Genomic DNA, 72,089 nt, shown 5'->3' on the forward strand with positions numbered 1-72,089 from the left:
GTACAGTCGCTTCAATCGATCTTTCAAGGGAAAATATCGCAATATCTTCTGCGGTATCTTCTTACCAGTTGGCTTCCATCTACTCTCGTTACATATCGGGCACACGTCGACGTTCGCGAGATGTTTTCGGAATAGGACACAGTCATTAATGCACGCGTCGATCATCTCGTATCCCATGCCAAATCGCTTCAGCTTTGCTTTTGCCTCGTAGTGCTTCTCCGGTATTCGATTACCGGCTGGATGAGACTTCCTCAAAAGCTGCAGCAGTTCTGTGAACGACTTGTTCGTCCAATGGTTCGTGACTTTAAGGTGCATCAACTGAAGCAAGAATGACGACGACGAAAACTCCTTGCATCCAGGGTACAATTCCGCTTCCAACTCAGCGAACAAGTCTTCCACTTGCTCCTCCGCACGCACATCGCTCGGAGCCGGCTCCGTAACACCATCGAAATCCTCGTGATCTCTTATATCCTCCACAGCAGCATGTATTCCTCCTACTCCTCTCTGGGCTGTTTCTCCGATGGGGACTTCTTCAAGATGACCGACGGAACGCACGACCTCGCAATGATGATACCATTCTGTGTAGCCCGGGGTAAACCCTTTGTTTAGCAGATGATGCCTTACAACTCCAATGTCGTGCCATCTCACGTTGTTGCAAGGCTTGCATGGACATCGATATTCGTAATTATCGTTCGAAAATCTTCTTGCAGCGTAGATAAATTCATTAACTCCGATTTTATACTGCAAGGACAACCGATTGTTCTCGGTGATCCAATCTCTACTTGGATTGGACATTGATTTCGCTAAACGAAAGAGAAAAAGAACAATTATTAAGAGTTGTTGCTAAATGACGAAGACGAATGAAGTCGATTACTTATGTTGGCAATGATGCCGAATAGTGCGGCTTAAAAGTTATTGCTAAGGGACGAAGAACTATAAAGGTGAAATTATGAATTTTATGTTATTTGAAGTCGAATTGAAAAAATTAGGGTTTTGAGAATAATTGGTTGGAAACTCTACCGAAATTTCAATTACATGATTAACAATGTTAATAATTATATCAAATTAATTTCAATTACATTAACAATTTTACCAATTTTACTAATTATATCAAATTAATTTCAATTACATAATTAACAATTTTTATAATTCTATCAAATTAATTTCAATTACATAATTAACAATGTTATCAAACTAACTACATTATTAATACATATATACATATAAAAAACTATTTAATTACCTAACTAATTAACAATTAGACTAATTATACTAATTATACTAATTACAATTAATCTAAAGTAATTAAAAAACACAATTAAAAGGACTACGAGAGGCTAACCTGTAGGCGGGACTTGAGCACGGCGAGGCTGCGAGAGGCACGACGGTGCTGCGACGGGATTTGAAGCGCGCGGGTCTCGAGCAGCTTGGCGGGACAGCGGCGGTGCTGCAACGGTGCTGCGACGGGAGTTGAAGCGCTCACTCAGGTGCTGGGACAGCAGCTTGACGGGAATTAAAAAAAAATAAAAATACACACACTCAGAGTACTTAAACACACATACACACACTCAGACTTATTTGTATAGATGAAGCAAGAGAGGCTGCAACTAGAGAGACTCACGGACACACACTCAAGTGCAGCAGAGGCTTCGAGGGGTCGCGCGAGGAAGAGGCCGGTCCAGAGGGTCTCCGGGGCTGGTCGTCGGAGGAGTGGTCCGAGGCTGAGAGAGAGAGGACCGGTAGTGGTGGCGGTCGGAGGCTGAGAGAGAGAGCGTAGTGGTGGCGGTCGGAGGCTGAGAAAGTGGTAGTGGTGGCGGCGACGGGGGTCGGAGTGGTGGCGGCGACAGGGGTCGGAGAAATTGCAGAAGAGTTTCGGAGAGAGAGAGAATAAGGGTTTTGGTGTTTGGCTCGGGCAAAAATGAAAACCAAGCAGCTTTTTATAGAGAAATTTGAATTTGGGTGCGACTAAGTCGCACCCAATGACTTGTGTCAATGATTTCGGGTGCGACAAGGTCGCACCCAATGACATTTGTAAAAAAAAAAAAGGGCGAAGTTTGGCCGCAGAAAAATTTAGGTCATTTAGGTGCGACTTCGTCGCACCTAAAAGTATTAACACACTTTTGGGTGCGATAAGTCGCACCCAAATTCAAAAAAATTCGCGAAATTTTTACAGCGCTTAATTGATTTTTGGGTCCGACTATTCGCACCTAAAAGTCTTTTTGGTGCGACTTTTAGGAACGATAAGTTGCACCCAAAAGTCATCCGCACCGAAAAACTGTATTTGTAGTAGTGAAACATTCTTTTGAGATACATGAAATTTGGATGCCCTAGTCTAAGGTGATGGAGCATGATCTCTTTGTACTGGGGTGAATGTTGGGCGAGCTGACACATGGCGGGCTGATCTGGCTTGATGATATAGAGTCCGGTACTCAGCTCGGCATTACCAATCTGTCTCCCCGTGACCTGTTCCTGAAACACACATGAACTTCCATCAAAAATAGTTCGGCACTTAGAGTCTTGGTTGATCTTATGCACAGATAAGAGATTGCATTGTAGTTGAGGCACAAAGAACACCGAGTCTAGCCTCATGGACTTCGTCAAGACAACGGTGCCAATACCGGTGACTTGAGTTTTGGCTCCGTTGGCGATGGTGACTGATATGCTTTTATTGCAAGCGGAGTAAGTTGTGAACAGATTTCGATTACCAGTCATGTGATCAGTGGCACCGGAGTCGACAATCCATGCTGTGGGATTCTCTAAGCTTACATTGAGGGCTCTAGGAGAGTTACCTAGAGGGCCAATGCCCGAGTGTTCTCCACTGAGTTGGACTTGTTGAAGAAGTTTCTGGAGAATAGCGAGCTGGTCGTTGCTGAAGGGGGAGGAGTCTGAGGTCGAGGTCGAGGCAGCGGACGAGGTGGATACTAAGTTTCCAACTGAGTTAGGATCCTTAGTATCTTGGGTTGACTTCGAGCTCGGTGGTTTCCCATGCAGCTTCCAGCAGGTTTCTCGGAGGTGTCCAGGTCGTCTGCAATGATCGCAGTAGGGGCGAGGTCTGCGAGGTTTCTCTGTTGAGACGCGGGCTGCAAGAACTTCGTCTCCATGTGTGGTGAGGGCGGACGAGTCTGAGGATGAGCCTGGAAGTGAGCTCGGTTTGATAACTCCCAGCATGAGTTTCCTCCTGCTTTCCTCGTGTCTGACCGCGGAGAAGGCTTCACGGAGATATGGTAGTGGTTTTGTACTAAGTATCCGACCTCTGACCTCATCAAGGTCTTGGTTGAGGCCGGATAGTAGTTTAAACACACGTTTGGTCTCCACTATCCTGCGGTAGATTTTTGAGTCTTCGGGGCTGGTCCACTGGTGCTGATCGTAGAGGTCGATCTTCTGCCATAGATGTGTGAGCGAGCTGAAGAACTGAGTAACAAACATCTCTCCTTGACGTAGGTCGTGGAGAGTATTCTCAGTTTCAAACAGCTCGGACATATCTTCTGAGTTGGAGAAGATTTCTCCAGCTGCTTGCCAGATTTCTGCTGCCGTTCGGTAAAGGAGGAAGGTTTCTCCGATTTCGGGGAGCATAGAGTTTATGAGCCAGGACATCACCATGTTGTTTTCGGCCTTCCAACTCTTGAACGTCGGATCTTCGATCACACGAGATGAGGCCACGCCTGTGAGGTAGTCATCTTTACCTCGTCCCGATATGAACATGAGCACAGATTGGGACCACTGTAGGAAGTTGTGGCCATTGAGTTTGTGGCTGGTGATATGTTGGGAGAAGGATTCAGATGGCGACTGAGTGGGCGTGGTCTGAGTGGAGTTCATGATGGTTGATTTTCCCTGCTCTGATACCATGTTGAAGTTTAGAGAGAGAAGATAAAGAAAGAGAGAATCGGAGAAGAGAGAGAGTGTTCCGAGACTTTGAATATTTCTTGTATTTAATATTAATTTGTATCACCTATTTATACATAAGGTGGGTACAAGAGAGAGTGTAATAAATACATGTGTAAAAACTATTTCTAGGAAAAAGAGAATAATAAATATACACAGAGAGCAAGACATCGGAAATAACGTGAGAAATAAATGCGACGATTTCCCATGAGGAATGAGTTTCAAGGAGAGGACTTCCGAGGCAAGTTCGACGCGGAAGGGCGAGCTGACGAGTTCGACGCGGAAGGGCGAGCTGACGAGCTCGATTTCAACATTATCACATATAAGCAATCACCAAACAAAATAAAGAAAATAAAAATTAAATAAAAAAACAACCAAATCTAACAGAAATCCCCCACAAAGTAGTTCATCCCCCCAAACTGAATCTCTACATTGTCCTCAATGTATTAAAAAAACGCGGGAGACAAAGAACTTACCTCGCGGGGGTGGTAGAACTCCCATACTCGTCTCCGCCGCGCTCAGGCAGCGGTGGATCTTCTTTTACGCGCTCTTTCTTCCTCCATACCTCTTTGAAAGGTTCCGGCCAATGTCCTCACCATGGCTTGGATGGAGACTTCGGCTTTGCACCCTTGCTCTCACTTTTTGTTGATTTTTCTGGAGGAGCACGTGGCAGAGGTGTGGGTGGTGGAGTAGTGACTTCGTCAGTCTCGAGGACGTAGACCTCTTCTTTTTCCTTCTTGCACTTTCGGGTTTTATAGATCCCGAACGTCTCTTCCTCGTTATTCACGCGAGTCATCAGCTCGCCTTTTTGAACGTCTATACGAACACCGCAAGTGGCTAAGAAAGCTCTTCCAAAGAGAATGGGGATATCGCGATCCTCGTCCATGTCGATGACGTAGAAATCGATCGGAAAAGTGAATTTTACGACTTTTACGAGGAGGTCTTCCACAAAGCCGCGCGGGTGCCTTACGGTCCGATCTGCCAGTTGGAGAGTGGTGCGCGTGGGCTTTAGTTCACCCACCCCGAGTTTGTTGAAGACGGCCGACGGCATGAGGTTCATGCCCGAACCTAGATCACACAAAGCGTTCTCGATATAGATGTCTCCAATAGTGCACAGCAATGTGAACTTGCCCGGGTCTTCTAACTTTGGCGGTAGATCGTGTTTTAGAAGTGCGCTACACTCGGCAGAAAGCGCCACCGTGAGCCTTTGCGGGAACGGAAGTGGCATCTCATAGATATGGACCGACGAGGGCGGCTTAGGAGCTTTGGTGACCAGGGCAACCTCTTCTTCTTCTTTCTTCGGGCTCTCGATGACTGCAACGTGCTGATGTGAAATGGCATTGCAATGCTCCCTTGGATTTACTTCGGAGGTTCTTGGAAGTGTGCCTTGGGGTCGTATGTGGATAGCAGTGGCGAGTTGCCCCACTTGCGTCTCGAGATTTCGGATCTGAGCCAATTGGTTCGAGAGTGCCGTCTTCGTTTCGTTCATGAAATCGGTGGTTGAATTCACGAAGGCAGTCGTCGACATGGCCAGATTAGCTACGAGCTCCTCCAGATTGATCTCGTTCTTGTAAGCTAGCAATGGTGGGGCTTGATATGGCAGTGGACGGGGCTGATTCTGAGGCGGTCGAGGCTGAGCTTGCGGTGCGGGTTGCATCGGCATGTTATTCTAGGGACCGCGCCATCCCCCATTATGATAGTTATTCCTCGGGCCTTGATTGTAGTTGTTATAATTCTGGTTGGGCGGCCGATTGTTGACGAAATTTGCTTGTGGGCCATTGTCCCCTGGCGCGCACTCATCGCTAGAATGAGGGCCGGCACACCAGAAGCACGGCTCGGGAGTAGGGGCTTGGACAGCTTGAACTGTAGCTTTCTGCTCATGGAGCGTTTTGGTGAGGTCCGCCACCTGTGCCGCGAGAACTTTTATCAATTCCATCTCGGGCGTGACTGGCTCGCGCTTCTAAATCCTTCGCACGGAAGGACATTGGTCGTTGTGTTGTCAATGGTGCCCACAAGAAGAGTTGTAATCTTTATTTTGTACATTTGATGTAATAAAGTCTCATGAAGACTCTTGCTTGTAATTGCCTATTCATTCATTAATAAAGTTGAAACGTTCGTTCATTCTTTCTTTGTTTGAAGCTTTATGATAAGACCTTAGTCTTTTAGTCCATAAACAAACTTAACAACTTACGAAGAGACAAATGTAGATTTGCATGAACAAACTCTTCGTAGTTTGCTTAAAACGATATATTCGCAATCTTAGGGTCAAAGGACTATTGACCTCAGTACGATTGTTAGAAGAATCTATGATGTCTGGTTATGAGGCATTGAGAGTTGGAGACTCTATAGTTCTTCTAGGTATCTTCCGAAGGTACTGAATTGACCAGTGCACTTCTAGAGACAAAATAAGAACAAACCATTTAACCTCTTATGTCTCGAAGTCACTATGTATGAATTGCATCATGCTTACCTTAATCCTGAAATGAGACATGCCATTTCACACCTTAGTATTCTCATTTGAGAAAGTCAGAGTTCGGACTCACTATGTGATTCCTAACAGGGCCTATTGGTGAAGTACTAAGTTGTGAGTATGTCATGAGTAGCTTTGTGAAGTTCTCATAGATATGGAATTCATGTAAAAGATTGCTGAAATGCAATGTATGTCACCTCATGCTTTGTTCCTTGGAGTGTGAATAAATGAACTGGCCAGTGTCCAAATTGAGTCCTGACTCTTTTGGATGAAACAATGTGACTTGTTAGCTCCTCGTCAATACATTGTTTCTAACTTATTCACAAGCGACAAAGGAGTTGAGGAAATAACAGCTAGAAGGGTAAAATAAAAATTTAGTAAATCCCGACTAGCTGATGACATTCATGAAGGGTAAACATAGATAATATTCAGTGGATCCGCTCATCATAATTAGGTCGAATTCTTGAGTAGAAAATAAATTCATTTGAACCGAGAGATTTTCAGTGTCAGCTCTTTAGTGGAGTCAGTTGGCATTAAGCTAAACTTGGAAAAGGTTTGTGAACTTTTGAGTCCAAGTGTTTAGCTCAAGCTTTGTTCATTTGGGTCCATGAGGTCACTGTCACGAATCACATCGATAGGAATAGTTAAACTGGAAGCTAAGTCAAAACGAGAACGAAAATAGTCAAAAGGGTATTTTTGTCTTTTGAGACAAAGGATGAAATGAATGTCAATAAATTTTTTGACAAGTTCATTTGATGACTTAATGTCACTCGGCCATGACTTGATCATTGGGCCTTGTGAATTAATTTCATTTCATAAGAATTTTATTGAAAATTCTTAATGGGCCTTTTCTTATGTTGTCATGAACAAGTGAAGAAAATTCTAGAAGCCTTTTCTAGTGAATATAGGCGCCCAAATACCCTAGAGATAGAGAGAATATTTTGTGCCTAAATGTATGAAGATACTTGCCAAAAGAAAAATAGGAAACAAATTTCCTCTAAGGGAAATAAGTGGTAGGCGCCGGAGTAGAGAAAGAAGCAAGGCAATGAACAAAAAAGGAAACAAATCCAAGCCTTCTAGAAGGCTGCCTTGGCCGAGTGTCTCATAGAGGAAAAGAGGAAATTGGCTCATGAATATGTGATATTCTATAGAAGAGGAAACTACCTTATTGAAGGTGAGACCTCTCTTATAAATAGGAGCCTCATTCTTCTCATTTTTCTCATTCCACATAAGTTAGAGATTCAGAGCTTCTCTGTCTAGACCTTGTGGTGGCCGAACTCCTCTCTCTCTCTCTCTCTAGTTTATTTTCGATTATTCTTGTTTTGGCACCTAGGTCCTCACTCGACCTAGTGTTTAGCTCTGCGACTTCAAGACTTGTTCTTAAGTCGTAGTGTTTAAAAGTGCCCACTCACTGATTCCTTTTATTTCGAGTGATTTAGTGATAGAAACTATCGTGGTTGCTCGAGGTGCCGAGGAAAGAAAGAGACACGTGCTGCGAGGGGAGACGAACGTTGCAAACTTTCCAAAAGCTTCTTCAAAGTTCAAGCTTCAAGAAAGGTTAGTAAACTCTTAGCTTATAATAGTTTTTAATTACATGTACTTGCACTTGTCTAGGTTAGTAAAAACCGTTTTTACTTGTAAAAGAAATTTTTTAAAATTCCGCCGCTTCCCGAAGCGTTTAATCTTTTTCTTAAACCCTAGATCAATTCCAACACGTTGTTGTACGCGAGTTCCTCGAGGATGGCATGAGCTTCTTCCTCGGTCTTTTGGTAGAAGGATCCTCCTGTGGCGGTGTTGACAAGGGTGCGCGATGAAGGAGAAAGGCCGCCATAGAAAATTTGCACCATCATCCACCCTTGGATGCCATGGTTAGGACACTTCCGCTGCAGCTCCTTGAAGCGTCCCCAAGCTTCAAATAAAGACTCACCCTCAAACTGGGAGAACGAATGGATTTCGTTACGCCTCTTATGCATCTTCTCGAATGGGAAGAACTTCGAGATGAACTTCACGCGCAAGTCCACCCACGAAGTGATGGAGCCAGGAGGGAGCGAGTTGAGCCAAGTTTTGGCTCGATCCCACAGTGAGAACGGGAAAAGGCGGAGGCGGATCACTTCGTCAGAGATGTTGTGGAGCTTGAACGTGTTACTGATCTCGACGAAGTTGGTAAGATGGTCTTGCGGGTCTTCGGCCGGTGATCCCGAAAATTGGGATTGTTGCACCATATGGATCACGCCGGTCTTGATTTCAAAATTCTGATTATCCGCAAGAACTGGAAAAACAATGGTCGATTGTGTGGCATCGGTCGGAGGTAACCCATATTGGAATATGGTCTTGGGCTCCTCGGCGTTGTTCTTGTTGTCTTCCATTACTCGTTCCTTTGATTCTTTTCGATTTTTCCTACAAAATTTTTCGATCTCGGAGTTTATTGGAACGAGAGCTGATGACCCGTCTTTTCGCATACACCTTCAAAAGCAAGAAAGTAACACAAAAAGTTAGAAAACAAAAATTAAGAAATTAAATAGCAAGAGCAAGTAAATTCAATCGCTATTGTAAACTAGTCCCCGGCAACGCCGCCAAAAACTTGTTGCGAAATTAACTCGCGCACGCAAGCGTACGTGTGTCACTCATGTAATATAGAATGTAAATTCGAGTATCGTACCCACAGAGACTAGTGAAACAGCGATTTCCTAAAACTTGATGCTAATTAACTCTAAGTAAAATTAAGAAGATGGAAGTAACAAAAGCAATAATAAAACTAAAGCAGAGAGTTAAATACGAGTTTTGCAAGAAGAGAAGGTAGGGGTCGCGATTTCACCGGAACTAACTAGGTTGGGGGTTTCGGGTTTGAACAACAAAATCTACTCCTATGGATGCTAATCTCACTCTATTAAAATTATTCACTAGCCTCTCTTGAGTGTTCTAGCAAACCTATGTAATTGACGGATTATTATCCTCTCGGCATCAAATCCTATTAAAATAATCACACGCAATGAAACACGAGTTCAAATGATTACATAAATTTCATAGATTTCTACTAACCTAGGATCAACTATGAAGACATGAACAAAAGCACGATTATTTACTCTCTCTCGAGTAGCTAAACAATCCTAGATAACAACTCTAATGGTGATCAAGCATTAGAAAACATAAGGAACAATTCATATCAAGCAGCCCATAATAATGAAGCAAACAACAATTATCTAACCCTAACGAGCCCCCCAACCATTATCAATCCCGGCTACATCGCAACCCCATAAGAAACTTAGCCTCTAATGGTGTTCATAATGAACGCTAAATATATCAGAATAATTAAAAGCAAGAAAATAAAGATTGAAACCAAAATAGAATTCACATTAAATAAAATTGATGTTCAACAATAATTTAGAGCAATAAAATAAATAAAAGAAGAGAAGAAAGAAGAACAAATGAATTCGGAGAAGGAGATCTCGTCGGGTTGTCAATTCCGTTGAAGAACGCCTTTTTCCTCTTTCAAAAGCTCTCAAGAACAACAAAACAATAAAAGAGAAACTTAAACAAAAGGGAAGATGTGTTTTTGAGAGCTTAAATTCGAATATAAATGTCAATGGGTGATTGTCGGAGCATATTGGGCCTTTAGAATGGTTCAAATAGACAAAAAACATCAAAAATGGAAAGAAATTCCGTCAAAACCTGAAGGAACGCGCGGCGCGCGTGTCAAATGCTCTCGGCGCACACTGGTAGTCTGGAGATCCTCGCGGCGCGCACGTTTTTCCTCGCGGCGCTAGGATTCTTCCGGACGCGCACACTGTTTTTGTTTTGGCCGTATCTTCTTGCTCCGATATCTGATTTTCGCAAATAAATATGCGTTGGAAAGCTAAGAGATATCTCTATCCAATGATGGAAAGAATTTATCCAGAATTATCATTTAAAAATCTCAAATCATGCAGTAGAAGACGCCATGTTTCTTGATTAGCTCTAACTCGTCCGAAAAATCTTCAAATCATCCCAAAGTTGCTTCATTGCCCTCAAAACACTTTTTGATCATGAAAACCTATAATAACAAATAAAAAACACAAAATATATCAAAAAACTTAAGGATTCGCTTCGATTCATGTCCGGGAACGAGCGATTTGTACGTATAAAACTCACTCATCAATGCTTCGGTAATTAGTACAATACTATGTTCCTTTGCTTTGAGGTAGGTTGGACAGTTCTTCTTATCGGCCTTGTGAAGTCTCTTGTTAGATCTAGAGGCGGAGGCTTTGTGCTCAGTAGCATGTGCCTCTCCTTGATTCCTCTTTCTCTTAGTGAGACCTTCAGCAGTGTGAAGCTCCTTTATAAGCTCGGTAATAGTGTACACTAGCTTGTCCATGGAGTAGTTCAGCTTGAAGGTATCAACAGACTCAGGGAGAGTTTCTAAGATCATATCTATGATATTCTTCCCTTTAATCTCAGATCCTAGGATTTCCAATTCATTCAGATAACTAATGATCAGTATCATAAGGTCTCTGACAGGAGTCCCAGCCTTCATGTGACAGTTCATAAACTGTCGGACTGCTTGTTGCCTTGCTTGACGCCTTTGCCCTCCAAAAACTCTCATGGAGATTGTAGAGCATGTCGGCGGCAGTCTCGATGTCACGATGTTATTGTTGCAACACATTGTTCATTGATGCTAAGATATAGCACCTCACAATCTCATCGGAGCAGAGCCAGGCCGCCAAGGCATCTTTGTCCTCTTGAGTCGAATCATCATTTGTCAGAGGAGGACACGGGGTGGTGAGTACCCATTTGTGCTTGTTAAAGATAGGTATTATGTCGAGGTTACGTTTCGTAGTTTTTGTTTTCGTGTTTGTTCGAGGAAAGGATGATTGAGAGATGGTTGAGAGACATGTTGCTTAACTAAGTTGAAACAAGTTTATGATTAGTCTTTGGTTTAGGATTTAAGTTTTATTTAAGACTTGATAAAATCCAAAGGTGTTATAAACCAAACGATAATTTACTCCCTCAAGAGAAGGCCGCAAAAAATCTCCATTTATAAGTAAATGACACATCATTAATGCTTAGCTAAGATGTCAATACACCAATTTTGACTAGCCACCTTTTAAATTGGTTTGATCACTCACATCCTTTCGCAGAGCCTCAAGGGAGGATTACTAGGGATTGAGCCTAAGTGTGCAACCAACCACTTAGTCCAAAAGGTCAACTTCGAAAAACAATCCCCCAAGGGGAGGCCTTGTCATCATCGTTTCACTCTCGGACGTAGCTCATTGAGCAATGATCGAAGCAAAAACGCCTTAGAGTACTCCCATTTAAGAGAGGGCCACAAGAGCGGCTCCTAGTCCCACGTTAATTGCTTCTTTCATTAGTGTTGGGGATCGTGGGTTACAAACAACAAGTATAACCCTCCCGCTTAGTTTTTCGAGTTGGTACATCGACTCTTATAAGTTCGGAAACGTTTTCCTAGTTATAGAGCGATAGAGCGGACAACTAGAAAAGAATCCTAGAAGTTCATGTCCAGAGCAGTGTTAGTGCATAAAGGCACAAGGGACATACTCGGATCTTTTCCTATTTTCTATTCGGGGAAAGTGCATGAGGGAAGTGTGAACTTCAACTCACTCGAACACTTGGAAGTTTAAGATTACACATCTTTTTTATTTTTCGGCTTGTCTATGAAGAGACCTCCCACTCAAATTTTCAAGAGCATATAGATTTTGAACATATGTGATATAGATTTAGTTTTGAAAACATTTTGAAAACTTATTTGATTTGGATGACAAAATATTTTCAAGTTTGAAAATGAAAACGGTTTTTCAAAATTTAAACTAGTTTTGTAAAAATTCAATTTAAATTAAACTTTAAAAAATCAAAACATTTTAATCTTTCACATTATGTTTATAATTTTATGAAAAACATTTTTGGTCAAGAAAATTTTCTCATTAGAGTTCTATAACTCATGGTAGTGGGGCTGAAAATCCGGATTTCTAAAAAAACTGGACTTTCGGCACAGCCGCGCACCTCGGAGTAAAATCGCCATAACTGGCGGCTCCGATTTCCTTTTGACCCAAAACCGGTGGCATTGGAAAGAGGACAGACAGATCTTTAATTTGATTCAAGAATCATTAAATTTAAATTTCGGAGCAGAATAAGGCTCACCTAGGAGAGGTCTCACCTTCAATAAGGTAGTTTCCTCTTCTATAGAATATCACATATTCATGTGCAAATATTGCCTTATTCCCTCATGAGTCACACGGCCAAGGCAGCCTTCTAGAAGGCTTGGATTTGTTTCCTTTTTTGTTCCTTGCCTTGACTTTGACTCTCTTGATACATTTATGCACAAAATATTCTCTCTTTTCCCTTGGGTAGTAGGCGCCCAACATCTTCTAGAAAAGGCTTCTAGAAGCTTTTCCATTTGTTCATGACAACATGAAAAATGCCCATTAAAAATTTTCAATAAAATTCTTATGAAATGAAATTAATTCACAAGGCCCAATAAAACTAATTTTGGCCGAGTGATTCATGTCATTAAATGACCATGTCAAAAAATTTATTGACATTCATTTCATCCTATGTCTCAACAGACAAAAATACCATTTTGACAATTTTCATAAAACTTGTCTCATTTTTGTTTTGACTTAGCTTCTAGTTTAACTATTCCTACTCGATGTGATTTGTGACAGTGACCTCATGGATCCAAATGAACAAAGCTTGAGCTAAACACTTGGACTCAAAAGTTCACAAACCTTTTCCAAGTTTAGCTTAATGTCAACTGACTCCACTAAAGAATTGACACTGAAAATCTCTCGGTTCAAATGAATTTGTTTTCTACTCAAGAATTCAACCAAATTATGATGAGCGGATCCACTGAATATTATCTATGTTTACCCTTCATGAATATCATCAGCTAGTCGGGATTTACAAGATTACCATTTTACCCTTCTAGCTGTTATTTCCTCAACTCCATTGTCGCTTGTGAATAAGTTAGAAACAATGTATTGACGAGGAGCTAACAAGTCACATTGTTTCATCCAAAAGAGTCAGGACTCAATTTGGACACTGGCCAGTTCATTTATTCACATTCCAAGGAACAAAGCATGAGGTGATATACATTGCATTTCAGCAATCTTGTACATGAATTCCCTATCTATGAGAACTTCACAAAGTTACTCATGACATTCTCACAACTTAGTACTTCACCAATAGGCCCTGTTCAGAATCACATAGTGAGTCCGAACTCTGACTTTCTCAAATGAGAATGCGTAAGCTGTGAAATGGCATGTCTCATTTCAGGATTAAGGTAAGCATGATGCAATTCATACGTAGTGACTTCGAGACATAAGAGGTTAAATGGTTTGTTCTTATTTTGTCTCTAGAAGTGCACTGGTCAATTCAGTACATTCGAAAGATATCTTGAAGAACAATAGAGTCTCCAACTCGCAATGCCCCATAACCAGACATCATAGATTCTCCTAACAATCGTACTAAGGTCAATAGTCATTTGACCCTTAGATTGCGAATATATCGTTTTAAGCGAACTACGAAGAGTTTGTTCATGCAAATCTACATTTGTCTCTTCGTAAGTTGTTAAGTTTGTTTATGGACTAAAGACTAATGTTTTATCATAAAGCTTCAAACAGACAAGAAAGATTGAATGAACATTACAAGCAAGAGTCTTCATGAGACTTTATTACATCAAATGTATAAAATAAAGACTACAACTCTTCTTGTGGGCACCATTGACAACAGGATCTACCAGCGGAGTGGTTCCCACAGATGCCCTCGTGAATTTCGCGGAGGACCTTAGTCGACTCGACGCTATCGAGGCATTGGAGCAGTGGGGTTGAGTACTTGCGCTTGTATAAGGCTTCGCCTCTTAACACATACTAAGATGCGAGGGCTTTTAGCCTTTCGGCTTCGTTGCGGTCATCGGGGAGTATCCCTCCTCGCAAGAAGTTCGTAAGAGGAGCCATCCAAGTCGGATGAGCGGTACTCTCGATTGTTCCAACCTCGCCGTGTGAGACGGACGGTTGCGAGAGAGACTCGACCGGGATAGTTCTTAACCCGTCTTCGGTGATACCGGAGCCGAGGCGAGCGAGAGCATCAGCCTCGGCGTTCTCTTCTCTCGGGATTTGGATGATCTCAAACCAAGATCGGTCCGTGCACGGGCTGTCCGTCGGGTGGTCCGGCCGGCGTGAAATGTTTTTGTTTCTCCGGTTTCCCGAAAACGACCGGTAACAATAGTAACGGTATTTTGATCCTTGGTTTAAATTATTGATAAAGGAATTAATGACATAGAGTAAAAATAATGATGCGAAGTAAATTTAGATAAAGTTCCCATTTGAAATGTAATTATTGTTAGTTTAAGACTTCGTCCAATATTTGACTGAATAAAATACTAATTTAGATCACCAAGAAACTCCAATCGGGCCAGACCTATCCCGCCCGACCAGTAAAAAAATTGACCGTAGAGAATGAATCAAAGAAACTTAATTAGTCTAGGCCCATCTTGGCTCAAGAGAATCTCGCGAGGGTCAAACTTGAACGACAAGCTTGAAGTAATGGCTCAAATTAATAAAGTCATTATGATGTAAACAACTCATATTGAATGACGTGTAATATTTTAGACGACGTTCAATTATTGAGTGTTGTCTAATTTTTCTTCTACAAAATCATGCGTGTCCAACAATACACAACACCTATGAAAACATCACCAAGCAAAAGAATAAAATTGAAGTGCCGTTGATTAACTTGAGAGATTTTTGGATGCAGTTAATTTGTGGTAGCTAGTGTAGTTAGCAATATGTCACAACATGTTGCAGAATGTGTGACATTTATTTATTTATTTTTTAAATGACCCAACATCATCCTAACAACACTAATTAGTACTTTTAACAATGTAGAAGACAAAAAGAATAATAAATGTAAAATATTATCTACTAAGATAAAATATGTGTTTCTCCACAAAAAAAAAAAAGAAAAAAAAAAAAAAGAAAGAGGATAGAATATGATGTGTACAAGGTTTTTATCTCCGACACGATAGGAATATGATTGTACTTCTTTCACTTTATTTTTATTTTAATTGTATTTCACTAAACTCGATCTTGATATCTTGTACTTCTACGATGATAAATTATGTCTTTATCACTTTTTTTTTACACAAGTGGAAAGACCGGTGATTAAAGAAGTACTTGCATTGTAACTTTTTCTCCAGTTTCTTTTACTTTTAATGGTTTTTTTATTCGAAAGATGATTATTCGCAACGCCGCTTAGATCTCATTATTAATACATGTGTTTTCTCCATTGTGGAAACTTCTCAACTACTAAACTACATTGACTGTACCTTTTTTATTATTATTATTTTAATTTACTTAAATCAATTTAGAAGTTAGCAACTACGAGACTATAATGTTTTCACGTAAACTTATAGCTCTTAATCCTTACATGGTGTACGCCTATAATGAATATTAAATCTAAAGACAAGATATATAATATATAGCCATATTTACAATTAGCTATTTAATCATTTTTAGTAAATATTTGATAAATAGCTAATATTTATCAAATATTCACTATAAGTTATTTACGAAATTAGAAGAGCAAACATGGGAATTGTAGATCGTCCACATTTTTCTACGTCATCATATATGGTTATTTACTAAAAATTTATTATATAGCTATTTAAAAGTGTAAATATTACTAATTTGCTAATTATATAATTAATAAAACTATTGGTTTCGGTACATCACGTGTTCTTTATCCCTTGCGTGCAAACATGTCACTTGGCATCTATAAAAGGGTGAAATATAAATGATTCCAGAATGCATTTTACTAGCCCACATTAGAGAGAGAGATAGAGAGAGAGAGAGAGAGAGAGAGAGAGAGAGAGAGAGAGAGAGATGGTGGCTGAACTCCCACCGAGCGTGAAAGAGCTATGGAAAGAGTGGAACATAAGGAGCATAATTCTGTTCAGCCTGGGGCTGCAGACATTTCTGATATTTGTGGCCCCGGCTCGTAAGCGAGCCTCGGCTAAGCCGATCTTATACCTTCTGTGGACGGCGTACTTGCTGGCGGACTGGGCCGCCAACTTCGCGGTGGGCCACATCTCGAGCTGGCAGAACGATTCGGGCTCAGACAATCACCATTTCTTCGAGAAGCACAAGAGCGACATCATCAAGGCCTTCTGGGTCCCGTTCCTCCTCGTTCACCTCGGCGGGCCCGACACCATAACTGCCTACGCCCTTGAGGATAATGCACTATGGATCAGGCACTTGTTTGGCCTCATCACTCAGGTTTTCATTCTTCACGCACTTACTATATATACCGTACCATAACATGCTTAACTAATTTAGCATTGGATGCATAGATGGCTAACTTCTATCTAGCTAAGTGGCAGAAGCGTATTATACCTACATAATGAAATCCTAGACCCTCTGCTAACTTTAATTATAAAAGTTGATTAAGTCTATCAATATTTTGAAATTAAATAGCCGTTGAATTTTTGTGATAAAAAATTTAATAAATTCTATTAAAAATGATACTCAAATGAAAAAAAAAAAAAAAATCGCTCATTAAATAAACGTTACAAGACTAATAGTATGATGACACTTTTTTCTTATTAGAAAATTAGTTTAAAAACCATGGTTTTAGAATTCTAGCCCTAAATTATTTCAAAGTTGGTTTAAAACGCTACCAATAATTTTTGTTTTGAAATGCAGCATCTAAGTTTGTTCTTTTTGGCACTGCGCCATGGTTTTAGTTCTACTTTATGAATACAAAATTTGTTAGGTTCTAGCGACGGTGTACGTGTTCATCCAAACGATCCCAGACAACGAGCTGTGGATCCCGACAGCTCTAATGTTCATGGCCGGGATCATAAAGTACACTGAGCGGACACGGTCCCTGTACCTAGCCAGCCTGAACCGCTTTCGTGAATCAAGCCAAAACTACACCAAGCTCATTGAGGAGTACAACTCTAATAGGGCCGCAGGGCTACCAACCCGCATTGAAATGATTCCCGAGCCCATCAAGGACCTCGAGCCCATCAAGGACCTCGAGCCCTTTTCCACCGAGATACCGAACCTCACTGAGATCGACCTTGTCAACTACGCACACTATTACTACGTTGTCTTCCGTAGACTCATGAACGTCGACTCGCGCTTCAGTTTCCATGAGCGCAACGAAAGCCGTTTGTTCTTTCTGCGCCGGTAAGGTGACTTTTGGGCTTCATATTGATTACTCTTTTGACCTCAAGTTAGCAGGATTACAATATTGAACCTTTCTGTTTTGTTTCGTTCTCCATGGCCTTCTCAAAAAATGGTTCGATTAATATTGCATTTTAGTATTAATAATTGAAAATTAGATTCTTATAGTTAACTAGATTGTCACCTCATCAAATTTGACTAATTTATAATCTTATTATGACTTGTCACATCATTAAAACTGGCTAATTTTTAATTATTAACCAAATGTTGTTTAAAATGCAATTCACAAATTTATGTTATTCAAATAGTTATAATTTGTATTTTATTCCGAAAAGTAAAGTAAAAAAATGCAAAATACAAAATTTTTAAAGTACCTTTATGCTCAGGAAACCCGTCGAAGTCTTTAGGGTGATGGAGGTGGAGCTCAACTTCATGTACGAAGTGTTGTTCACCAAAGTTGTTGTAGTCCATACCACAGCCGGCTACGTTTTCCGGTCCATTGCCTTTGTCGCAGTGGTTGCCACGCTGGCGATCTTCTTCAAGCTCGACAAGGATGGGTACGAGCATTTCGACGTGTGGGCGACCTACTTGTTGCTCTACGGGGCGATAGCCCTCGATGTGATAGCCATGTTCATGGTAATCTTTTCGGACTGGACGGTCGTGAGTCTCCAGAAGTACCTCAAGAAACGGGACACGTTTTTGGAGAAACTATTCACGGGCTTCTTGAGGCTGCATAGACCCAGCTGGATCCCCAAAGAGAATGGCGAAAAGAGATCTTGTTTTGGTGGTGTATTGAGGAAGTTAATGTATCGCCGCTGGTCGGAGACTGTCTTGCGGTACAATCTCATTACGTACTGCCTGAAGGAAAACCCGGATTTTTATTCCCCAGAAGGGAGTACTTCGGACACCAACTTCTCCTGGTACAAGACTCTAACGAAGAGTGTGAAATGGATGAGTGACCAGGCTATCGACTACTTGGGACTGAGAAATGTTGTAAACGAGTGGAAATACGCCAAGGCCACCAACTTCTCAAAAAGCCTGTGGAGCTTCGTGTACCAGGAGATCAAGGGGAAGGCCAGCGATGCGAAGGACCCCAAGAGCATAAGGCGGATATTAGAGGCGAAAGGTACATACGTCCTCGAGGAATACAACTGGACCGTCCGCGACACCAAGAATCTCGCCCCCTATATTGATGACGTGGCGTATGACGAGGGCGTCCTTCTGTGGCACATCGCCACCGAGCTTTGCGTCCAAGAAGATCTTGATTCCAAAACGGCCCTGGTATTGACAACAACTCAAAGTCTGGATTTTTATATTATTCTTTTTAAATAGGCTTTTTTTTGGCTTCGTTATGTCCCTTGACATTTGCAGACGTGCACTTTTGCTTTTATACATTTTCAGTCGTTGGAAAAAATTCCTTCAGATTTAGAAAAAAATGCACATTTTAGACAAGTTACTAAGCTTAAATTAGCAATTAATATAACTAATTATTCCTTAAGCATTTTAATAGAGACAAAAAAACTGTAACTTATCTAGTTATAGTTTTTGTAAGTTTACTTTGATTTTTAAATACCAAATTTACCTTTTTTTTTATCCTTTTGTTTTCTAATATTTAGTTTAAAATCCCGTACGTCAAATTGATACAAATATACTTTCTTTCGTGCATTTTTAGCATACGTTAAAATTATAATTAAATTATTTTAAAAAAATAAATAGCAAGATACATGCGTCATGGGGACGTAAATAAGAGTTAAGCTATTTTTTTAATATTCGCAAAATTAGGTTATAATTTTAATAGAAAATAGTCATTTGATTAGTTACAACAGTTTATTCTAATTAAAAATTAAAACAATTAGGGTGAAAAGAGCACCCTGTTAACTAGTGATGATATGTTACAAAATGTCATTATAATGGTTTCATAGAGTACGAAGCCGGAGCAGGAGGAGGAGCAGAAGCGGAAAGAGCAGGAGCAGCGGGATCTGAGCAAGACGCTGTCGGAGTACATGGTGTACCTGCTGGTCCTGCAGCCCAATATGATGTCCGCAGTGGCCGGGATCGGGCAGATCCGTTTACACGACACAGCCGACGAGGCCAAGAAGTTCTTTGCTAGCAAAAGTTTCGGTGCAGACACAGCCGTCAAGGGGCTCGGGGCGGACAAGCAACGCAAGGCGTGCAAAGCCCTGTTGGAGGAGTTCACGGATGTGGAGCCATGGATCGTGAAGGGGAAACGCAGCCAGTCGGTGCTGTTGAAGGCGTGCCGGCTCGCGAAGGAGCTGAGGAAGTTCGAAGGCGAGAAGTGGACCGTCATGAGCAAGGTTTGGGTGGAGATGATGGCGTACGCCGCGACCCACTGCAGCCCCGAGACCCACGCGCAGCTGGTCAGTAAGGGCGGGGAGCTTATCACCTTCGTTTGGCTGCTTATGGCTCATTTTGGGTTTGGTCACCAATTCCAGATCGAGGGACACCACAGGACCAAGCTCATCATTAAAAAGTAGATTTAGTTTTTATTCATAAATGAAATTATAAATAATATTATTATGTGCTTAGTATGCATTTTGTATTAGTTTATATGTTAGTTTAGAGTCTAAGCTAACTCTGTTTTATATGTTTTTTTTTACCCTCTATCTATCTAATCCAACCTAAAAGACTTTATTGTATTGGCTCGTAAAGCGTGTAGCTTTACTCAGCTCTACATATAGCTGATTCGTCAGCATTAATATTAATAAAAAATGACTATGTTGTCCCATATGGCAGGTGTGTCACCTCAACTTTCAGATATATTTTAATGATATTCAAACCTTTTTTTTTCTAACACATTGTCCTATGTGGCAGGTGCACATATTCGTAACGTGAATCTTAAATCAATGTGAATCATACATAGGAAACTTCATTGGGCTTAGTAATTGAATTAATATCAAGATTAGACTTTAATTAATTTTGAAAAATATTCAAAAATGAACTTTTGTACCATAATCGGACAAAAATACCACTGTGAACAATATTTGAACTCATTCTCTCTCTCTCTCTCTCTCTCTCTCTCTCTCTATTTCACTCGAAAACTCAAAAAAAAACACTCCTATTATCTTGTACGATGGCATACGATCTTGTACGAGCCGGTACGATATAATACGATAGAGGACGATGGTATACGATGGAGATGCTTCAAACTCCAACGGCGGTGGAACTCATAAATCTCGAGCTCAAAAATCATCTAAAAATGTAAGTTTTCAACTAATTTCTTGTTAAATGTCATTGTAAATAGTAGAATAGGGTTTAGGACTTAGTATTAATCTTATTTGAGTTTATTTGGATCGGATTTAGAAAGTTAGAGTTTAAATTTGGGGCTGGAATATGATGAGACGATCGATGCTATACGATGTCGTACGATGCGGTACGATAAGTCTAGGTTTTTCAAAGATTTTTGTCGAACGATGTCATACAATATCGTACGATGCTGTACGATGTGATACGATAGTGTACGATGCTGTACGATGGTTTTGAAAATGTTCAAATTTTTTTTGTCATACGATGCCATACGATGTTGTACGATGTCATATGATGCTTTATGATTCTGACATAATTTTGTCGTTTTTTAGGAGAATTTGAACTATATCTACAATGTGTCATTCCCGGGTCGTATCACGTACGGTGGTACCGGTATCTTAAAGCTTATTAGGAGGAGATTTGAAGAGCTGAAGATAAATGATCGAGTAATCGGCACTCCGTTCGAGCAATTTTTTAGTTTCTCTCCGGTGCTCGTACATACTATTCTTCAGCGACACACGGGGAGATACAGTTTGGAATAGGCCGAAAAAGAGTAAGATTCGGACGCCTCGAGTACTCCCTCATCTGTGGGTTGAGCTACGAAGATGGTTCGTCTAAGGCCGGACAAGACGAGCGCAAAAGCGACCGATTGATCACTTGTACCTAAATAGCGTCGTCGGATGCAAGTTGAGCGCGTTGATCAACGCGTCAACATATGTTAGAGCTAGGGCGATGTCTTCAAGCTCGGCCTCGTGCTATTGATGTATGGGTATCTTCTGGGGCAGCCGGCCAACAAAGTCATCGAGGAAATGTGGCAGAAATTTTTGTACATAGTTGAAGACCTCGCCTTCTTGTTCAAGATGCCTTGGAGAAATATAAGTTTGTCGGAGACGTATTCCAGCCTCTCGGTCAACCTGAAGCACTATCACGAGACGTTGGTGAAGAAGTTGAAGGAGAAGCCGGACGTCGCTCAGAAAGAGGCGAAGTACACGTTGACGGGTAATCTTCATACCCTTCATTACTGGGCGTACGAAGATATCCCAGAGATCGGGATGAGATTCTGGTCAAACCAAAGAATTCGAATGTCCATGATGCATTCGTGGTCCAGCAACGTCGTGATAATGGGCAAAGACATCGAGGCCGTCTTGAATAAAAAAACGGTAACTTGTAATTATTTAACTTTTATTAAATTTATTTTACACTATTTTGGAATATTAATAATTGTTTTTGGTTTTGTAGGTGGGCCTTCTGCATATGCTGAGACCAAGGGCAACAGAGAAATAATTTTTCACTCTCCTCGGGACGCGGACGAGCAAATGTCTGTATCCGATAGACGTCAAGGGAGAAGACGCGACAGATCCGCGCAATATCGATGAAGAAATAGATCGAGTTGCGACTGCCGCGGAGGAGGCTGATGTCATCGTCGAAGACTCTGTTGCGATTTTTCCGTACGCAAGTGCACGTAGTCGCTCAAGTAGTAGAGTTCGTAAGTACGAGTCGATCCCATGAGGAAAATATTTAATTAAATTGACAAGATTACTAGCACGAATTGAACCCAATGATTTGATGATTATGATGGTTATCAAAACAAACGAAAATTAAAAACAATTAAAATACGAAAGATTACGATAGTGAGAAAGCAAGAACTATGGCTTCACAAGTTATTCCTATGGTTTGGATTCAGGAATTACGCATAAAACACACACTCTTATGTTTGCTAATCACGTTCACGATAATGGTAATCTAAGATTTCTCTCGAACATCTAAGAATCTAAACCTTTGCCGGGATATCCTCTCTCGATCTCAACCCCTAAAAACAATGGCTAGCATTAAAAACAAGAACGTTCACACGACTCCGAAACAGCCTAGCTATTCCTAGCCTAGGAATGTATCCCGGTAAATTAATCCTTGTGCACGACTAACCTAATCTCTTCCGAGCATTAAGCAATCCTAATACCATGAACACGGTAGCTAATCGAATTCAAGCATTACACACGGAATTAAAATAAACAAACATTATAGAGCATATGAACATTAATTTGACATGAATGAATCCATAACCATATTCCTAACTTGTTACACCATAGCCCTTAAAGAATTTAGTGCATGATTGAACGGAAAATAAACGGCGATGAATATAAAAGCAAACATGACTAAAAACTGAATTATATTAATAAAAAACGGGAGTTCCAAAGATTCAGATAATAGAGATAAAAACTGTGAATGATGAAAACGAGAATTGTGGCGACGATGATCCTCTCTGAATGCTTCTTCTCTCCCGGGATTTTTGCGGCCGAATGAAAACAAAACTAAAAGCAAAAGTAAAGATATGTTTCTAAATAAACTAAAGTGTTTTTGTAGGTTTCCTAGGTTTTTCGGAGCTCATATGGGCCGTCGGATCGTATCCAACGGCTTGGATTACAATTAAAACGCGCGACAAATAAGTTGGACTCGGGGCCTGTGCGCCGCACAGGTCTTTTCTGGGCAGCCTGTGCGCCGCACACAAAACGCACAGGAGAACGCACAGGCTCTTCAAATGGCTGTGCGCCGCACAGGGACCGCACAGGGCAAACGCACAAGACTCTGTAAGTTTGTGCGTTGCCTCGCGGGTCCGATTCACCTTGAACCACCTATCTTGAGCTCCGAGTGTCGGAATAGAGATCCGAAAGATGTTCTGAACTCCTTGTGATTGCCCCGTTGTCGTCGAATGCTTTATTTGTCATCTTTGAAACTCCAAACTCTGAAAATTAAGAAAAACACTCCAAAACATATGAAAATGTTCTCGAACTAACTTCTTTTCACTTCCGAGAGTACAAACAAACACGTTTATAACGCGCTTATCAAATACCCCCAAACTTGAATTTGTTGGAATTGATCTAGGGTTTAAGAAAAAGATTAAACGCTTCGGGAAGCGGCGGAATTTTAAAAAAATTCTTTACAAGTAAAAACAGTTTTTACTAACCTAGACAAAGAGCAAGTACATGTAATTAAAAACTAATATGAGCTAGAAGTTTACTAACCTTTCTTGAAGCTTGAACTTTGAAGAAGCTTTTGGAAAGTTTGCAACGCTCGTCTCCCCTTGCAGCACGTCTTTCTTTCTTTCCTCGGCACCTCGAGCAACCACGAAAGTTTCTATCACTAAATCACTCGAAATAAAGGAATTAGTGAGTGGGCACTTTTAAACACTACGACTTAAGAACAAGTCTTGAAGTCGCAGAGCTAAACACTAGGTCGAGTGAGGACCTAGGTGCCAAAACAAGAATAATCGAAAATAAACTAGAGAGAGAGAGAGAGAGGAGTTTCGGCGACAAGTTCCAGAGAGAGAGTCTCTCAAATCTATTAAACTTGGATGAATGAAATGTGAGGAAATGAGGCTCCTATTTATAGGAGAGGTCTCACCTTCTATAAGGTAGTTTCCTCTTCTATAGAATATCACATATTCATGAGCTAATTTCCCTATTTCCTTTATTGAGTCACACGGCCAAACTAGGCTTCAATAAGCCTTGGATTTGTTTCCTATTTTGTTCCATGCCTTTGACTCTCTCTTGGCCGAAATTCCTAATGCATGCATATGCAAATTTGTTTCCTCTTTTTCTTTTGGCAAGTATCTTGATACATTTATGCACAAAATAATCTCTCCTATTTCTCTATAGGGTAGGCGCCCAAGTCTCTCTAGAAGGAGCTTCTAGAAGCTTCTTCATTTGTTCATGACAACATGAGAAATGCCCATTAAGAATTTTCAATAAAACTCTTATGAAATGAAATTAACTCACAAGGCCCAATGATCAAGTCATGGCCGAGTGACATTAAGTCATCAAATGAACTTGTCAAAAAAAATTATTGACATTCATTTCATCCTATGTCTCAAAAGATAAAAATACCCTTTTGACAATTTTCGTTCTTGTTTTGACTTAGCTTCCAGTTTAACTATTCCTATCGATGTGATTCGTGACAGTGACCTCATGGACCCAAATGAACAAAGCTTGAGCTAAACACTTGGACTCAAAAGTTCACAAACCTTTTCCAAGTTTAGCTTAATGCCAACTGACTCCACTAAAGAGCTGACACTGAAAATCTCTCGGTTCAAATGAATTTGTTTTCTACTCAAGAATTCGACCTAATTATAATGAGCGGATCCACTGAATATTATCTATGTTTACCCTTCATGAATGTCATCAGCTAGTCGGGATTTACTAAATTAGCATTTTACCCTTCTAGCTGTTATTTCCTCAACTCGTTTGTCGCTTGTGAATAAGTTAGAAACAATGTATTCACGAGGAGCTAACAAGTCACATTTAACCTCTTATGTCTCGAAGTCACTATGTATGAATTGCATCATGCTTACCTTATAGTCCTTTGTCGCTTGTGAATAAGTTAGAAACAATATATTCACGAGGAGCTAACAAGTCACATTGTTTCATCCAAAAGAGTCAGGACTCAATTTGGACACTGGCCAGTTCATTTATTCACACTCCAAGGGACAAAGCATGAGGTGACATACATTGCATTTCAGCAATCTTGTATATGAATTCCATATCTATGAGAACTTCACAAAGTTACTCATGACATACTCACAACTTAGTACTTCACCAATAGGCCCTGTTCGGAATCACATAGTGAGTCCGAACTCTGACTTTCTCAAATGAGAATACTAAGGTGTGAAATGACATGTCTCATTTCAGGATTAAGGTAAGCATGATGCAATTCATACATAGTGACTTCGAGACATAAGAGGTTAAATGGTTTGTTCTTATCTTGTCTCTAGAAGTGCACTGGTCAATTCAGTACCTTCGGAAGATACCTAAAAGAACTATAGAGTCTCCAACTCTCAATGCCTCATAACCAGATATCATAGATTCTTCTAACAATCGTACTGAGGTCAATAGTCCTTTGACCCTAAGATTGCGAATATATCGTTTTAAGCAAACTACGAAGAGTTTGTTCATGCAAATCTACATTTGTGTCTTCGTAAGCTGTTAAGTTTGTTTATGGACTAAAAGATTAAGGTTTTATCATAAAGCTTCAAACAAGGAAGATTGAATGAACGTTTCAACTTTATTAATGAATGAATCGGCAATTTCAAGCAAGAGTCTTCGTAAGACTATATGACATCAAATGTACATAAATAGACACTACTACTCTTCTTGTGGGCACCATTGACAACAAACTCCCACTTGACTCAAAGAAGATGTGAGTACTCCTACATGCCTAATCCCTCTCGAAGTTGGTCGAAGACCATGTTCGCTAGGGCCTTAGTGAATAGATCTACCAGAGATCTACTTCACCTCCACGTCTCCGCGTTGCGCGATCTCTCGAATCAAATGGTATTTCCTCTCAATATGCTTAGAGCGCTTATGGCTTCTAGGTTCCTTTGAGTTAGCGACAGCCCCACTATTATCACAATAAAGGGTCATGGGCTCGTCGACGTTTGGAACAACTTCCAAATACTTAAGGAATTTTCTAAGCCATACAGCCTCTTTGGATGCTTCACAAGCAGCCACATATTCTGCTTCCATTGTGGAGTCAGCAATGCAAGATTGCTTAATACTTCTCCACACAACAGCTCCACCATTAAGGATGAACACAGATCCCGAAGTGGATTTCCTGGAATCCTTATCCGCTTGAAAATCGGAGTCGGTATATCCCGTCATAGTCAGGTCAGTACCTGAGTATGTAAGCATCCAATTCCTAGTTCTTCGAAGATACTTAAGAACATGCTTAACAGCAATCTAGTGCTCGGGTCCAGGGTTGGATTGGAAACGGCTAGCTACGCCAACGGCGAAACAGATGTCAGGTCTAGTGCAAAGCATAGCATACATGAGGCTTCCTACGGCAGAGGCATAAGGAATTTTCCTCATGTCTTCAATCTCTTGTGCAGTCTTGGGAGGCTGGTCCTTAGAGAGTGAAACTCCATGCCTAAAGGGTGTTTGGCCCTTCTTGGAGTCTTGCATCGAGAAGCGATCCATTACCTTATCAATATAAGATGCTTGAGAGAGCGACAGGGTCCGGTTTTTCCTATCTCGAAAGATTTGGATTCCCAGAATGTACGCGGCTTCTCCTAGATCCTTCATATCGAATTGCTTTGCCAGCCAGACCTTAACCTCAGATAACTTACCCACGTTATTACCAATGAGTAGTATATCATCGACATATAGTACCAGAAACACAACTTTACCTTCGTGTATTAACTTGTAAACACAAGGCTCATCTATTGACTGTTCAAAGCCAAAGCTCTTTACAGTTTCATCGAATCTAATATTTCATGACCTAGATGCTTGCTTTAATCCATAAATGGATTTAAGCAACTCACAAACCTTGGTCTCTTGACCTTCTTCCACGAAACCGTCTGGTTGAGCCATGTAAATGCGCTCGTCAAGATTGCCATTCAGAAAGGCTGTCTTGACATCCATTTGCCAGATCTCATAGTCGAGAGCTGCAGCTATGGATAGGAGTATGCGAATGGATTTAAGCATCGCGACTGGAGAGAAGGTTTCTTCATAGTCAATCCCTTCTTGTTGGGTATAACCCTTCGCCACAAGTCGTGCTTTGAACGTCTCGACGTTCCCATCAGGACCCATTTTCTTCTTGTATATCCACTTACACCCTACGGGTTTAATCCCTTCAAGAAGGTCTACAAGTTTCCAGACATTGTTGACATACATCGAGTGCATTTCAACTTTCATGGCGTCAAGCCAAAGGTTTGATTCAGAACAAGCCATCGCTTGGCTATAGGAAACAGGATCATCCATGTCAGAGACGGCTACAAGAGAGTCTCCATAAGACATGTACCTGTCAGGCTTTTGAGTAGCCCTCCCACTACGTCGAAGTACTACTTGACGAGATTCTGATGAGTTAGGTTGTGTTTCAGTTGGGGTAAGAACAGTTCTTACAGATGAGGTAGAAGCTTCCTCACCCAACTTTTCTTCAAGCACAATTTTGCTTCTAGGTTTTGCATCCTTCATAAAGTCCTCCTCAAGGAAACGAGCATTCGTGCTAACGAAAGTCTTATCGTCCTCGGGACTATAGAAAATGAAACCTTTGGTTTCCTTTGGATATCCCACAAACAGGCACAATTCTGACCTACTAGCCAACTTGCTAGTCTTTTGCCTTAGCACATGTGCAGGGCAACCCCAAATTCGGATGTGGCCCAAACTTACTTTACGGCCAGTCCATCTTTCATAAAGAGTACCAGGAACCATTTTAGACGGAACTTGGTTCAGAATGTAAGCGGCTGTTTCGAGGGCATATCCCCAAAAGGAAAGAGGGTGTGATGAGTAACTCATCATTGATCTAACCATCTCCATAAGAGTTCGGTTTCTTCTCTCTGACACTCCGTTTTGTTGATGTGTGCCAGGTGCGGTAAGCTGAGAAGCGATACCTTCTTCTTTAAGAAAGTCATTGAACTCTCCAGACATATACTCAACACCTCGATTAGATCGAAGGGTTTTGATCACTTTGCCAGTTTGCTTTTCCACTAAAGCCCTAAAGACCTTAAATACGTTAAAGGTCTCGGATTTGTGTTTGAGCAAGTAGACAAACCCATATCGTGAGTAATCATCGGTGAAGGTAACGAAGTATTCGTATCCTCCACGTGTCTGTTGGCTGAGCGGACCACATACATCAGAATGTACTAGTTCCAGCAACTCAGTGGCTCTTCGACCCTTATCGGAGAAAGGTTGCTTAGTCATTTTTCCTTCTATGCAGGATTCACAAGTAGGTAGTGAACCTATTGCAGAGTCTTGGAGTGGACCATCCCTCACAAATCTCTTAATCCTATCTAGACTGATATGACCAAGTCTCAAGTGCCAGAGGTATGTTGATTTTGTTAGATCGGAGGATTCAGAAAGTTTGATCCTCTTTGGCTCCCTAATTAGATCATTATCTATTTCGGTGTCTAAAAGAGAAGGTTGAGTGGGATAGATGTAGAAAAGAGCATTCTTCATACATGCATCAGTGACAAAAGAATTATCAGGGAACGAAATACGAATTCCATTCTTAATAAACTTTAAACAATAATCTTGCTCACGAAGACGAGCAACGGATATTAAGTTCTTCCCAAAGGTAGGAACAAAATAAACATTATTCAAGTTTAAAGTGCGGTCTTCAAAAGACAGCGTCACGGATCCCACAACCTTCGCGGACACCAGGCTCCCATCACCCCATTTGAAACAGAACTCGCCTTCCTCTAAGCTTTTGGTTTTCTTGAAACCATTCAAGGAACAACAAATATGGTTAGTAGTAGCGGAGTCAAGAATCCACGTTGATACATTATCAGCTACTAAGCATGCTTCTGTAACTAGTACAATACTATGTTCCTTTGCTTTGAGATAGGCAGGACAATTCTTTTTATCGGCTTTGTAAGGTCTGTTCTTAGTTCCAGAGGCGGAGGCTTTTTGCTCAGTAGCATGTGCCTCTCCTTGATTCCTCTTTCTCTTAGTGAGACCTACAGCAGTGTGAAGTCCCTTCATAAGCTGGGTAACAGTGTACTCTAGCTTGTTTATGAAGTAGTTCATCTTGGAGGTATCAAGAGATGCGGGGAGAGTTTCTAAGATCATATCTATGATGTTCTTCCCATCAATCTTAGACCCTAGGATTTCCATTTTACTTAGATGACTAATGATCAATATCATAAAGTCTCCAATAGGAGTCCTAGCCTTCATATGACAGTTCATAAACTGTCGGACTGCTTGTTGCCTTGTTTGACGCCTTTGCCCTCCAAACATCTCAAGGAGATTGTAGAGCATGTCAGCGGCAGTCTCGATGTCACGATGTTGCTCTTTAAGCACATTGTTCATAGATGCCAAGATATAGATCCTCACAATCTCATCGGATCGAAGCCAGGCCGCTAAGGCGTCATTGTCCTCTTGAGTTGAATCATCATTCGTCAGAGGAGGACACGGGGTGGTGAGTACCCATTTGTGCTTGTTAACGGTAGGTATTATGTCAAGGTTACGTTTCGAATCTATGTAGTTTTCATTTTCGTGTTTGATCGAGGAAAGAAAGATTGAGAGATGGTTGAGAGACATATTGCCTAATTAAGTTGAAACAATTTTATGATTAGTCTTTGGTTTAGGATTTAAGTTTTATTAAGACTTTTATAAAATCCAAAGGTGTTATAAACCAAACGATAATTTACTCCATCAAGAGAAGGCCGCAAAAAATCTCCTTTTATAAGTAAATGACACATCATTAATGCTAAGCCAAGATGTCAATACATCTATTTTGACTAGCCACCTTGTAAATTGGTTTGATCACTCACATCCTTTCGCAGGGCCTCGAGGGAGGATTACTAGGGATTGAGTCTAAGTGTGCAACCAACCACTTAGTCCAAAATGTCAACTTTGAAAAACAATCCCCCAAGGGGAAGCCTTGCCATCATCGTCTCACTCTCGGACGTAGCTCAATGAGCAATGATCAGAGCAAAGCGCCCTTGAGTACTCTCATTTAAGAGAGGGCCACGAGGGTGACTCTTAGTCCGGCGACACTTGCACTTTTCATTAGTGTTGGGGATCGTGGGTTACAAACAACAAGTATAACCCTCCCACTTAGTTTTTGGAGTTGGTTCATCGACCCTTATAAGTTCGGAAACAAATTTCCTAGTTAGAGAGTAACAGAGCGGACAACTAGAAGAGAATCCTAGATCGACATGTTCAGAGTAGTATTAGTGCATAAAGGCATAAGGTACATACTCGATCTTTTCCTATTTTCTATTTCAGGAAAGTGCGTGAGGGAAGTGTGAACTTCAACTCACTCGAACACTTGAAAGTTTGAGATTACACATCTTTTTATTTTTCGGCTTGTCTACAAAGAGACCTCCCACTCAAATTTTCAAGAGCATATAGATTTTGAACATATGTGATATAGATATAGTTTTGAAAACATTTTGAAAACTTATTTGATTTGGATGACAAAATATTTTCAAGTTTGAAAGTGAAAACGGTTTTTCAAAATTCAAACTAGTTTTGTAAAAACTCAATTTCTATTAAACTTTCAAAAATCAAAACATTTTAATCTTACACATCATGTTTATAATCATATGAAAAACATTTTTGCTCAAGAAAATTTTCTCATTAGAGTTCTATAACTCATGGTAGTGGGGTTTGAAAATCCGGATTTCTAAAAACTGGAGTTTCGGAACAGCCGCGCACCTCGGAGTAAAATCGCCATATCTGGCGGCTCCGATGTCTTTTTGAGCCGAAACCGGTGGCATTGGACAGAGGACAGACAGAACTTTAATTTGATTCAAGAATAATTAAATTTCGATTTCTGAGAAGAGAGTTATGACACTTTTAATGCGGGTTTACTCCAGCTCGAAGAAAAAGAAATAATTAAAGCTTGGTCCTTTTTAGGTGCATAAAAGAATCGAGTGTAACGGAACGTTTTATGAAGGTTTATAAAGCTTTTATTTGTGTTTTATAAGCAAGGTAATAACAAGGCATAAAAGAAATAACAACAAGCATAAAACGATTCAAGTAAAAATAACAAACTAGTAAGACAAGAAAACTAGTCACAAAAGTTTACTCGAAATTTCTCAAACCTTTAAAACACGTTTTTCAATATAAAAAATTAAAAACTTTTAAAACTGATTCTAATGTGTTTTAAAAACATCCCAAACTCATAGAAAATCAACATGATTTTTAATTTAAAGGCATGAACAATAAATTAAAAAAAAAAATCTAAGATAACAATTCTAACTTGTCACAAAATTAGTAAACTTTTGAAAACGATTTTCAAGCTCATAATTTTTAAATACATGTACATGCTAATCTTTGACCATAGCTCCGATACCATTTGTTGGAATTGATCTAGGGTTTAAGAAAAAGATTAAACGCTTCGGGAAGCGGCGGAATTTTAAAAAACTTCTTTACAAGTAAAAACAGTTTTTACTAACCTAGACAAAGAGCAAGTACATGTAATTAAAAACTAATATGAGCTAGAAGTTTACTAACCTTTCTTGAAGCTTGAACTTTGAAGAAGCTTTTGGAAAGTTTGCAATGCTCGTCTCCCCTCGCAGCACGTCTCTCTTTCTTTCCTCGGCACCTCGAGCAACCACGAAAGTTTCTATCACTAAATCACTCGAAATAAAGGAATTAGTGAGTGGGCACTTTTAAACACTACGACATAAGAACAAGTCTTGAAGTCGCAGAGCTAAACACTAGGTCGAGTGAGGACCTAGGTGCCAAAACAAGAATAATCGAAAATAAACTAGAGAGAGAGAGAGAGGAGTTTCGGCCACAAGTTCTAGAGAGAGAGTCTCTCAAATCTCTTAAACTTGGATGAATGAAATGTGAGGAAATGAGGCTCCTATTTATAGGAGAGGTCTCACCTTCTATAAGGTAGTTTCCTCTTCTATAGAATATCACATATTCATGAGCTAATTTCCCTATTTCCTTTATTGAGTCACACGGCCAAACTAGGCTTCAATAAGCCTTGGATTTGTTTCCTATTTTGTTCCATGCCTTTGACTCTCTTTTGGCCGAAATTCCTAATGCATGCATATGCAAATTTGTTTCCTCTTTTTCTTTTGGCAAGTATCTTGATACATTTATGCACAAAATAATCTCTCCTATCTCTCTATAGGGTAGGCGCCCAAGTCTCTCTAGAAGGAGCTTCTAGAAGCTTCTTCATTTGTTCATGACAACATGAGAAAGGCCCAAAGGCATGGAACAAAATAGGAAACAAATGAAGATAGGAGTGACATGAAATGAAATTAACTCACAAGGCCCAATGATCAAGTCATGGCCGAGTGACATTAAGTCATCAAATGAACTTGTCAAAAAAATTTATTGACATTCATTTCATCCTATGTCTCAAAAGACAAAAATACCCTTTTGACAATTTTCGTTCTTGTTTTGACTTAGCTTCCAGTTTAACTATTCCTATCGATGTGATTCGTGACAGTGACCTCATGGACCCAAATGAACAAAGCTTGAGTTAAACACTTGGACTCAAAAGTTCACAAACCTTTTCCAAGTTTAGCTTAATGCCAACTGACTCCACTAAAGAGCTGACACTGAAAATCTCTCGGTTCAAATGAATTTGTTTTCTACTCAAGAATTCGACCTAATTATAATGAGCGGATCCACTGAATATTATCTATGTTTACCCTTCATGAATGTCATCACCTAGTCGGGATTTACTAAATTACCATTTTACCCTTCTAGCTGTTATTTCCTCAACTCCTTTGTCGCTTGTGAATAAGTTAGAAACAATGTATTGACGAGGAGCTAACAAGTCACATTGTTTCATCCAAAAGAGTCAGGACTCAATTTGGACACTGGCCAGTTCATTTATTCACACTCCAAGGAACAAAGCATGAGGTGACATACATTGCATTTCAGCAATCTTGTACATGAATTCCATATATATGAGAACTTCACAAAGTTACTCATGACATACTCACAACTTAGTACTTCACCAATAGGCCCTGTTCGGAATCACATAGTGAGTCCGAACTCTGACTTTCTCAAATGAGAATACTAAGGTGTGAAATGACATGTCTCATTTCAGGATTAAGGTAAGCATGATGCAATTCATACATAGTGACTTCGAGACATAAGAGGTTAAGTGGTTTGTTCTTATCTTGTCTCTAGAAGTGCACTGGTCAATTCAGTACCTTCGGAAGATACCTAGAAGAACTATAGAGTCTCCAACTCTCAATGCCTCATAACCAGACATCATAGATTCTTCTAACAATCGTACTGAGGTCAATAGTCCTTTGACCCTAAGATTGCGAATATATCGTTTTAAGCAAACTACGAAGAGTTTGTTCATGCAAATCTACATTTGTCTCTTCGTAAGCTGTTAAGTTTGTTTATGGACTAAAAGACTAAGGTTTTATCATAAAGCTTCAAACAAGGAACATTGAATGAACGTTTCAACTTTATTAATGAATGAATAGGCAATTTCAAGCAAGAGTCTTCGTAAGACTATATGACATCAAATGTACATAAATAGACACTACTACTCTTCTTGTGGGCACCATTGACAACAGAATTGTCGCTAGTCCTCGAGCGATAAAATAAAACAAAATCACACAAAAGCAATAAACCTTAAAAATGGTAGAACTTGGTGTATCACGCCTCGACCAATAATCGTTTGCCTCAACCATAATGCGTAGACTTACATACATGTGAGAATTCATGATTTTAAACTTCAAGTCAACTACTAAATGCGAAAGAAAGATTACAAGCTCGAGTTACCTTGACCGTTTTTCAATGCTTTCGATCTCGCTCACTCTCGACTCCCAAGGCTTTGCAACTCTTCCAACCCCTCTCAATAAACACTCTCATGCCTAATTTCGTGAATTTCGGCTCAACACACCCATACGCCCCCTCTTCTCCCTTAGTCTCCACTAATTTACACACATCATTTCTAGTCAATCGGTAAGTCTTTAAGGCTTGTAATGTTAGGCTTAGGTCACGGGTAGATATGGATATTTTCACGGCTCATGGTTATGCTAACTAGGGTCACTAATCACCTCCTTAGACTCGCTCGAACTCTCATCCAAGTCAAAACTACTCGTTTAAACACCGTCAACAAACTCAAAACAAATAAACATAATTTACAAAATGCTAAAGACGAGCGTTCTTCATTGCATTTTATTTTACTTTTTCTTTCTTTTTTTTTTCTCTTCTTTTTTTTTTCTTTTCTTTTTTTTTCTCTTTTTTTTTTTTTACATAGTGAATGAATAAAAACAACGACGGATTCCACGAGCTTTTGACATTTTTTTTGTGACTCGGAAGATCGTTCTACGAACAAGTCATATAGAAGTGAAAAAGCGATGAAGTCCTATCTAGCTTAACGGGTTCATTGTGGGAATGTCTTCTTTGGTTAAGCTCATTTAGTGACTTAGAACGAGATGGGTCGTGTTTGGCTTTTTCTAAAAAGGGTTCTAATGGATATCCATGATCGGGTCGGCTTTTTAGGTCTACATGGCTCATCCTAATGCTTACTTCATTTCGACATAGATTAGTGTGTAATTTATTTCGCCTCGATTAGGAATTAGAGGAGGTTCTAGTGTGTTGTGGGTGTTTTCAATCAAGTGATCAGTCAAGTTACTATCCAAGGTTACCTAAAGGGTCGAGACATGCATCATTCGGGTCAAATATGGAAACTCTAGAACTCGACAAATTCTTTCTCACCTAGTAGTTCATGAACAAATCTCACCTCTAAAGCTAAGGCATTACAATATCATCGGCAAACAATATAACAATCAATCGAGACAATTCACACCAATTTCTACCTAAAAACCTCACAAACAAAAAAAAAATTTATCCTAGTATATACAAATCCACAAAACAAGAACCCCCCCAAACTTAAAATCTACATTGTCCCCAATGTAGTTTAATGAGCACAAATGGGAAGAAAACTTATCTTGCGGGGGTGGTCGAACTCCCCTACTCGTACGGTGGCGGATGTGGTGAATGGTGGTATGGTGGTTGGTCGTACGGCGGGGTGGGAATGTCTCCATAGTATGGCAGTGGTTGCTCGTAGGGGGTCGAGAGACGCGAAGGATAAGCCGGGAAGGGGGAGTAGTACGTGGATGCACTTCCCGTGTCGGGTGGTGGAGGTGCGTAGCGCGAGACCCATGTATCGTAGGCCTCCTCTTGAAATCGATGGTACTCGGTGCTTCGCTCTCCATACTCGATGTTGAAGGCGTCGATTCGATTGAGTCGGTAGTCCATGTGGTTGAAGCGTTCATCTTGCCTATCGAACCGTTGAGCCACATAATCATGGAGCTCTCTGTTGTGCCCATCTAGGCGTTCCACAGTGGTGGTGAGCCGGTCCATCCTCTCGAGCAGTTGCTCGTAGTACGCATCGGTGGTGCCGCATTGATGTTGCTCGCTTGGACCGGCTTGGTCATCTCCTCATTCTCTCGTCTCATCTTCTTCTTCTTCTTCGTCCTCGGAGTCGGAGTTGCGATCGTCTTCGTAAAAGCCTTGGCCATTTGGTTTGGCCGTACCCAACGATGTATCGTGAAGGGTTTGGATAAAGGCCGAGTTGATCTTCTGGCCCGTGTTGCCGTATTCATCATTGTTGAAGAAGACAACTCTCGCACTCCTACACATGTCGGTGATGAGGCCGGGAAAACCCATGTTCGAGTTCCCGGGTGTGCTTGCAATCGACTCCATTTGTTTCCGGATGATCTTCCCCACATTGAGTGCATGGCCGACCACAATGGCATAGAGGACCATTGCCCTATCTTTTGTCGGCTCGTGGTTTCGCGTGTGTGGCATGAGGTTGGAATCGATAAAGTGTGACCAAGCACGAGCGAAGCAATTGGCATAAACCACGGGGAGTGCTCTCGCTGCATTTCGACCTGGGTTTAGTCTCCACAGCCTATGGCCCTTTTTGATAAGGGTACGGATGATGTCATCGAGCGGCGGGTTCCTCTCGTGGTTATCGAACCACGTCATTTTCACTTCAGGGATTTCAAGGTGTTCGTTGATGTCGTCGGGAGAAATTGATACATTAACTCCCCGGACTTTCACCGTCGTGGCCCCGCTGAGAACGACACTCAAGTTCGCGTAGAACTCTCGCACCACCGATAGGTTTGGCTTCGTATTGATCGTGGTGAACCCTTGCCAATGCCGCGCTTGGATTTGTTGGAGGATGTGGCCACAGAGGTTGGCGTCATCGGTGACATTGATTTCTCTCTCCGGTATGTAGTTCCGCGTGACGAGCTTATTGTATGCCACATCCGCTCCCGGTTGAAGTCTCCGGGCAATCGCGGTGCTCGATCTGACCGCTGAGGAAGGAGAAGGCGCACTTGACAGAGCTTGGTTCTTCTTCGCTTTCTTCGTTCTCCGGCTTGTCGACATACTACACATAACACCAACAACACACGTTAAGTCCATGCACGCTCTCGGGTCTCGGTACTGTCAACCTAACCCGAGACCACACAACCTATCAAATCACTCCCAAATATAACAATTTCTTATTCAAACTCATAATCCATACTTTATAAACATATGCCAAACACAAATCACTTCGAATTAACGCTACAAACTTCACCAATTTCATTCGGACATTTTTACGAACACGTAGTGGGCAAGCCAAAAAAATGATGAGAATGGCACAATAATGAATCAAACTTGCCCGCAAACGATTATAATCAATGAAATGAAAGTCCTAAACACTCATATAACTCAATGCAAGCAATGAAATTCGAAGAAATTAAGAATCGGAAACTTACGTGATTCGGGAGAAATGATGAACGAATGCACAAATCGACGTAGATCGAAGAAATAAAATAAAGATTGATGTTACACGAGTGTTGGTGGTGTTGATTTAGGTGTTAATTTCGTGAAAAAGTGACAGATTTGAGTGTAGAAAATGTTAGAGGCGGAGGGGAAGGGAGAAGAGTTGGAGTGGTTTTGAAAAAAATGAAAAAATTAAACTTAAACCACTTTTAAAGAGTCTGTCGCGGGCCTGTGCGCCGCACAGGTGTTTTCTGGGTATCTGTGCGTCGTACAGGCCTTTATGTGCGCCGCACAGACCCTTTTTTTTTTAATAATACTAAAAACTAAAGTAACTTCGAAAACATGATTTTTTTTTTAATTTATAAAAAATTAAAATGCGACGAAAGAAGAATCACGGGTTGCCTCCCGAGAAGCGCTATAGTTAACGTCAAATAGCTTGACGGGGTACCGAGTTATGCGTGAATGTCGAGGTAGGCCACGGTCTTCTCACTCTCGAAGAGTCCACCGTTGTATGGCTTGATCCGCTGTCCGTTCACCGAGAAAATGGCTCCACTTTTGCTCTCGAGTTCGAACCAACCCGACGCGAATGCTTGCTTGACTTTGAACGGGCCAGACCATCGTGACTTGAGCTTTCCCGGAAATAGCTTGAGCCGAGAGTGGAAGAGCAACACTTGTTGGCCCGGTAGGATCTCCTTCGGCACTATATTATTATCGTGCCACGCCTTCGTTTTCTCTTTATAGATCTTTGCGTTCTCGTAGGCGTTGAGACGAAACTCGTCGAGCTCGTTTAGTTGAAGGAGTCGTTGCTGCCCCGCGGCATGGTGGTCGAAGTTGAGCGCCTTCATAGCCCACATGGCCTTGTGCTCGAGCTCGACCGGGAGATGGCACGCCTTGCCATAGATGAGCCGGTACGGGGACATTTATATCGGTGTCTTGAAGGCCGTCCGGTACTCCCATAGTGCGTCGTCGAGCTTGTGAGCCCAATCTTTGAGCGAGCTTCCCATCGTCTTCTCTAGAATCTTCTTCATTTCACGGTTAGACACCTCGGCTTGCCCGTTGGATTGCGGATGGTATGCCAATGCCCTCCGATGCGTGACACTGTACTTCTTGAGTAGGGCTTCGAATTTCCGATTGCAAAAATGGGAGCCTCCATCGCTCACAATCGCTCTCGGTGTGCCATGCCAGGTGAAGATGTTTTGCTTGAGGAAGCGGAGCACCACTTTTCTATCGTTCGTCGGCGTCGCTTTTGCTTCAACCCACTTCGACACGTAGTCGACAGCAAGGAGGATGTACTTATTCCCATAGGACGATGGGAAGGGCCCCATGAAGTCCATCCCCTACACGTCGAACGGCTCTATCTCCATGATGTTCGTGAGTGGCATCTCGTTCCGATTCGACATGTTGCCCGTCCGTTGGCATCGATCGCATGCCTCGACGAAAGTACCACAATCCTTGAAGAGTGTTGGCCAATAGAAGGCGCTTTGGAGGACTTTTGCCGCCGTTTTGTTTGGCCCGAAGTGTCCTCCGCACTCTAGTGTATGGCAGTGGCGGAGTACGGAGAGCATCTCGTCTTCTGGTACGCATCGTCTGATCACCAAATCGGCACACTGCCGGTATAAGATCGGCTCCTCCCAATAGTATCGCCGAGCATCGGAGAGGAACTTCTTTCGTTGGTGGTAAGTGAGCTCTTGTGGTAAAAGGTCGGCTGCAAGGTAGTTGACGAAGTTGGCATACCAAGGCGGGGTAATCACTTGCACAGCCATCACCTTCTCGTCTCTGAAGTTATCGTCGATCGGCTCTTTACGGTCGGGGACGTGGGCGAGATCTTCAAGGCGGGAGAGGTTATCGGCGACGAGGTTCTCTGTTTCCTTCTTGTCTCGAATCTCGAGGTCGAACTCTTGAAGGAGTAGCACCCACCGGATTAGTCGTGGTTTCGCGTCTTTCTTCGTTATCAAGTATCTAATGGCTGCGTGGTCGGTGTAGACGATGACTTTGTTGCCAATGACATAGGGCCGAAACTTGTCAAAGGCGAAGACGACGGCAAGAAGCTCTTTCTCGGTGGTGGCATAGTTCAGCTGAGCGTCGTTGAGAGTTCGGCTTGCATAGTAAATGGCGTGGAATGCCTTCTCTCTTCGCTACCCCAAAACCGCACCTACGGCGAAGTCGCTCGCGTCTGTCATGATCTCGAATGGTGCATCCCAATCGGGGGCGACTATAATCGGGGACGAGCTGAGTTTTGCCTTTAGTGTGTTGAACTTCACACTCCTTTGTGAACTCGAACTTCATGTCCTTCTCTAGGAGACTACATAGGGGCTTCGTGATCTTCGAGAAGTCCTTGATAAACCTCCGGTAGAAGCCTGCGTGTCCCAGGAAACTCCTCACTCCCTTGACCGAGATTGGCGGTGGTATCTTTTCGATCGTGGAAATCTTTGCTCGGTCAACCTCCAGCCCCTCTGACGACACTCGATGGCCTAGTACGATCCCCTCTTTGACCATAAAATGGCATTTTTCCCAGTTGAGGACTAGATTCGTCTCCACGCATCTGTCTATTACCTTGGACAAGTTCTCGAGACAAACATCGTAAGTAGAACCGAAAACAGAGAAATCGTCCATGAATACCTCAATTGATCGCTCGATCATGTCGGAGAAAATTGCCATCATACACCTTTGAAACGTTGCCGGTGCGTTACACAATCCGAAAGGCATTCGCCGAAAAGCGAATGTGCCATACGGACATGTAAATGTGGTCTTCTCCTGGTCCTCTGGGGCGATGGCGATCTGATTGTAGCCGGAATAACCATCCAGGAAGCAATATTACTCATGGTCGGCGAGCCGATCGAGCATCTGGTCGATGAACGGGAGCGGGAAGTGGTCTTTCCGAGTGGCTGTGTTAAACTTCCTGTAGTCCATGCAAATTCGGTGTCTGGTGACGGTTCGAGTTGGGATGAGCTCGTTGTTGTCGTTCTTTACCACCGTCATGCCACCTTTCTTTGGAACGCACTGGACTGGGCTGACCCATGAGCTATCGGAGATCGGGTAAATGACTCTAGCGTCGGGCCACTTAAGAATTTCCTTACGCACCACCTCTTTCATCGCTGGGTTCAGCCTTCGTTGGTGCTCTACCGATGGCCGACAGTTGTCCTCCATGAGGATGCGGTGCGTGCAATAAGATGGACTTATCCCTTTGATATCGGAAAGAGTCCATCCGATTGCAGGCATGCGGGATCGCAACACTCTCAACAACTTGTCTTCCTCTTCAGTATTGAGGTGGGCGGAGATGATGACCAGAAGTGTCTCCTTATCGCCGAGGTATGCGTAGCGGAGATGCGCAGGTAGCTCTTTCAATTCTATCTTCGGGGCCTCCTCAATCGATGGTTTTACGCGCTTTGTGCTTTCTCCCAGCTCCTCGAAGTATTTTCTTTTGTTTGCTTCGAACCCGTTCATGTAATTCGCGTAATCTAGTGCTGAACATTTAAACAAACTCGTTAGCGAATTCACATGAGTTAAGAAGACATACCTCTAGTGGATCCTCCGGGCGAAGGGTGTGATCGTCGATGGCTGCGTCGCAGAGGTCTACCCGGAATATGTCATCACTTGCCTTCGGGTACTTCATCGACTTGAACACGCTGAAAACTACCTCCTCGTCTTGAACCCGTAATTTCAGCTCGCCTTTCTGGACATCAATCAAGGCTCCTCCGGTGGCTAGGAATGGTCTTCCCAAGATGATGGGAATGTCTCTATTTCCTCCATATCGAGAACAACGAAATCAGCCGGGAAGATGAATTTGTCCACCTTGACAAGGATATCCTCGATCACGCCTCGGGGATGCTTTATGGACCTATCCGCCATTTGAAGCGTCACTCTTGTGGGCTTCACTTCTCCAATGTTGAGCTTCTGGAAGATGGAGTACGACATGAGGTTGATGCTTGCTCCCAAGTCACACAGTGCCTTTTCGAAGTGGGCGTCTCGTGCATGGAACGGTGAAGCTTCCCGGATCCTTGAGCTTTAGAGGGAGCTTCCTCTGGAGAATCGCCCTGCACTCCTCCGAAAGTGCAATGGTGCTGCAATCCTCGATCTTGCGCTTGTTAGAGAGGATGTCCTTCAAGAATTTGGCGTAGTTTGGCATCTGCTCAATGGCTTCAGCGAACGGGATGTTTATTTGGAGCTGCTTGAAGATGTCTAGGAACTTCCCGTATTGCTTATTGAGCTTCACCTTCTTTAGTCACTCTGGGAATGGTATCTTAACTGGAGGAATCACCGGGGGTGCTGGAATCTCCGGGGCTGCGGGCTTTACTTCGTCCTCCGATGCTTTCTCCTTCCTTTTGTCGGAGTTGTCGACTACTAGCCCACTACGAAGCGTGATGGCATTGCACTGATTTTTTGGATTAGGCTCGGAATTGCTCGGGAGCGTGCCTTGTGGCCTTGTGTTGATTGTCGTGGCCAACTGTCCCATCTGTGCTTCGAGGTTACGCATCACCGCGTCTTGATTCTGCATATACGTCTGCGTTCGGGACATGAAGGCTATGAACATCTCCTTCATTTCATCCTTAGGGGCGGGCTGATTTTGTTGTTGTGGCTGGAACCCCCTTTGGTGTTGTTGCTGCCCTTGTTGTTGATTTTGGAACCCCCGGGGCGGTCCTTGATTCAGGAACCCTTGTTGATGTTGTTGTTGTTCTTGAGGCTGCGGTTTCCATGCCAAATTTGGGTGGTTGTTCCGTGCACCTGAGTAGTAGTTGTTGGAGTTTTGGAACGTTGGACGATTGTAGTTCCCCACGAAATTTGCATTCTCGGATTGACACTCGTTTGCGTTTGGGCAGTCGTCGGTGAAGTGAGGCCTGTTACACCAGAAACATGGCTCTGGTGCCGAGTGCACCGCATGGGCTGTGACTTGCATCTCCTTCAACTGCTTCTTAAGTTCCGCCAATTCAGCCGTCACTGCTCTAATTGCTTCCACATCAGGTGTGGATGTCGTGGCATTCGAGGATGCTGGGGGTGGCTTCATGATCCGCTTCACCACCGAGCATTGGTCATTGCCTCGTGCCAGCTCGTTTAGGAGTTCCTGGAACTCTGTGGGTGTCTTAGTTAGCACCGTGCCTCCTGCCGCGGTGTTCACCAAAGTTTTCGTGGATGAGAGCAGCCTGTAGTAGAATATCTGAAGCTGGATAGGAAGGGTGACGCCGTGATGTGGGCACTTTCTCAGCATCTCTTTGAAGCGAGCCCATGCTTCGTGTAGAGATTCGCCTTCCCATTGTCCGAAACTATGGATCTCGTTTCTGTTGGAATTGATCTAGGGTTTAAGAAAAAGTTTAACGCTTCGCAAAGCGGCGGAATTTTAAAAATTTTCTTTTCAAGTAAAAACAGTTTTTTACTAACCTAGACAAAGAGCAAGTACATATAAATAAAAACTAGTATGAGCTAAGAAGTTTACTAACCTTTCTTGAAGCTTGAACTTTGAGAAGCTTTTGGAAAGTTTGCAATGCTCGTCTCCCCTCGCAGCACGTCTCTCTTTCTTCCTCGGCCACTCGAGCAACCACGATAGTTTCTGTCACTAAATCACTCGAAATAAAAGGAATCAGTGAGTGGGCACTTTTAAACACTACGACTTAAGAACGAGTCTTGAAGTCGCAGATCTAAACTCCAGGTCAAATGAGGACCTAGGTGCAAAAAACAATAGAACGAAATTCACTAGAGAGAGAGAGGAGAGGGGCGGCCAAGTTCTAGAGAGAGAAGCTCTCTATCTCTAAAACTTTGGAATTAGAAAAATGAGAAGAATGAGGCTCCTATTTATAGGAGAGGTCTCACCTTCAATAAGGTAGTTTCCTCTTCTATAGAATATCAAATATTCATGAGCCAATTTCCTTTTCTTCTCCTTCATTTGGGCGGCCAAGACTTGTCAAGTAAGTCCTTGGATTTGTTTCCTCTTTTATTTGCTTCTCTCTTGACTCATTTGGGCGCCCACCTTGGTTTCCCCTTAGGGGAAATTTGTTTCCTCTTTTTCTTTTGGCAAGTATCTTGATACATTTATGCACAAAATATTCTCTCTTTATTTGGGTATGTTGGGCGCCTATACCATCTAGAAAAGGCTTCTAGAAGCTTTTCCATTTGTTCATAACAACATGAAAAAGGCCCATTAAGAATTCTCAATAAAATTCTTATGAAATGGAATTAATCCACAAGGCCCAATTAATCTTATTATGGCCGAGTGTTACTTGTCATCAAATGACCATGTCAAAAAAATTTATTGACATTCATTTCATCCTATGTCTCAAAAGACAAAAATACCCTTTTGACTATTTTCGTTCTTGTTTTGACTTAGCTTCCAGTTTAACTATTCCTAATCGATGTGATTCGTGACAGTGACCTCATGGATCCAAATGAACAAAGCTTTAGCTAAAATACTTGGACTCAAAAGTTCACAAACATTTTCCAAGTTTAGCTTAATGTGAACTGACTCCACTAAAGACTTGACACTGAAAATCTCTCGGTTCAAATGAATTTATTTTCTACTCAAGAATTCAACCTAATTATGATGAGCGGATCCACAGAATATTATCAGTGTTTACCCTTCATAAATATCATCAGCTAGTCGGGATTTACTAAATTACCATTTTACCCTTCTAGCTGTTATTTCCTCAACTCCTTTGTCGCTTGTGAATAAGTTAGAAACAATGTATTGACGAGTAGCTAACAAGTCACATTGTTTCATCCAAAAGAGTCAGGACTCAATTTGGACACTGGCCAGTTCATTTATTCACACTCCAAGGAACAAAGCATGAGGTGATATACATTGCATTTCAGCAATCTTGTACATGAATTCCATATCTATGAGAACTTCACAAAGTTACTCATGACATTCTCACAACTCAGTACTTCACCAATAGGCCCTGTTCGGAATCACATAGTGAGTCCGAACTCTGACTTTCTCAAATGAGAATACTAAGGTGTGAAATGACATGTCTCATTTCAGGATTAAGGTAAGCACGATGCAATTCATACGTAGTGACTTCGAGACATAAGAGGTTAAATGGTCTGTTCTTATCTTGTCTCTAGAACTGCACTGGTCAATTCAGTACCTTCGGAAGATACCTAGAAGAACTATAGAGTCTCCAACTCTCAATGCCTCATAACCAGACATCATAGATTCTCCTAACAATCATACTGAGGTCAATAGTCCTTTGACCATTAGATTGCGAATATATCGTTTTAAGCAAACTACGAAGAGTTTGTTCATGCAAATCTACATTTGTCTCTTCGTAAGTTGTTTAGTTTGTTTATGGACTAAAGACTAAGGTTTTATCATAAAGCTTCAAACAAGGAAGATTGAATGAACGTTTCAACTTTTTATTAATGAATAAGCAATTACAAGCAAGAGTCTTCACGAGACTTTATTACATCAAATGTAGAATATAAAGATTACAACTCTTCTTGTGGGCACCATTGACAACAGTTTCGTAGTCGGGCTGTCTTCTCGAACGGGAAGAACTTGGCGAAGAAGACATTGCAGAGGTCTTCCCATGATTCAATGGAGTCGGCGGGTAGCGACTTGAGCCAAGACTTTGCTCGGTCGCGTAGAGAGAAAGGGAATAATCGAAGACGAATGGCATCAGTACTGATATTATGGATTTGGAAAGTATCGCATAATTCATTGAAGTTTGCGATGTGCTCATTCGGATCTTCATTGGGGGCTCCCGAGAATTGATTCTGTTGAACCATGTTAATCATCCCCAATTTGATCTCGAAGCTTCGATTCCCTTCAACCGATGGATTCTTGATCGCCGAGCGATACTCTTGGACCGTGGGTTGCACATACTCCATGAGTGGTCGTTCGGGTGCAGGTTCTGCCATCGTTGATTGTGTCTTCTTTGCTCGTCGATTATGTTTGCAGGTTTTCTCGATTTCAGGGTCGATCGGAAGAAGACTCGATTCACCGTCCTTTCGCATGCACATTCACAAAAGCAAAAGAGAACACGAAACTAGATGAATACAAAAGAAATAAAAGAAGTTCAAATAGTAAACTAGTTGATCTAATCTTAATTAAAACAAAATTCCCCGGCAACGGCGCCAAAAACTTGTTGCGATTTTTCCGTACGCAAGTGCACGTAGTCGCTCAAGTAGTAGAGTTCGTAAGTACGAGTCGATCCCACGAGGAAAATGTTTAATTAAATTGACAAGATTACTAGCACGAATTGAACCCAATGATTTGATGATTATGATGGTTATCAAAACAAACGAAAATTAAAAACAATTAAAATACGAAAGATTACAATAGTGAGAAAGCAAGAACTATGGCTTCACAAGTTATTCCTATGTTTTGGATTCGGGAATTACGCACAAAACACACACTCTTATGTTTGCTAATCACGCACACGATAATGGTAATCTAAGATTTCTCTCGAACATCTAAGAATCTAAACCTATGCAGGGATATCTTCTCTCGATCTCAACCCCTAAAAACAATGGCTAGCATTAAAAAACAAGAACGTTCACACGACTCCGAAACAGATTCCTAGCCTAGGAATGTATCCCGGTAAATTAATCCTTGTGCACGACTAACCTAATCTCTTCCGAGCATTAAGCAATCCTAATACCATGAACACGGTAGCTAATCGAATTCAAGCATTACACACGGAATTAAAATAAACAAACATTATAGAGCATATGAACATTAATTTGACATGAATGAATCCATAACCATATTCCTAACTTGTTACACCATAGCCCTTAAAGAATTTAGTGCATGATTGAACGGAAAATAAACGGCGATGATTATAAAGCAAACATGACTAAAAACTGAATTATATTAATAAAAACGGAGGTTCCAAAGATTCAGAGAATAGAGATAAAAACTGTGAATGATGAAAACGAGAATTGTGGCGACGATGATCCTCTCTGAATGCTTCTTCTCTCCCGGGATTTTTGCGGCCGAATGAAAACAAAACTAAAAGCAAAAGTAAAGATATGTTTCTAAATAAACTAAAGTGTTTTTTGTAGGTTTCCTAGGTTTTTCGGAGCTCATATGGGCCGTCGGATCGTGTCGAACGGCTTGGATTACAATTAAAACGCGCGACAAATAAGTTGGACTCGGGGCCTGTGCGCCGCACACCCCTTCCTGTGCGCCGCACAGGTCTTTTCTGGGCAGCCTGTGCGCCGCACACAAAATGCACAGGAGAACGCACAGGCTCTTCAAATGGCTGTGCGCCGCACAGGGACCGCACAAGACTCTGTAAGTTTGTGCGTTGCCTCGCGGGTCCGATTCACCTTGAACCACCTATCTTGAGCTCCGAGTGTCGGAATCGAGATCCAAAAGATGTTCTGAACTCCTTGTGATTGCCCCGTCGTCGTCGAATGCTTTATTTGTCATCTTTGAAATTCCAAACTCTGAAAATTAAGAAAAACACTCCAAAACAAATGAAAATGCTCTCAAACTAACTTCTTTTCACTTCCGAGAGTACAAACAAACACGTTTATAACGCGCTTATCAGACTCCGATGACGAACACGTGTTAGACACTCCACGTGTTCGTCGTGCCAGTCCGGAAGCTCGCCCACTTCCTTTCCCTAGTGTCGATATCGCTGAGAATTCCGCTCCCGAAGCCGGCTCGAGGCCCGCAGTGACCCATCGGCCCGACGTTCCCGAGCCGTTTGTCATAACACGAGAAACGTGGGAAGAACTACGGCAATCGCAGGGGATGGTCTTACACGCTCTTAACACGAACGGGCATAGAATCAAGCAAATTAGGCGGGGCCAGGTATAAAATTTAATTTTAAGTTTATTTTTAATTTAATATTTAAATTTTAAGTTTGAAATTAGATTGTTAAATTGAATTTAGGTTTTAGACATAAGTTTAAATTGAATTTAAGTTTTAAGTTTATTTTATTTTGGGAAAATAACACATATATACCCTGTGTTTTAGTGAAATGTCGAGTTTAACATTTGGTTTTCAAAAATGTCGAGTTCGTACCTTCTGTTTAACTAAAATGACGAAATTATACCCTTTGTTTAACTAATATGACGCAATTATACCCTGAAATAGATAACAGTATCAAAAATCTCCCTTTCATTGATATTAACTCTTTTATAAGAAAAACCGAATCAAATCAAAACTAGTACCCTGATTTTCAAATTCCCAATTTTGAAACAAAATTAACCTTAAATTGAAATTAAATAATAAAATTCATATCTCCGAATAAATTAGTTCATTCCGTGTTCGAATTGCAACTCTAAATCCTTGATTATATGTTCGGATTTGTGATTTTGATGACTATCAACTCTCGATTTTTACCCATTTGCATCTTTTTGTGTTTTTCACGACCAAGAGACTGTTGTTTATTTTTTAGTTCTTAAATAAATTACATACATGACGTGAATGAATAAAGATAATTAATGTTTAAATATAAATATTATAGTAAACGTCAATGAAAATTCAATAACAAGAAGATTCGTGGTGCTGTTGTCTATTTCATGGTATAATTACGTTATTTTAGTTAAACAGATCGTATAATTTCGTCATTTTAGTTAAATAGAGGGTATGAACTAGACATTTTTGAAAACCAAAGGTTAAACTCGACATTTCACTAAAACACATGGTATATTTGTGTCATTTTCCCTTTTATTTTTAGTTTAAGTTTTAAATTTTAAGTTAGAAGTTAAATTATTATATATAATTTAAGTTTTAGAGTTAAGTTTAAATTGAATTTAAGCTTAAGTGAAGTTTAAATTTCGTTTAATTTTTAGAGTTAATTTTAAATTGATTTTAAGTTTGAAGTTATGTTTATTTTTAGTTTAAGTTCTAAATTTTAAGTTTGGATTTAAGTTTTAGAGTAAAGTTTAAATTGAATTTAAGTTTAAATTTAGTTTAAATTTTAGAGTTAACTTGAAATTGCATTTAAGTTTAAAGTGAAGTTTAAATTTAGTTTAAGTTTAAGGGTTAATTATAAATTTAATTTTTGAAGTTATAAGAAATTTTATTAAAGTTTTGTAACAAGTTTAAATTTTATTGAAGTTTTGTGACGAGTTTAAATTTCATTAAAGTTTTGTGACATGTTTAAATTTTGTGACTTGCAGATTCGAATGTCGGAGAGGCTGAACGTCGTCTTCACGGACTTACGGGCTTGCCTGGGGGTGATATTCCCACGACTCAAGCTGAAGGTGTCGTCGTCCCCGAAGACCTCTTCTTCATCCTCCTCATCCTCTTTCATCTTCTAAAAAGTCGGCGTCTTCATTACCCGCGCTGTCTTCTTCGCAACCCCAGTCGTCGAAGAAGCCCCCTGCTTCTTCATCTCAAAGCGGGACGTCTTCATCGAAGCGTTCTTCTAAAAGGTCGGTGTCTTCCTCGAGGCCTTCTACGTCGTCTTCCAGTCCTCGTCGTTCAGACGTTCTGGAAAATCAACTCATGCTCACTACCCCGCTTAAAAGGAAAATAGGAGAGGCACAAAAAACTCCCACACGTGCAGAGTGTGAGGTGCGACAGAAGACGATGCATTGGGACGCGTTCACTGATCCGATGAAGCCGAAGTACGCATAAAAGCAGATCCGTGCGTTCAACCCATTGAAGGACGCGAAGGAAAAGGATTTTAATCCTTTCGTGAAGTGGATGCGGTCGTCGAAGTGGAACGACAAATTCTTGGGTTCTGTTCGCCTTAAGACTCGCGACGCGGATCCGAAGTTCTTCAAGACGTTCTTGGAGTCAACGAAACGGCTACACGATTCGGTACGTTATTTGTTATAATTCGCATTCCCTTCTAATTTAAAGTAACATTATATGTTTGTTATTTCGTAGCATATTGATGCCATACTGTGCATGCTTCGGGCTCGCCAATGAGCGCTCGACAGATATCGGCAAGACGTCCGAATCATGGATTGTCGGTGGGTCAAGCACGTACGGCCGATTCATGACGGAAAGAGCGAACAAGAAGAAGGCCATTGAACTGGGGACATAGCCCGAGCCCGTGGAATGGGACATGAGGGCGGTGATTACCCCGATGAGTGGGTATCGAGACGCCGATGTTTTGCCGTGGACGGGCGCTCGCGAGATCCTGTTCGTAGTCAACTTCAAGAACCTTCATTGGTTCACATTCTGGGTTGACATCGAGGAGTGGACCATTACCGTCCTCGATTGCTAGAAGGACCTCGTGCAGACGACGGGTAATCAGAACGACTTTAATGAGATGATGGAATAACGTAAAAGTTTATTTATGGTTATCACAATTAAAAGGTTTAATTATGGTTATTAAGATTATTATGTTTATTGATTGGTTGTTAAAATGTTTATTTATGCATAATTGGACTCGAGTACTGCCTAGGGTTGTGTCCATAGGTGGTTTCTTCAGCGACCATCGTATGTCGTATCGGGAGCTGAACGAGGGCAAAATTTGTTTCCGTCCTCTGACATGGCTAGTCGATCAAACGGTCCCACAATGTGCTTACAAGTAAACATGTTTAAAGTTTTTTTTTACAAGTTTAAAGTTTGTGACATGTTTAGATTTTTATTAACTTTTATACAACTTTTTTTGACAAGTTATTTTATACAAGTTTTTTGGACAAGTTAAGTTATTTTATACAAGTTTTTATTTATTGACAAGTTATTTTATACAACTTTTTATTAAGAAAAAAGTTTTTTCCATAGTATTATTAAGAAATAGACATTTCTTCTCCAAATCATCATTCCCTATACAAAGACTAGATCAATATTCAATGAAAGCCCTTCACACACCAAACAACAAAAAAAACCATTACAAATTTCACACAAAAACAAAAACAAAAAGCGAGCTGAGATCTTCTTCGTTGTCATCTATATTAACGGCCATTGTATTATTGTCTTCATAAGCTATACATTTCAAAATAGACTCGCACTGAAGAGTTCTTCTCTTCTTTATCTTCAAATCATTCCCGCCACATTCTTCATCGTATCCCAGTTCCAGATCATCACCAAATACATATAAGCACAATAGATATTTTCCCTAATATCCTATATAAAAACAACGTTTATATAATCAATAACATTGAAATTCAGTACACAAGAAGTTTTAGACTTTTACCGTTATCCAGAAAAGAAAGCTCTGGCCCACCAATCGACACCAACTTCTTCGAGATACTTTGCCATCTCGACATCTTTCTGTCTCAACTGTCTAAAATTAGCTTTGAATGCTATTTTACTGAAGGCGTAAGCATCATCATCCAATGCCCTATCTTGAACTTGTGTTGGACATTCAGTTGTAAATAATGGTAACATGCTCCGTGAGGGATACCAGAAAACACAACCTCGACACCATGTATATGATGCTAACGTGGTGATTGGATATGAACGTGAAATTAGGTACGTCTTCACCGATAGCTTCTCGCAATCTTCTCAAAAACCAAATCCAAGAAGCATGACACTCGCTATCTACAACTCCAAATGCAAGTAGATATAATTATAAATTCGCATCCATTGCAATTGCGCAAAGCAATTGTCCGCCGTATTTTGTCTTAAAAAATGCATCATCCAATGATATGACCGGCCGGCATGCTTTGAAGCCTATACGACACGCCTTAATAGAAAAGAAAGCATACTTGAATTTGTCACTATCTCGCACAAAGTTTGTTAACGTCCCGGGATTCTTTTGCTTCAACACGTACAGCCAAGACAGTAACATCTGGTAGGATTGTTCCGGTGTACCCCACACGTACCCAATAGCTTTCTCTTTGGATCTCCAATCTTTCAGATACGATATATTCACACCCCATCTTGTCTTCACTTCTTTCTTGACCTTATGCGCCGAATACTCCTCCATAGAGCTAATTGAGTACTTGTCTTTAAATACTTGACCGATGACCCACGGTGCAGCTCCTCGATGGCCCTCTGTTTGAACAACAGACGCACATGAGTCTTTAACCTCGCACGACGTAATCTCCCACATATCAAACCACTGCACGACACCCCTCAACCTCCACGTGCATTTCTCGTCTTTGCATAAAACATACCATCTCCTTTTCGAAGACGATTTCACTCTAAGTTCGTATTTATTTTTCACGCGTATAGGTGGATATGTTTCTTCAATTCAAGTTTGTTTTCAAACTGCTGCCCAATATATATTTCTTCTGAGCTACCTGTTACTTTCAAAGGTTAGTTAAACAATAACTTAACAGATTTTACATGAAAATTTAAATCCACTTGAGATCTAAATTACATGTAGAAGAATTACTTGGATAATGACTCGGTTCTTCCTTCACAACATCATCGGCGATGAAATCGGGTGCTTTCCATGAATAAGGGACGATAGGTGATCCGATCATCGGAGGCTCACGCTAACATTGACCCGATGGTTCACAATGACCCGCTGGTACAATAAAAGTTTCCACAAACTCTTCATATTATTCCGGATTGGCGAATTCTTTAAATTCTTCACCTCTACCATTGTTATCTCCATCATCTCTGTCACTATTTTCTTCATCACCTTGTCACCTTCGTATTCATCACATTCGCGACCTTCGTATTCATCACCTTCGCCACCTTTGTATTCATCATCTTCGTCACTATTGTGTCCATCATATTCGTCAGTGTTGTGATTACAGTCTCCATCACGCATGTATACTTCATCACCATTTTCGGCACCCTTGTACTCGTTAAAAAATTCATCGTCACAGCCACCGTCTTCATTTTCAATTATAGGATCATTTTATCGATCCTCGATAACAAGAGTATTTCGTCTCTTCTTTGGTTCATTGCGAGACACCCTTCCAACTTCCACATCTTTCCCTTTACATACTCCTCGATACGCAATAGGCGCAATGATCTATTTCCGTACCAAACTTACACAAAGTGGAAATCTATTACGATATTTGTGCTTCATAAAATACAAAACATCACCATTTTCCTTCATCACCATTTTCCTTTAAAACAGCAGGATCCATCGGAATCGTACCCATTGTGTATGGGACTTCGAGTTTTAAGTCGAACGCGAATCTGTGTAACTCGAGCTTTTTGTATATAGAATCTACCAACTCCATGTACGTTATCTCTTTCAGAACTGCGAATGCACGCGTATCTGCATTGGTGAACCTCCATAAGTGTTCTTCCTTCTCCCAAGTGTCGTTAACCATGATAAAAACTGCAAAAAAGTCAATCTATGAAAAATTAGCTTATCCATCATACAACATCGTACAACATGATACAACATTCCATCGTACAAAATCGTACAACATCGTACATACCATAATTTTTGTTCCAAATTTCATCATGCAAAAAAATTTAAATCTCATCCTACCATATCGTATACCATCGTACAAAAAAGTTAAAACCCAGACTTTTGACTATTTTTTTTTCAGATTTGATCGATTTTTATCACTACATTCTATCATATACAATCAAAAGTTATTTAAAATGATTAAGTTCGTAATCTTACCCATGATTCCTTGAAATCCACTTAAGTAGATAGGATTTGAGAGAGGGAGAGAAGATTGAAGTGTTCAAATTAATTAATTTTATGAGTGGATGAGGTATAGATAATCAGAGAGGTATTTTTGTCTGTTTTTTGTACAAAAGTCCATTTCTGCATATTTTTCTAAGTTAGGATCTAAGCTTGATATTAGTTCAATTATTAAGCCCAATTAATGAAAATTCTCTATCAAAATGCCCTCGAGTATAAATACTAACCTTATTTTTTATTTTTTATTTTATAATTACAAATACCCACACAAGAAAGAAAAGGAAAAATAGATACATAAAAATAAAAATACAGAGAGACAAAAGTAGAGAGAGAGAGAGAGAAAAAAAAAAACATTTCGTCGAAGACGAAGAAAAATAAAGGGATTGGCTAAAGATTTCGTTGGAGCTAGTCTCAACCATCGTTGACTATTTCCCCATGATCGAAAAAGTGCATTACGCCATATACAAATAATAATTTCAAATAAAATTCCCCACGCAATTTAAAAAACAATAGTAATTCGTTCATGTTGTCAGTCGTTCTCGAAAAACCTGAAATATTAAATTTCGCGCGACTTGCACGAAATTCCGATCTCTAAAGGTCCAACGGGCCGGGTCACTCAAAAAATCCACTGAGGTCCACAGACGGAAAATGCCTATCCAAACGGCCCGAAAAGTCCAAGCCCAATCTGTTGGAATCGATCTAGGGTTTAAGAAAATAATTAACGCTTCGGTAAGCGGCGGAATTTTAAAAATTTTCTTTTACAAGTAAAAACAGTTTTTACTAACCTAGACAAAGTGCAAGTACATGTAATTAAAAACTATTATAAGCTAAGAAGTTTACTAACCTTTCTTGAAGCTTGAACCTTGAAGAAGCTTTTGGAAAGTTGCAACGCTCGTCTCCCCTCGCAGCACGTCCCTCTTTCTTTCCTCGGCACCTCGAGCAACCACGAAAGTTTCTATCACTAAATCACTCGAAATAAAGGAATTAGTGAGTGGGCACTTTTAAACACTACGACTTAAGAACGAGTCTTGAAGTCGCAGAGCTAAACACTAGGTCGAGTGAGGACCTAGGTGCCAAAACAAAAAAAATCGAAAATAAACTAGAGAGAGAGAGAAGAGGGGCGGCAACCACAAGTTCTAGAGATAGAAGCTCTCAAATCTCTTAAACTTGGATGAATTGAATTGTGAGGAAATGAGGCTCCTATTTATAGGAGAGGTCTCACCTTCTATAAGGTAGTTTCCTCTTCTATAGAATATCACATATTCATGAGCCAATTACCTCTTTTCCCACTTGAGATGCTCGGCCAACATAGGCTTCAATAAGCCTTGGATTTGTTTCCTATTTTGTTCCAAGCCTTGCTTTGACTCTCTCTTGGCCGAAGTTATGCTTTCCTTCTAGAGGAAATTTGTTTCCTCTTTTTCTTTTGGAAAGTATCTTGATACATTTATGCACAAAATAAACTCTCCTTCCTTAGGTATGTTGAGCGCCCAACATGTCTCTAGAAGGAGCTTCTAGAAGCTGCTTCATTTATTCATGAGAACATGAAAAAGGCCCATTAAGAATTTTCAATAAAATTCTTATGAAATGAAATTAATTCACAAGGCCCAATGATCAAGTCATGGCCGAGTGACATTAAGTCATCAAATGAACTTGTCAAAAAAATTTATTGACATTCATTTCATCCTTTGTCTCAAAAGAAAAAAAATACCCTTTTGACTATTTTCGTTCTGCGTTTTGACTTAGCTTCCAGTTTAACTATTCCAATCGATGTGATTCGTGACAGTGACCTCATGGACCCAAATGAACAAAGCTTGAGCTAAACACTTGGACTCAAAAGTTCACAAACCTTTTCCAAGTTTAGCTTAATGCCAACTGACTCCACTAAAGAGCTGACACTGAAAATCTCTCGGTTCAAATGAATTTATTTTCTACTCAAGAATTCAACCTAATTATGATGAGCGGATCCACTGAATATTATCTATGTTTACCCTTCATGAATGTCATCAGCTAGTCGGGATTTACTAAATTACCATTTTACCCTTCTAGCTGTTATTTCCTCAACTCCTTTGTCGCTTGTGAATAAGTTAGAAACAATGTATTGACGAGGAGCTAACAAGTCACACTGTTTCATCCAAAAGAGTCAGGACTCAATTTGGACACTGGCCAGTTCATTTATTCAAACTCCAAGGAACAAAGCATGAGGTGACATACATTGCATTTCAGCAATCTTGTACATGAATTCCATATCTATGAGAACTTCACAAAGTTACTCATGACATACTCACAACTTAGTACTTCACCAATAGGCCCTGTTCGGAATCACATAGTGAGTCCGAACTCTGACTTTCTCAAATGAGAATACTAAGGTGTGAAATGGCATGTCTCATTTCAGGATTAAGGTAAGCATGATGCGATTCATACATAGTGACTTCGAGACATAAGAGGTTAAATGGTTTGTTCTTATCTTGTCTCTAGAAGTGCACTGGTCAATTCAGTACCTTCGGAAGATACCTAGAAGAACTATAGAGTCCCCAACTCTCAATGCCTTATAACCAGACATCATAGATTCTTCTAACAATCATACTGAGGTCAATAGTCCTTTGACCCTAAGATTGCGAATATAGCGTTTTAAGCAAACTAGGAAGAGTTTGTTAATGCAAATCTACATTTGTCTCTTCGTAAGTTGTTTAGTTTGTTTATGGACTAAAAGACTAAGGTTTTATCATAAAGCTTCAAACAAAGAAAGAATGAATGAACGTTTCAACTTTATTAATGAATAGATAGGCAATTACAAGCAAGAGTCTTCATGAGACTTTATTACATCAAATGTACAAAATAAAGATTACAACTCTTCTTGTGGGCACCATTGACAACACAATCTCCCACATGGAGCAGGGAATCGCCATTGCACACTCGTTGAAAGGACCGCACGCGCTGTGCGCAGAGCACCTGGTGGTGCCGCGCTCGCGAACTAGAGCGCCGTGCTAGTGCACGCCCGCTCACTGTATGCACGCCTGAAGCCCACCACCCATTCCCTAGGTGCGTCCAGATGCCATCCTAGGCCTCCTCATTCACTACAAATACCTCATTCTCAGTGAGGGGGAGAGACACATTCATTCCTCTCCAAGATTACTCACTCTCAGAGTTCTAAAACGCTGCCGGAGATTTTCTTATCACAATTTCTTGTAATCGAATGCTTAATCTAGCCCATAGGCTGCGCTCAGGGTTTTCTACTGAAAATCCCTTACGCGTCCAATGCACAAGCTGCGTCTGAGATTTTACGCGTCCAACGCACAAAGCTACATTTGGAAGTGTCTATTGAGAATCTCATGCGTGTCCAAAGGGAGAAAACACACATTTTCTCTTGGGTCACTCAATCCTAGTGCACTGAGACATCGCCGAGGACTCCTCCGTCGAGCAAACCTCACAGCTCCACGCCTCATACAACGTATACACACACTTTGAACTACATTTTGACTTGATCCCGCAATGCGAGTACGTATGCAACTCAGAAGAAATGCAGTCACGCCCTCCATTCACCCCATTTTCTCCTCAGAGAACACCTCCAACTGGAGAAACCTCAACTCGAGACTTTCGAGTTCACAAAGTCCAATTTCTGTCGAATAGTTACCTTGGCTCGGGTGCGGCCATGACTCGAACCACCCAAAGCCTTAAATCGTTGTTTATTTTCGTGCGATAACATTCAGGTGCTCGAAGGAGGGGACTTCCCGACTTGCGCATCCAAAATCCCTTCTAATCATCTTCTTCTTTTCTTTTGAAAACTCCGCTTTCTCGGACTTGAGAAAAAATGAGTAATCAACCACCCATGCGTTCTGAGGGTGTTTACAACCCCGATAACGCTACTGTGACCAAAAAAATATTTCTTGCACTCCCGAGCACGTGGTGAAAAAGAGTCGCTCCCCGAAGAGAGCTCGACCCGCTCACCATCTCCATCTCTAGATAGTTGGGACGACCGCATCAGGTGTTGGAATAGATCTCTGATTAAGAAAAGATTTATCGCTTCTAGCAAGCGGCGAAATATAAATTATTTCTTTAAAAATTCGTAAAACGCTTTATTACCTAGACAAAGTGTATGAGCATATAATTTAAATTTTTTAAAACTACATTTAGTTTTTGTTATCAATGGTGCCCACAAGAAGAGTTGTAATCTCTATTTATGTACATTTGATGTAATATAGTCTTATGAAGACTCTTGCTTGTAATTGCTTATTCATTAATAAAAGTTGAAACGTTCATTCATTATTCCTTGTTTGAAGCTTTATGATAAAACCTTAGTCTTTAGTCCATAAACAAACCTAACAACACATAAAGAGACAAATGTAGATTTGCATGAACAAACTCTTCATTATATATTCGCAATCTAAGGGTGAAATGACTATTGACCTCAGTACGATTGTTAGGAGAATCTATGATGTCTGGTTATGGGACATTGAGAGTTGGAGACTTTATAGTTCTTCTAGGTATCTTCCGAAGGTACTGAATTGACCAGTGCACTTCTAGAGACAAGATAAAAACAAACCATTTAACATCTTATGTCTCGAGGTCACTACGTATGAATTGCATCATACTTACCGTAATCCTGAAATGAGACATGTCATTTCATAGCTTACGTATTCTCATTTGAGAAAGTAAGAGTTCGGACTCACTATGTGATTCCGAACATGACCTATTGGTGAAGTACTAAGTTATGAAGATGTCATGAGGAACTTTGTGAAGTTCTCATAGATATGGAATTCATGTACAAGATTGCTGAAATGCAATGTATATCACCTCATGCTTTGTTCCCTGGAATGTGAATAAATGAACTGGCCAGTGTCAAAATTGAGTCCTGACTCTTTTAGATGAAACAATGTGACTTGTTAGCTCCTCGTCAATACATTGTTTCTAACTTATTCACAAGCGACAAAGGAGTTGAGGAAATAACAGCTAGAAGGGTAAAACGGTAATTTTGTAAATCTCGACTAGCTGATGATATTCATGAATGGTAAACATAGATCATATTCAGTGGATCCACTCATTACAATTAGGTTGAATTCTTGAGTAGAAATTAAATTCATTTGAACCAAGAGATTTTTAGTGTCAACTCTTTAGTGGAGTCAGTTGACATTAAGCTAAACTTGGAAAAGGTTTGTGAACTTTTGAGTCCAAGTATTTTAGCTCAAGCTTTTTTCATTTGGATCCATGAGGTCACTGTCACAAATCATATCGAGTAGGAATAGTTAAACTAGAAGCTAAGTCAAAACAAGAAAGAGACAAATTTTACGAAAATTATCTAAAGGGTATTTCTGTCCTTTTGGACATGGGACGAAATGAATGTCAATAAATTTTTTGACATTATCATATGATGACAAATGAAAAAATCACTCGGCCATGATGAGTTCATTGGGCCTTGTTGATTAATTTCATTTCATAGAATTTTACTTGAAAATTCTTAATGGGCTTTTCTTTTGTTGTCATGAACAAGTGAAGAAAAATCTAGAAAGCCCTTCTAGAAGGTCTATGGCCGTCCAACCCTATAGAAAAAGGAGAGTTTATTTTGTGCATTAATGTATGAAGATACTTGCCAAAAGAAAAAGAGGAAACAAATTTCCTATATGAGGAGAAGGGATTTTCGGCCAACGCAAGGAGAGAACAAAAGAGAAAACAAATCCAAGGCTTCTAGAAGCCCCTCTTGGCCGTGTGAAATAAAGGGAAAGAAAGGAGGAAACTACCTTATTGAAGGTAAAACCTCTCCTATAAATAGAGCCCTCATTCTTCACATTTCATTCATCCCAAGTTTTAGAGATTGAGAGCATCTCTCTCTAGCTTGGCCGCCCCTTCCCTCTCTCTCTCTCTAAATTTTCTTTCATTTTTGTTTTGGCACCTAGGTGCTCATTTGACCTAGTGTTTTTAGCTCTTCGACTTTGAGACTTGTTCTCGAGCCAACGTGTTTAAAAGTTCCCACTCATTAATTCCTTTTCTCTCGAGTGATTTTAGTTATAGAAACTGTCGTGGTTGCTCGAGTTGCCGAGGAAAGAAGAGAGACGTGCTGCGAGGGGAGACGATCGTTTTCAACCTTCCGAAGGCTCAACAACGTTCAAGCTGTTGGAATTGATCTAGGGTTTAAGAAAAAGTTTAACGCTTCGGGTAAGCGGTAGAATTTTAAAAAACTTCTTTTGACAAGCAAAACGATTTTACTAACCTAGACAAAGAGCAAGTACACGTAAATAAAAACTATTATGAGCATTAAAAATTTACTAACCTTTTTAGAAGCTTGAACGTTGATGAGCCTTCGGAAGGTTTAAAACGTTCGTCTCCCCTCGCAGCACATCTCTCTTCTTTCCTCGCCAACTCGAGCAACCACGAAAGTTTCTATCACTAAAATCACTCGAGAGAAAATGAATTAGTGAGTGAGCACTTTTAAACACGACGACTCGAGAACAAGTCTCAAAGTCGAAGAGGTAAAAACGCTAGGTCAAATGTGGACCTAGGTGCCAAAACAAAAACCGAAAATAACTAGAGAGAGAGAGAAGAGGGCGTCCAAGGTTCTAGAGAGAGAGACTCTCAATCTCTTAAACTTTGGAATGAATAAAATGAGAGGAATGAGGCTTCTGTTTATAGGGGAGGGATCACCTTCAATAAGGTAGTTTCCTCTTCTATTGAATATCACATATTCATGAGCAAAATTTGCTCTTCTCCCTATTAAGTCACACGGCCATATACAATCCAAGCAAGTCATTGGATTTGTTTCACTACTACAAATGTTGGATTATACAACCCACTTTCTACAACGCTTAACATAAGCGTTGTAGAAACTAGGGATTCTACAACGCTTAACATAAGCGTTGTAGAAACTTAGTGTTTCTACAATGCTTATGACTAAGCGTTGTAGAATCCAGGTGTTTCTACAACGCTTTTGGATAAGCATTGTAGAATCTGGGTGATTCTACAACGCTTTTGTAAAGCGTTGTAGAAGAACTTAAATTTCAGATTTCCCACAATGTTAACACCATCCGTTGTAGAACCGTCGTCGTGGCACCATGTGATTTTTGCCGCGGCGAAAACTTTCTACAATGCAAGTTCAAAGCGTTGTAGAAGGATGGACCTCGCCGCGGCACGATTTAAACCTCGCCGCGGCAAAGCATTCTACAACGCTTTTTATAAGCGTTGTAGAATACAGTGGCCGCGGCGATGGTCATCTCTCGCCGCGGCGAGATTATGTCGCCGCGGCTGGAAATATACTCCGCCGCGGCGAGAAGGATACCGTGGCCTAGCAGTTTTTTATGAAACTGCCTCGCCGCGGCGATGAAGGACTCCCGCCGCGGCGAGAGGATCCTACAACGGTTATAAAATCCGTTGTAGGATCTCCTCGCCGCGGCGAAGACATATTCTCGCCGCGGCGAGGTTTTTAGGTTTTCACTATATAAACCCATTTTCAGTTTTTTTTCTCATTCTCCTCAAAATACAAACGCGAGACAAACTATTTCGGCCGAGTCTGTCTTCATTTTCTCTTCCAAATTCCCTCGCCACGTCCTCGCCGCCCCGATTTCTCGCCGTTGCCTTGTCCTCGCCGCCATTCTCGCTCGCCACATCCTCGCCGCCATTCTCGCTCGCCACGTCCTCGCCGCCCAACTCCCTCGCGCGTCTCTCTCTCACCGCCTCTCACTCTCTCTTTAAAGGTATGATTTTCTAAGTTTTTAAGGTGGTTATTGATTTAATTTCGTGTTGTTGATATGGATTTCGTGTTTTTGAATATGGATTTCAGGTTATTTCCCCGAGTTGCATGTTGTGGTTATTGATTTAACAAAATTAGGGTTATTGATTTAAGGTGGTTATTGATTTAACAAAATTAGGGTTTTTTATTTTATTATGAATGAATTTGAGTTAGAATTTGTGTTAGAATGAATTTGAGTTAGAATTTGTGTTAGAATTTGTGTTAGAATGAATTTGAGTTAGAATTTGTGTTAGAATGAATTAGAGTTAGAATTTGTGTTAGAATGAATTTGAGTTCGAATTTGTGTTAGAATGGAATTGTTTATGAATTTGATATTGTTATGTTTAAATGAAGTTGGAATTGATATAGAATTTGTGATTGTTGTGACATTGTTAGTATTTAAAATGGTTATGTTGATTGTAGATGTCGAGATTGAATTTTTTATGATTATGCTTTGTGAAGGTGAACAATGGTTCGAACAAAAAATCCGGCGGGCGCCACGGCTCCGAGCACTTCCAAAGGTCCTAGTAAAAGTAAAGGTAAGCGAGCTCGTCAACCGTCCCCTGAAGCAGATTATAACACAAGTATCTTCACCAGCAAGGCCGCGGAGGATCGTTACGACAAAATCTCGTCGCGCAGTGTGATCCCTGAGCGGGGATTCAATGTGAGCTCTAACACCGATATAGGAGTATCAATCCGCAACAGTATTCAAGGTCATGACTGGGTGAAGTATTGTGCCGTTCCCGAGTTCGAGGCGAACTTAAACTTCGTGTACAAATTCTACGCAAACTTACCAGATCACAATGGAGATGTTGTGACGGTCCGAGGTAGACCGGTCGATGTGAGCGTCGAAGCGATCAACGATTTTCTTGGGACCCCAGATGTGCCTTTCGAGAATGAAGGCTATCGGGAATGGTTGAGAACTTGCAGCCATGAGGAGATGGCGAGGTTGCTGTGCATTCCAGGAGAGGATTGGGTCCTTGAGAAAGGGAAAAGGGTACTCAAGCGTGACCAACTCACTAGGATTGCTAAAGCTTGGATTTACTTTGTTTGCGCTCGCCTCTATCCGATCAAGCACTTCACCACTCTTGACGAGGGTCGTATCCAGGTGTTGTTCTGCATCATAAAAGGTCATTCTATCAACGTCGGTCGATTCATCTACAATTGGATGAAGAGTCTAGACTATACTAATGAACGACACGGTTTGCCATATCCGTCGATCATTACCGGCCTTTGTACCAATGCGGGGGTAGGACGCTCGAAAAGGGATACGATCAAGGGTCCTATGGGGCCTATTACGAATAACATCATCGATCGCTACAAGATTAGGGAGGAACCACAAGCGGAGGAAGCGGCGGAAGAGGAGGAGGAAGGGGAAGAGGGACCACCAGTCAACGAGCCTCGATTGTTCTTACCAGCACCTCCGGTAGTCGACCCCGCCACCATCGACTACATAGCTCAATGCTCCAACTATCTCATCGGCGGGTTCCAACACACGCAACAGTACATGCACCAACAAGCGGAGTATGGCGCCTCTCACATCAACCAACTGAACGATCTCTACTCTCGGTGGGACATCAACTAAGAGAACCAGGTGTTATTTCCTCCATATCCTCAATACTCCGATTATCCGTACCCACCACCACAGTGGCCACCGCATATGGCACCTCCTCAATATCCGGCGCACTCACCACCACCACCACCACCGAATGACGACTAAACCAACAACACCAACTTTAAATTTTAAATTTAAGACTCGTTTGGTTTCTTTAAGCTTCATTTTAAATTTAAATTAAGACTCGCATGATTTGTTTATGTTAATTGTTATGTTTAAGACTCGTGTTTTAGTTAATATGTGTTTGAGACTTGATTAATATTTAAAGATTGTGAAATCTGAATGCGTGATGGTTTTTTTTATTTGAATGATAATTTTTCCGTTGAAAACCAGGTTTAAAATGGGAAAGAAAGTAAAAATGTGTAGACTGAGGTGATTATATTCTAATCTCGCCGCGGCGACTTAGAAATTTTGCCGCGACGTATAACGTTCGCCGCGGCGTGTTTTCTACCTCACCGCGGCGAGGCATTCTACAACGCTTTTCAAAGCGTTGTAGAAAGTTTTCGCCGCAGCGACACTTACACATCGCCGCGGCGAGAAACATACCGAGAGCATGCATATTTGAAAACATAACCTTGCCGCGGCGACTTGATTTTCTCACCGTGGCAAGTTTATCTCGCCGCGGCGACATTACATCGTCGCCGCGGCGAGAGATTCTACAACGCTTTTCAAAGCGTTGTAGAAATTCTTCGCCGCGGCGAAAAGTAAACATCGCCGCGGCGAGACACTTACCGAGAGCATGCATTTTTTAAAACATAACCTCGCCGCGGCGGCATAGTTTTCTCGCTGCGGCGACAACATGTCGCCGCGGCGCAAATACAACATAGCCACGGCGAGAAACTTACCGAGAGCCTTCATATTTGAGAACATATGCTCGCCGTGGCGACATAATTTTCTCGCCGCGGCGAAATTATATAATCGCCGCGGCGAGATGTCCTACAATGCTTATTAAGCGTTGTAGAAACTTTTCGCCGCGGCGGACAACATACATAGCCGCGGCAAGAGTCTAGAAATGATATTGTAAATTTAAACACTATAGAAATGTTTACCATAAGAGAATAACATAAAATCCAAAATGAAAATACATTGTTAACTGTTCTAAATCAAACAAAAATAGGATCTATATCCTTACGAAGTAGATGAGAAACATCGTCATCATCAAAATCATCCATCTCTTGATCAATAGGAGGTAATCCCGATGTGAACGGTGGAATGCTAGACATGTCTTCATCTTCTTCATCATTACCATTTCTCGCTTTCATATGAACTACTAACGATAACTCTGGATTGGCTGGATCCGAAACATAAGACACTTGAATTGCTTGCGAAGCCAAAATAAATGAATCATTCTCGTAGCCAATCCGTCTAAAGTCGACAACTGTAACTCCGTCATTATCAACTTTAACATGATTATTATCTGCCCATTTGCACTTGAATAAAGCGACTCGCAACCCGCAATAATCAAGTTCCCAAATGTCTTCAATGTATCCATAATAGTTCATAAAAGCATGTTTTGGATTCTTATCTTTGGCCGACGAAACATGTAATGCTTCGGCAAACAATGTAACACCACTATTTTGAACGGGATGCTTGTTGTCTCTATCTCTTGTGTAAAATGTAAAACCATTAACAGACCAAGCAGTGTACCTTGTAACCATTGAGGAAGGCCCGCCAGATAGTTTACTCAATGTAGAAGAATGTCCTGCCTCTTTAAATAATTGTTTTCCAAGCCAGTTCTGAAACAAACGGTTGTGCTCTTCTTGTAACCATTTTTCATTTCTGCCTTTCTTTGGATTATTCACTCTCAACTCATTCAAATGAATATCCACAAATGGCGTGACCTCAGAAACGTTGTGTAGCACATGGAGACCGGCTTGCTGCCATTCTTTTCGGTTGACACTCGAATAGGTACCTATAAATAAAAACATACTTAAACAAGAACGCATCATAATTTAAAGTAACAAATAAAGTGTCAAAAACATACCTGTAGATAGAGCTTTTGAATCAAAATTGGTGTTTTTGGGTACCCCAATTTCATATGCTTTAGCTAAATACTCAGAACAAAACTCAACCGACTCTTCTGCTATGTAATTTTCAACTATGCTTCCTTCGGGCCTATTGTAGTTCTTCACGTAGCTTTTCAACACTTTCATGTAACGTTCGATTGGATACATCCACCGTAAAAATACGGGCCCGCATAATTTCACTTCACGTACCAAGTGGACGGTTAAATGAACCATGATTTCGAAAAACGAAGGTGGAAATAACTTTTCGAGCAAGCAGAGAGTTTTCACCAATTCTGACTGCATTAAATCTAGGCGAGTAGGATCGATGACCTTCGAGCAAATTGAGTTAAAGAATACACATATCTTTGATATTGCGAATCTCACATCTTTTGGCACGATTCCTCGCAAAGCAAGAGGCAACATTTGTTGTAGCAGTACATGACAATCGTGAGTCTTCATTCCAATAAGTCTCAAATCTTTCAAAGACACGAACCTCTTATAGTTTGATGAATGACCATCGGAGACTTTAATAGAAGCAAACCAGGTACACAACTTCTTCTTCTCCTTTCGATCTAGAGTGTACTTTGCCGGTGGCAATTTTATTTTTTTTCCACCACCATCTTGGGGATGCAAAATGCTTCTTATATTCATGTCTTTGAGATCCATTCGAGATTTTAATCCGTCTTTCGATTTATTTGGATCATCAAGAAGCGTACCGATAAACGATTCACACACATTTTTCTCGATGTGCATAACATCCAGACAATGCCGAACATAGTGTGACTTCCAATAAGGAAGGTCGTAGAAAATCGATTTCTTCTTCCAAGGATTCTCTTTGAAGGATTCTTTAGTACTAGCACTCCGCTTTCTTTTCCCAAGCACTTCATTGACGTTTTTAACCATCTCATAGACATCTTCACCAGACAAAATTCTAGGAGGCGGTCGTTCTTCTGTATTTCCATCAAATGCCTGTTTCAACCTTCTATATGAGTGATGTCTTGGTAAAAATCTTCTATGACCAAGAAAAATGGTCTTCTTACCATGCTTCAACCTGATGGAAGATGTGTCTTTCATGCAAATCGGACAACCAATCGAGCATTTCACAGAGTATCCTGACAAGTTTCCATAGGCAGGAAAGTCGTTAATAGTCCACATTAACATTGCCCTTAAGTTGAACGAATCTCCACGGTAAGCGTCTTTGACTTCTATCCCTTTCTCCCATAACATCTTCAAATCATCGACCAATGGTGCCAAATAAACATCGATATCATTTCCTGGTTGATTCGGTCCTGAAATCAGAAGCGTTAACATCAAGAACTTTCTCTTCATACATAGCTTTGGAGGGAGATTGTAGTTCACGAGTATAACCGGCCAAACACTATATTTACTGCTCATCATGCTGAACGGGTTCATACCATCAGACGCTAGACCAAGGCGCAAATTTCGAGTATTAACACTGAAATCCGTATACTCTAAATCGAAGGATTTCCATTGTGAAGCATCAGCAGGATGTCTCAACATACCATCATCGATACGCTTTTCGGAGTGCCAAACCATGTTCTTCGCGTGTTTGACACTATTAAACATTCGACGGAAGCGCGGCATTGGAGGAATGTACCATAATGACTGAAATATATTGAAAGAAAATCAATAATTAATAATGAATATGAGCTACATGTATTTCTTAATCAAATAATGAAAATGTACGTACCTTGACTGGAACTCCTTTAACCCCATTACATGGAATTTTACCCTTCTTCCACCTTGACTCTTTGCACGTCGGACATTCATTCAGATCTTCATACTCATGTCTATATAAAACACAATCATTTGGGCACGCATGAAATTTCTCGTACTTCATGCCTAATGTGCCCAAAGTCTTCTTCGCTTCATACATACTTAAAGGAACTTTATTATCTTCCGGAAATGCTTCTTTTAGTGTTTCCAACAATAGAGTAAAACTAGTGTTTGTCCAACCGCCCGACGCCTTTAAATGAAATAATGTAACTAGAAACGACAACTTCGAAAAGCTTGTACACCCTTCATATAATGGTGTCTCCGCATCATTCATCATGGACTCAAACAATTCCGGTCGCTCAACAAAATCATCCTCCAAATCGTTCATCATTCTGCACATATCATCAATATCATCTTCAACATCATTGTTATCCTCGTTTACCGTAGAACGAAAAACCTCACCATGGTAGTACCATCTTTGATACGAGGTCATTATTCCATATACAAATAAATGGGTCCGAACGACATCAATCGAAAAAATGTCTATGATTTCCACATTGAATACAAGGACAACGCATAGATTTCACATCTACCATGTTCTCTCTAGCAAAATCACAAAACTCATCTACACCTTTACGATATATCTCGTTTAATCTATTCTCCCACATCCACTTTCTCATCTTCATAGAAAACCCTAATTATATAAAAAAAAAAAACTCATTCTAATTAGTAAACTATCAAGAGAACAACATTTGGAGAAAATTAAAGAAGAACTTACTAGATTTGGATGTGTAGATGAGACTTGTAAATGAGAACGCAGTAGAATGAGTCGAAATGGTGCTGGAAATATTTTTCGAGAGGTTATGAGAGTTCTAAGTGAAAAAAAAGAGAGATGAGAATATATATGCCTCGTGTTTCTCGCCGCGGCGAAAATATGACTTCGCCGCGGCGACGACTTTCTACAACGGTTTACATAACCGTTGTAGAAACAACTCACCGCGGCGGACATTACACGTCGCCGCGGCGCCATCCAACCAATAAATTTCCGCCGCGGCGATGTACAAACTTTGCCTCGGCGATGTTTATTCGCCGCGGCGGGAAATAGATTTCGCCGCGGCGCAAAACTTACCGAGAGGATGCTTATTTGAAATTCTGTTCTCGCCGCGGCGAGATATATTTCTCGCCGCGGCGTAATTTTCTGGGTTTGTCTCGCCGCGGCGGACTTTACACGTCGCCGCGGCGAGACTTCTACAACGCTTATTATAAGCGTTGTAGAAACAACTCGCCGCGGCGGGAATTACACGTCGCCGCGGCGAGAACATTTAGGGTTAGGAGTCTCAACTCGCCGCGGCTAGGAATATTTCTCGCCGCGGCGTAACTTTTCTGGGTTTGTCTCGCCGCGGCGGACTTTACACGTCGCCGCGGCGAAACTTCTACAACGCTTATTCTAAGCGTTGTAGAAACAAGTCGCCGCGGCGAGACTTCTACAACGCTTATAATAAGCGTTGTAGAAGCCTTTTAAAACCAAAAATTTTCATTTTTTTTAAACTTCCCGCCTATTTTTCAGACTTAAGCGTTTTTTTCCCATATTTGTCATTCATATTTCATTCTCTTCTACTTCTCCATTCTTCTTCTTCTCTCCCCGCCCATCTCTCTCTCTCTTCTCGCCGTCCTTCTCTCTCCGCCCCCCTTTCTCTCTTCTCGCCGTCCCTCTCTCTCCGGCCCTCACCCTCTCTTCTCGCCGCCCCTCTCTCTCCGGCCCTCACCCTCTCTTTTCCCCGCCCATCTCTCTCCGGTCCTCACTCTCACTCCTCATAGCCTCCGCCTTGACCCCGCCCAGCCTCCACCTCACCTTGACCCCGCCTCGCCTGCACCTCGCCCTTGCCCCGCCTGCACCTCGCCCTTGCCCCGCCTCCACCTCGCCTCTCGCTCGCCACGTCCTCGCCTCGACCGGGTATGTTATTTCCCAACTTTTTTTTGAATTTAATTTGATTTATGTTATTAATTAGTTAGAATTTGGTATTTATTTGAAGTTAGGAAGAATTTGTATTGGATTTTAGTATATTGGATGTGAATTCGTTTTATTTGAGTTTGATATTGATTTGAAGTTGTATTTGAGTTGGAATCGGATTGGATTGGAGTTAGAAATTGAGATTATGTTTTGAATTTTGTATATTAGATTCCATGTCGTCCACTACTACTACTTCTAGCGGTAGTGGTAATAGAAAAATTAGAAGACAACTAGCGCTTAACTCCGATGAACAAGGAAAACGAAGAAACACTCTTATGGGTCGGGTTAATAAGGCTAAAACACTTGGTAAAAAAATCCCGGTACAATTTGATGATAAAGGGCAACCAATGGGTAAAGAGGGTGATGAGTTGTCGAGTTACTTTGGCGTGTTAGCAAGAGAACACGTTCCACTTTCGATGCGTGATTGGAGATGTAAAGACAACGCCCAAATTAAAGAACAGATTTGGAACAAAATGCAAGAAGGATTTACGATTCCTATCGAACAAAAACACGATTGCCTTATGAGAGTCGGAGAAGCGGCAAGGTTATTTCGTTATGAGATATACAACGATCTACTCAAAGACATAATCAACGAACCAATCGCCTTAAAGAGACCGGCTTGTATTTTGAAATTCTATACAAGTATCACCGAAGAAGATTGGATAGCATTTGTTGAGTATAGACGAACCGAAATGTTCAAACAAACATCGGAACATGGGAAATCAAATATCGGAAAAAGTTTGTACAAATCTCGAACGGGCCGAAATGGATATCGAAAGCTTGATCAAGAAAAGGTTAGATTCTTTTTTTTTTCTTTTAGTTATTCCAAATGTTGCAATTATTTTTTAATTTATTATAAAATTACTTCTTACTAGCATGACGAAACGGGAGAATGGCCTACGAAAGAGGAACTTTGGATTGACTCGCGAATGAAAGATGTAGATAACTACAAGGATGAGAAAGACAAATTGATGGGAGAAAAAATCGTAAGTTCTTTACCTTTGTTATAAAAATTAACCTTGTAATTTTATTTTCAAATAATTTTATGTGTAGAAAACGTTATCACAACAAGCATCGCAAGGGACATGGTTGCCGGAATCGGGAAAGAGCGTTTTGCAAGAAGCTTTGGGAACGTCGTGAGTTTGCGGTCAATCCAAACACACGTCGCGTTTTAAGTACTTTGTTCCTCCAACGCCCAACGAAGAAGCAATGAAGATGCGTCGGGAAATGAGCGAGTTAAAGTCTTTGGTGATGAAGGCCTTCGGTGGAAATGGTAGCATTAATGTCGGAGATGCTAATGTTGAGTCGCCTAGTGTCGAGCGTGTGGAAGAGAATCTCAACGCGAAGGTTGTTGATGATAAAGAGATGACAAATGTCGGAGATGCTAATGTCGAGTCGCCTAGTGTCAACGAAACGGTCTCTTTAGGTATGTTTAATTTTTTTTTATCTATTTATTAATAAAGATAAATGTTTTGGTATTAAGTTATTGATAATATTCTTGATTCACTTAGAACACGACGATGTTGATGATCGTCCGAAGATCGATCCTATCATTGTTGATGATCGTCCGAAGATCGATCCTATTGTTGTTGAAAAACCCAATAGTGTTCGTGCTAGTTGCTCATTGAATCCAACCACCCCGGTGACACCGACTTCGGATGAAAGCCTCGAGTGTCTTCTTTTTATAGATGATGTTGTGAAAGGAGGCACGATTCATGTTGCAAATGGGCGAGCATACGTAAATGGGAGCGTCCTTCACTCTTTACCTTTGGAGGAAGGAAATGTACGTGTGACCGTTTTGGGGGTTTTGATTAAAAAAGAAAAATTGCCAATTCCCACCGAAGAAGCTCAAACCATTGAAGATGCAATAGGAGGATTTGTCTCGTGGCCGAAGAGATTGATCGAAGTGGACACGGGAATAGAGAGTCGCGGTCCGGTTGTCAAACAACTCTCAAAGCTCGGTTTAGAGAGTGAACCTAGCATCGATGATACTAAGAAGATTCCGTACAAGGTGATTAATCCAAAGTTTCGATTGCTCGCTCAACATGCCAACAAAGTAATGTTACCGGAAGGGGATGTGATTATGGTCAATGTTAGTCCAAGTCTCGCGGCTATCCCGATTCCGGTGTCATTTGAAGATGTTTCCGACTTTTTACAATACTTGGAAATTGGCGCGGGGAGCATAACGGTCTATATGGAGTAAGTGTTTTCTTTATATGCGTTTTTAATATAAATATTCAATATTTAGTGTTTTGATCAATCAAATACTTGTTTGTCATAGCTATCTACGCACGAGGCTAGAAAAGGCGAAGAAGAGTCGAAATTATTGTTTTATAAATCCGGGCTTAAGTTCGTACATCGAAAACAACGACGAGGACGCTTATTTGTCAAAACGAGTCAAGGACGTTGGAAACATAGTACGAAAATGCAAATTTGGTGAACTAGCTTTGATGCTGTACAATAAAGGTGCGCATTGGATGCTCGTTGTCCTCGACCCTTGGAGAGATAGTGCTATGTTCTTCGACCCATTAAGAAATAAAATTCCAATCGATTTAACTCGATTGATAAAAAGGTAATATTTTGATTTTTTAAACTATTTTTATTATAAATCATTGTAGAGGTTTTTTCTCTTATGATTTTCGTGTTATAGGGTTTTTGTGGATTTCAAGCTCGAGCACCAAATCGCCAATAATAACGGACAGTCAACGTACATCAAGGCTTGGAACGCTCCGAGACAAACCGGAAACACGGAATGCGGGTATTTTGTTATTTCGTATATGCGCGATATAGTCGTATGAGGTGTAGGAAAATTAGAAAGTAAGAAAAACTATACAAAAGAGGATTTAGAGAGAGTTAGGGAAGAATGGGTAACTTATGTACAAACATTTATTAATTGTGATGATTAGTTAGTTTTTATATTCAATTTTGGATTTGTTTTAGATGTAAATATTTCTTTTGAATGTTTTGAAGATGTATATATTATTTTTTGGATTGAAGGTTATTTTCAGGTATCATATTTTTTAAACCGGGTTTAGTACGTGTAAAAAATGATTTCAGGTTCAAAATAAAGTCTTCGCCGCGGCGACTTAGAAATTTCGCCGCGGCGTATAACGTTTGCCGCGGCGAAAAATAAGAGTCGCCGCGGCAAAAAAGATACCAAGAGCACATTATTCATGCATCAAAAACCCGCCGCGGCGACGTTTTAGTTTCGCCGCGGCGATATACACCTCGCCGCGGCGAAACTAAAACGTCGCCGCGGCGGGTTTTTAAAAAAATATTCATAAAACTTCTACAACGGATCTTCAATCCGTTGTAGAATCATGTCGCCGTGGCGTGGAACGTACTTCGCCGCGGCACACAACTCGCCACGGCGACGTATTATTTCCGCCGCGGCGACATGATTCTACAACGGATTGAAGATCCGTTGTAGAATTTCTCGCCGCGGCGAGAAATATACTTTGCCGCGGCGAGATGTTTGAAAACATTTAAAAATTACACAATGGATTCAAACCATTGTAGAAGCTTCTACAACGCTTAAATATCCGTTGTAGAAGCTTAGTTTCTACAACGGATCATTAAGCGTTGTAGAAAGCTATTGGATTCTACAACGGATCATTAAGCGTTGTAGAAGCTTCTACAACGCAAGATTCTACAACGCTTAATAAGCGTTGTAGAAACATTCTACAACTGTTTTTAAGCGTTGTAGAATCCTAGTTTTGTAGTAGTGTTTCCTCTTTTATTTTGCTCTCTCCTTGCCTTAGTTGGCCGCCCATATCCCTTCCTTGTATAGAAAATTTGTTTCCTCTTTTACTTTTAGCAATTATCTTCATACATCAATGCATAAATAAACTCTATCTTTTTCTCTATGTTGGCCGAAATTAAGGGCTTCTAGAAGGAGCTTCTAGATGTTTCTTCATTTGTTCATGATAACAAAAGAAAATCCCATTAAGAATTTTCAAGTAAAATTCTATAAAATGAAATTAATCCTCAAGGCCCAAATTCATCAATATGGCCGAGTGGTTTAGTTCATTTGTCATCATATGACAATGTCAAAAAATTTATTGACATTCATTTCGTCTTATGTCCAAAAAGACAAAAATACCCTTTAGACAATTTTCGTTCTTGTTTTGACTTAGCTTCTAGTTTAACGATTCCTACTCGATATGATTTGTGACATTGATCTCATGGATCTAAATGAACAAAGCTTGAGCTAAAATACTTGGACTCAAAGTTCACAAACCTTTTCCAAGTTTAGCTTAATGTCAACTGACTCCACTAAAGAGTTGACACTGAGAATCTCTTGGTTCAGATGAATTTATTTTCTAATCAAGAATTCAACTAAACTGTGATGAGTGGATTCACTGAATATTATCTATGTTTACCCTTCATGAATATCATAAGCTAGTCGAGATTTACAAAATTACCGTTTTACCCTTCTAGCTGTTATCTCCTGAACTCCTTTGTCGCTTGTGAATAAGTTAGAAACAATGTATTGACGAGGAGCTAACAAGTCACATTGTTTCATCCAAAAGAGTCAGGACTCAATTTGGACACTGGCCAGTTCATTTATTCACACTCCAAGGAACAAAGCATGAGTTCAC

The 72,089-nt window shown here is 40.9% G+C and overlaps 4 protein-coding genes and 1 non-coding gene across 5 annotated transcripts; 2 read left to right on the forward strand and 3 right to left on the reverse strand.

The window, feature by feature from the left end:
* Positions 1-16,154: 16,154 nt before the first annotated feature.
* Positions 16,155-20,269, forward strand: LOC149404542 (uncharacterized). The gene is made up of 4 exons (XM_089606732.1): positions 16,155-16,617; positions 17,114-17,517; positions 17,901-18,777; positions 19,461-20,269. Exons 1-4 carry the CDS (start codon positions 16,225-16,227, stop codon positions 20,022-20,024), a joined length of 2,238 nt encoding a protein of 745 aa, XP_089462858.1. The 5' UTR covers positions 16,155-16,224; the 3' UTR covers positions 20,025-20,269.
* A 17,181-nt stretch (positions 20,270-37,450) lies between these two features.
* Positions 37,451-37,918, reverse strand: LOC149404543 (uncharacterized). Its single transcript, XM_089607571.1, has one exon. It carries the CDS (start codon positions 37,916-37,918, stop codon positions 37,451-37,453), a length of 468 nt encoding a protein of 155 aa, XP_089463697.1.
* A 2,538-nt stretch (positions 37,919-40,456) lies between these two features.
* Positions 40,457-40,913, reverse strand: LOC149404544 (uncharacterized). Its single transcript, XM_089607572.1, has 3 exons — positions 40,837-40,913; positions 40,516-40,735; positions 40,457-40,462 (listed from the first exon to the last, which is right to left on the reverse strand). The coding sequence occupies exons 1-3, from the start codon at positions 40,911-40,913 to the stop codon at positions 40,457-40,459; spliced, it is 303 nt and encodes a 100-aa protein (XP_089463698.1).
* Positions 40,914-40,935: 22 nt separating this feature from the next.
* LOC149404545 (uncharacterized) lies at positions 40,936-44,939 on the reverse strand. The gene is made up of 3 exons (XM_089607573.1): positions 44,473-44,939; positions 41,257-42,271; positions 40,936-41,211 (listed from the first exon to the last, which is right to left on the reverse strand). Exons 1-3 carry the CDS (start codon positions 44,937-44,939, stop codon positions 40,936-40,938), a joined length of 1,758 nt encoding a protein of 585 aa, XP_089463699.1.
* LOC149404546 (small nucleolar RNA R71) lies at positions 42,173-42,276 on the forward strand. Its single transcript, XR_016295679.1, has one exon. It is a non-coding gene; the product is annotated as a small nucleolar RNA R71 (small nucleolar RNA).
* Positions 44,940-72,089: the final 27,150 nt, after the last annotated feature.

The sequence above is a fragment of the Urtica dioica genome, chromosome 2 (genome assembly GCF_054948205.1).
Source record: "Urtica dioica subsp. dioica isolate 48M chromosome 2, U.dioica_male_clone48M_v1_H2, whole genome shotgun sequence".
Classification (NCBI taxonomy): domain Eukaryota; kingdom Viridiplantae; phylum Streptophyta; class Magnoliopsida; order Rosales; family Urticaceae; genus Urtica; species Urtica dioica.

Coding starts and splice junctions, on each gene's coding strand:
- LOC149404542 (XM_089606732.1), top strand. CDS start 16,225: ATGGTGGCTGAACTCCCACCGAGCGTGAAAGAGCTATGGAAAGAGTGG. Junction 16,618..17,113: donor TGTTTGGCCTCATCACTCAG/GTTTTCATTCTT, acceptor AAAATTTGTTAG/GTTCTAGCGACGGTGTACGT. Junction 18,778..19,460: donor ACATCGCCACCGAGCTTTGC/GTCCAAGAAGAT, acceptor TAGAGTACGAAG/CCGGAGCAGGAGGAGGAGCA.
- LOC149404543 (XM_089607571.1), bottom strand. CDS start 37,918: ATGTCCCCGTACCGGCTCATCTATGGCAAGGCGTGCCATCTCCCGGTC.
- LOC149404544 (XM_089607572.1), bottom strand. CDS start 40,913: ATGTCGTACTCCATCTTCCAGAAGCTCAACATTGGAGAAGTGAAGCCC. Junction 40,736..40,836: donor ACGCTTCAAATGGCGGATAG/GTCCATAAAGCA, acceptor TGGAGGAAATAG/AGACATTCCCATCATCTTGG.
- LOC149404545 (XM_089607573.1), bottom strand. CDS start 44,939: ATGCGAAAGGACGGTGAATCGAGTCTTCTTCCGATCGACCCTGAAATC. Junction 42,272..44,472: donor TTCTTCGCCAAGTTCTTCCC/GTTCGAGAAGAC, acceptor CAATTCCAACAG/AAACGAGATCCATAGTTTCG. Junction 41,212..41,256: donor CGGAGATTCCAGCACCCCCG/GTGATTCCTCCA, acceptor TGACTAAAGAAG/GTGAAGCTCAATAAGCAATA.